Genomic DNA, 72,089 nt, shown 5'->3' with positions numbered 1-72,089 from the left:
TTTGAAGCTGAGGATAGAATAAAAGAACATGATAGACAGATGGCCAGGGAAGAAGCTGCCCACAAGAGAGCTATGGAGGCAGAAAAAGCCAGGGTGAAGGCAGAGGGAACTGCCCACAAGAGAGCTGTGGAGGCAGAGGAAACTGCCCACAAGAGGGCTGTGGAGGCCCAGAGGGAGGCCCAGAAGCATGAACTGGCTGTAATGGGGTCGAAGAAACAAAACCCTCCACCTGCTGGCTCCACGTCCCCAAAAATCCACAAATGGGAGCGACTATGTCCGCAGTATAATGAATTCAGTGATATTGCTGAATATTTCATCACCTTTGAAAGATTGTGCACCTGCCATGCAATTCCTGACAATCACAAGATGACCACGTTGGTAGCAAAATTGACTGGAAGAGCTCTGGACATATTCAATAAGATGCCTGTTGATGATGCTTCTGACTATGGTAAATTTAAGGATTTGGTTTTAAAACAATTTCAAATTACCCCTGAAACTTACAGAGTAAAATGTAGAGCCCTTAAGAGAGGTGCTGGACTAAGTAATGTGGCTTCTGTAAACCAGATGAAGGATCTGTTAGATAAATGGGTCAAAGGAAGGGAGGTAATTAGCTTTGAAGGAATGTGTGATTCGGTTATACAAGAGCAGTTCCTGACTATGACCCATGATGATATAAAACAGTGGTTATGGGATAAGAAAATGAACTCAGCGGAAAGTCTTGATTCTTATGCTGATCAATATGAGCAGTCCCAGACCGCCAGAGAGGCGGGGAAAATCGAAATCAAATGGGTGGAGGTAGCAGAGGGGAACAACCCTGGTGACACCCTGAGACCATACCACCGGGGCCAGCCCAAGGCCCCAACTACACCCCAAGGAAAACCCCAGACACCTTATCGTCCCACCACACCATTCTCCAGCAACCCACCTCGCCCCAGTGACCAGTCAGCTGGGCAATGTTTTAAATGTAACGAGCTAGGGCATGTAAAGGCCAACTGCCCCAAAAACCAACAGATTACAGTTCATTGCAATGGGGTCACACCAAAGGTGGTCAGGCCCAGATGCCTCCCAGATATCTTCAGAGCGAAGGGAAACTGTGAATGTGGGTGGGAAGAAGGTTACAGCGTGGAGGGACACTGGAGCACAGGTCTCAGCTATCCACCAATCCTTAGTGGACCCCAAATTCATTGATCCAGAGATCCAAGTGATGATTCAACCCTTCAAGTCAACCTCTTTTGACTTGCCTATAGCCAAGTTACCTGTCCAGTACAAGGGCTGGTCAGGAATGCGGACTTTTTCAGTCTATGATGATTATCCCATTCCCATGCTGCTGGGGGAAGACTTGGCCAACCATGTGAAGCTAGCCAAGAGGGTGGGAATGGTAACCCACAGCCAGGCTAAGCAAACCTTCACACCTAGCTCCATTTCTGCGCCTTCTACAAGTGCTCAGTCTGTGTTACCATAGACCCAGACTGAGGTGATGGAACCAGACCCCATGCCAATGTCTGCGACAGCAGTAGTAGAACCAGGTGCAGAGACCCAGCCAGAGCCAGTCCCAGAACCGGAACTGGCGGAGCAACCAGCACCAGAACCATTGCCTGCACTGAATCCAGTGCTTGCAACCCCGTCTACAACTCCAACGCCAGAGGTCACCAGCGAGCCTGCACTGGCAGCAGCAGATAAACCTACACAAGAGGCTCAGCAGTGTGCCAGTGGAGAGCAGTTCACAGTCAACGGAAACAGCCCCATCACCTACATCGCTTCCAGAGGGACCAAGCCCAACTCCACAATTCAATGAGGAACTGATGTCTCCAGCATCAAGGGAACAGTTCCAGGCCGAGCAGGAAGCAGATGACAGCCTCCAGGGAGCTTGGGCGGCAGCACAGAGCAACCCACTGCCTCTCAGCTCTTCTAACCACTGCCGGTTTGTTGTAGAAAAAGGACTTTTATACAAGGAGACTCTTTCTGGTGGACACCAGGAAGACTGGCATCCTCAAAGACAGTTGGTAGTTCCAACTAAGTACCGGGTAAAGCTCTTGAGCTTAGCCCACAATCATCCAAGTGGCCATGCTGGGGTGAACAGGACCAAAGCCCATTTGGGGAAGTCAGTCCACTGGGAGGGAATGAGCAAGGATGTTTCTAATTATGTCCGGTCTTGTGAGGTGTGCCAAAGTGGGAAAACCTCAAGACCAGGTCAAAGCCCCTCTCCAGTCACTCCCCATAATTTCAGCAAGTAGCTCTGGATATTCTGGGTCCTTTTCCAAAAAAGACACCCAGAGGAAAACAGTACATACTGACTTTCATGGATTTTGCTACCCGATGGCCGGAAGCAGTAACTTTAAGCAACACCAGGGCTAAAAGTGTGTGCCAGGCATTAACAGACATTTTCCCCATGGTAGGTTAGCATACCGACATCCTTACAGATTTGGGAACTAATTTCTTGGCAGGGACCATGAAAAACCAAAGGGAAGCTCATGGGGTGATCCACGTGGTTGCCACCCCTTACCACCATCAAACAAATGGCCTGGTGGAGAAGTTTAATGGAACTTTGGGGGCCATGATACGTAAATTCGTAAATGAGCATGCCAATGATTGGGACCTAGTGTGGCAACAGTTGTTCTTTGCCTACAGGGTTGTACCACATCCCAGTTTAGAGTTTTCACCATTTGAACTTGTGTATGGCTGCGAGGTTAAGGGGCCATTACAGTTGGTGAAGCAGCAATGGGAGGGGTTTATGCCTTCTCCAGGAACTAACATTCTAGACTTTGTAAGCAACCTACAAAACACCCTTCGACACTCTTTAGCCCTTGCTAGAGAAAACCTAAAAGATGCTCAGGAAGAGCAAAAGGCCTGGTATGATAAACATGCCAGAGAGCATTCCTTCAAAGTAGGGGAACAAGTCATGGTCTTAAAGGTGCTCCAGGCCCATAAGATGGAAGTGTCATGGGAAGGGCCATTCACATGACAAGAACGCCTGGGAGCTGTTAACTATCTCATAGCATCTCCCACCTCAAACCTAAAGCCTAAGGTATACCATGTTAATTCTCTAAAACCTTTTTATTCCAGAGAATTAAAGGTTTTCCAGTTTACAGCCCAGGGAGGAGATGACGCTGAGTGGCCTGAAGGTGTCTACTACGAAGGGAAAAGTAACAGTGGCGCGGAACAGGTGAACCTCTCCATGACCCTTGGATGTATGCAGCGACAGTAGATCAAGGAGCTATGCACTAACTTCGCGCTGATGGTCTCAGCCACCCCAGGATGGACCGAACGGGCATACCACTCCATTGACACAGGTAATGCTTGCCCAAATAGGGCCCAACCGTACCAAGTATCTCCTCAAGCCAAAACTGCTATAGAACAGGCGATCCAGGACATGCTACAGATGGGTGTAATCTGCCCCTCTAACAGTGCATGGGCATCTCCAGTGGTTCTAGTTCCCAAATCAGATGGGGAGATACGCTTTTGCATGGACTACTGTAAGCTAAATCCTGTAACTCACCCAGACAACTATGTAATGCCACGCACAAATAAGCTATTGGAGAAACTTGGATGTGCCCAGTTCATTTCTACCTTTAACTTAACCAAGGGGTAATGGCAAGTACTGCTAGATGAACCCGCCAAGGAAAGGTCAGCCTTCATCACCCAGGCAGGGCTGTATGAATTTAATGTGCTTCCTTTCGGGCTGCAAAATGCACCCACCACCTTCCAGAAACTTGTAGATGGTCTCCTAGCGGGATTGGGAGAATCTGCAGTCGCCTACCTTGATGATGTGGCCATTTTTTCTGATTCATGGGCACAACACCTGGAGCATCTGCAAAAAGTCTTCGGGCGCATAAGGGAGGGAGGACTAATTGTTAAGGCTAAAAAGTGTCAAATAGGCCTAAACAGAGTGACTTACCTTGGACACCAGCTGGGTCAAGGAACTATAAACCCCCTACAGGCCAAAGTGAATGCTATCCAAAAGTGGCCTGTCCCAAAGTCAAAGAAACAGGTCCAATCCTTCTTAGTAAATAATAGCAAAGAAATGAGTTAGGTTGTCTTTTGTTTTAGCTTGTGAATTTTCCCTGTGCTAAGAGAGAGATTTATCCCTGGTTTTGTAACTTTAAAGTTTTGCCTGGAGGGGAAATCCTCTGTGTTTTTGAATCTTTTGTTATTCTGTAAAGTACTTACCATCCTGATTTTACAGAGGTGATTCTTTTACCTTTTCTTTAATTAAAATTCTTCTTTTAAAAACCCGATTGATTTTTCATTGTTCTTAAGATCAAAGGGTTTGAGTCTGTGTTCATCTGTACCAATTGGTGAGGATATTATTCTCAAGCCTTCCCCAGGAAAGGGGGTGCAGGGCTTGGGGGAATATTTTGGGGGAATAGGACTCCAAGTGGTTCTTTTCCTGATTCTTTGTCTAAATCACTTGGTGGTGGAAGCATACTGTTCAATGCAAAGTGGAATTTGTGCCTTGGGAAAGTTTTTAACCTAAGCTGGTAAAAATAAGCTTAGGGGGTCTTTCATGCGGGTCCCCACATCTGTACCCCAGAGTTCAGGTGGGGAAGGAACCTTGACAGTACTTAATCTGTTCTCTCACCACTGAGTGCCCAGGACAGCAGTGTGGGAGCTGACCTTATCTGTGAAGACCGAGGCAAAAAAAGCATTGAGTGCTTCATCTTTTTCCACATCATCTGTCACTAGGTTGCCTCCCCCATTCATTAAGGGTCCCACTCTTTTCCTGACCATTTGGAATAAATCTTTGGGTTCTGAATAGGGAGTTGCAGGTCTGGCTGATTCCTATATCCAAGCTAGTGTGTATCTAATAAGCACAAGACACAGAAAGAGGGGCAGAAGTCTGGTGTAAAGAGGGAGACCTTGTTTTACTCCTGGGAAAAAGAAGTGTGTTTGGGAGCTCAGGATTGACTGCCTTCTGGTAATCACATTCACAGACCCCTGGTATAGGAGAATGGCCCCAGAAACTGTTTCACATGTAAATCCACTGAGCACCTCAGGGACAAGTGTGGTAAACAAAGGGAATCTAAGCCCATACCGTGTCCAGCCCTAGCCTAATTTAATGCAGCGATTGTAAGTGTATGACCCATGGAGGTACCTGAGGAATCCCTGAGGAATTTTGTAAAGTCTGACCCATTGGAAGTTGCTGCTGACTTTATTGAAGTTGCTAAAGTGCACAGCAAAGAATGCCTAGGGTGGATGGACGCTGACACTCAGATCTCTCTGGTACTGACAGCATGGTCAGAAAAACTGACATGCTGCAGGAAAAGAGGGTAGAACTCCCAGCACTGGGAAGGTTCAAAAGTGTTGTGTCACTTGGAGTGGGAAGGTGTAGAAGGCATTTTTTTAAAGTTGGTGTGTGTGACAGTCTGTACCCCTATGTTCACCCCTTTTACAAGACTATGATAAATTTTGTACAAAGTATGCCTTGCAAGGCATCATTTGAAAACTCATAATTTGCTTATCATTATTGTCCTGGTAAAATATGTGTGGCAACATTTTATGTAAATTTGTAGGATTCAACTGTATGACATTACTAAGAGCAACCACAAACCAGTTCCTCAGAGACAAAAGGCAAACTGATGCCTCAGGCAAATGACAACAAAATCAAATGGACTATCACCTGTTGAAGCGACTGTTCTTTGGCAGGAAAGAGGGTGTGAGTGAAAAATCTAAATCTTCACAAAGAAACAGCTTGAGGTTCCCATTCACATAGATGTTCTGTCTCCTGAAACTCAGCTGGAGATGATTCTCAAAGAAGAGAAATGCTATAAGAAAGGAGAGCAAATGCCTCAGATTATCTTTTTCCTTTCTATCTACGGCAGCCACAACACCTAAAAAACAAAGAAATAGCTTTGGACTGAGGGAAGGATCCTGACTGAAAGAAGTTCCATCAGCAAGATTGCTAAGACATGATGACAGAGACTATTGCTTTGAAACACTTAGCTTGTTAAATTAGGTATTAGTTGCACCAATTATTACTTTTATGCCTCATTACTTGTAATCACTTAAAATCTATCTTTCTGTAATTAATAAGCTTGTTTTATTGTTTTATCTAAACCAGTGTGTTTGGATTTAAGTATTTGGGAAACTCCATTTGCGACTACAGGATTTGTGCATATCATTATTTATATTAATGAAATGGTAGACTTTATATGAGCTTGTGTTGTCCAGAAGAGGGCTGGGTAGTACAAGACACATTTCTGGGGGCAAGTCTGGGGCTGGGAATTTGCTGGTGTTGCTCTGCAGTGTAATTCAAGAATGGCTGGCCATAGCACTCGTACAGTGTAGCTGGAAGAAACTTACATGCTGGAGGCTGTATGTGAGCAGACCAGGAGTGGTTGCTCTCACAGCAAAGCAGTGTAAAAGGCACTCCAGGTTGGAGAATTGAGAGGACACAGTCCAGATTGTACCCTGGGTAATGTCACAATATATTGGATTGCATTACTGCAGAAATGAGGTATTAACTGTGTCTAAAGCTGTTAATATTGTAATTTGCAGTTATAAGGAATATTTCTTTGTAGTCCAAGGAAGGAATCACGAGGATAGAGAAACAGTTGAGGGAGACAGTGTGTCTCCTGGAACAGCGAAGTGGGGGGGGGGCACGGAGTCACTCCCTGTGGGGAAGGCTGTGTTCAATGTTGACAGACAGCAGGAATTTGCAGCAGAGCAGAGAGCAAACCCATCCCTAGATAGCATAAGAAAATGCATTTTGGGGGCGATCCCAGTTAGGGGAAATGGAGAAAGGATTTTGAAGAAGAGGGAAGGATTTATAGGGAGGCCCCTTTGGAGAAGAATAAGACTCCTGGAAATCCTTACAAGCAGGTGGTTGTGCTATTAGGCATTGTAGGGAGCTAATATTGTTAGCCCATGACTGTCCTTTTGTAAGTGACAGGGGGACTCAGAGGACATATAGAAGGTGAAAAAGGAATTTTTATTGGCCAGATATTCGGAATGAGGTGGGAGACATTGCAGGTCTTGTGACTTATGTCAGTCTTGGAAGAGGCCAGTAGAGTCTCACAAAGCTCTCCTACTGTATGATAATTACCTGTAATCAAGGAGGCATTTCTTAGGCTGGGAATAGATATTGTGGGCCCTAAGACCTGTCCAATCCAGAGGGGAATGAGATATATTTTAGTGGTGGTTGATTGTGCCACTAGATATCCAGAAGCAGTTGCGCTAGCTAACATAAAAGCTGACACCTTTTCACTATTTTCAACAGAATGTGTTTTCCTAAGGAGATTCTGTCAAATTGTGTCACATTTCATGTCCCATTTATTCAGTGAATGGTGGAGGGTGTGTGGAGTAAAACAGCTGAAGGCTGCTCCATATCACTCAGAGATAAATGGTTTGGCGGAGAGGTTCAACTGAAATTTATGCTGTGAATGTATGCAAACAAAAATGCCCAGAACTGAGATATAATGTTACCTTATGCATTATTTTATTATAGGGAGATGCCCCAAGATTCCACAGGGCATAAGGTGAAGGGACCCCTACATCTCACCAGGGACTCCTGGAAAGGAGACCCTGTGTCAGGAGGGGAACCTGTGATGAATGTGTACCAGGGTTCAGAAAGAAGTTGAAGGACATGATGGAAATGGTTCGAACTGAAACTAATTGATAGCCAGACTACGCAAAAGGCATGGTATGATAAAAATGCTTCTGAATGCTCTTTTGAGGAGTGGGATTTAGTATTAGTGCTACTCCCTGTAAAATGACATAAAATGCAAAACTCATGGGAGGACTTTATGCAGTTATAGAAAAAAGAGAATGAAGTCACATGCTGTGAAAAAACCCTGATAATATTGTCCCACAGGCAGTACATGTTAATAGGCTTATGGCCTATCACAACAGAGAAGTGCTTGTGACTATGGTGTGTTATGAGGAAAGGGGTCTGAGGCATCAACCCTCACTGGTCAGGTGGCTGAATGCCAGAGTGACTCATGACTTGGAAGCACAGATGTATGCAAAGACCTAACACCCACTCAGAAGGCAGAGATCTTGGCTGTTCTGCAAAGCCACAAGCAAGTGTTCTCCAGCATGCTAGGGATGACTCATAACAATGTTCAATAGGACTGACACAAGGGACTCCAGCCTGCCCCTAGCAAGACATACAGAACCATTGGCAAAGGGCAAGAACAAATCTTGGATATGGGAATAATTGTAGAGTCTGACAGCTCTGGGGCCTCGCCAGTGTATTTGTCCCTAAGATAAGACTGTAAGGTTTTGTGCTGATTTCAGAAAACTTAATGCTGTCACAGTCCCTGATGCATACCCTATGGCCAGACACTTTGAGTAAAGCACAATTAATTGGGTAAAAGGTATTGGCAGATTCCTTTGGATAACAATGCATAGAAGAAATGTGCTTTCATTACTGATATGGGACTATATGAGTTCAAAATTTTAACTTTTGGATTAATTACTGCAGAAGGCCGGAGACTGGTCAACCAAGTGTTAAGTAGATTACATGACCTAGCACAAGCATTTATAGACAATATGTATATGAAAGGTATGGCCTTGAGCAAATCAGAAGTTACTACAGGACTCTGGGAGTAAGGGTGAGGTTCCTGGGGGCACAGGCAGTGTTCTCATGAATCCTTCTGGTCAAGGGTAGAGGCCCAGGCAGAGATGGACACATCCTGGAAGTGAATGCATGACTGCATGAATGGTGTCTCCTGGAATGCTTCAGCTTCCTTAACCATGGGATGTTGTTCTGAGAAGAAAGACTGTTGAGCAGAGATGGGGTCTACCTATCAAGGAAGGGTAACAGTATCTTTGGATAAAGACTGGCTAACCTAGTGAGGAGGACTTTAAATTAGGTTTGATGGGGGGAGGAGACAAAAGCCCATAGGTAAATCCAAAACATGGAGACCCTAGGTGAAGGGTTGGAATCTGGGGAAACAAGGGCAATCATAGCAGAGACAAATGGAGAGACAAGTAGGAATATAGAGTGGAAATCTAAGGAACATCTTAGATGTCTGCATATTAATGCAAGAAATACGGGGAATAAACAGAAGAACTAGTAATACTAGTAAATCATCACAATTACAACATAATTGGCATTACAGAGACTTAGTGGGATAATTCACATACCTGGAATATTGGTAGAGAAGGGTACAGCTTGTTCAGGAAGGACAGGCAAGGAAAAAAGGGAGGACATGTTGCCTTTTTTATCAAAGGTGTATACACTTGCACTGAGGTTGAGACAGAAGTGGGAAGAAGACCTGCTGAAAAACCTCTGGGTAAGGATAACAGGTGTAGAAAATAAGGGTGATGTCATGGTAGGGGGTCTACAATAGACCTCCTACCCAGGAAGGAGAGGTGGATGAGGCTTTTTTAAAAAAACCAACAAAGTCATCCAGAGCACAGGACTTGGCGGTGATGGCAGATTTCAGCTACCCAAACATCTGTTGGGAAAATAACACATCAGGGCATAGATTATCCAACAAGTTCATGGAATGAATTGGAAACAACTTTTTTATTACAGAAAGTGGAGAAAGTGACTAGGGGAGGGGCTGTTCTAGATTTGATTCTGACAAATAGGAGGGAACTGGTTGAGAATTTGAAAGTGGAAGGCAGTTTGGGTGAAAGTGATCATGAAATGATAGCGCTAATGATTCTGAGGAATGGTCAGAAGGAAAACAGCACAATAAAAACAAAGGACTTCAAGGCAGACTTTGGCAAACTTTGAGAATTGGTAGGTAAGATCACACAGGAAGCAAGTCTAAGATAAAAAAAGAGCTCAGGAGCATTGGCAGTTTTTTAAAGAGACATTATCAAAGGCACAAGGACAAACTATCCCAACGCATAGAGAAGATAGGAAGTATGGTAAGAGACCATCTTTGCTTATCCAGGAAATCTTCAATGACCTGAAACTCAAAGAAGAGTCATACGAAAAGTGGAAACTAGGTCAAATTACAAAGGATTTGTATATACATATACACACACACACCACAAGCATGTAGGGACAAAATTAGAAAAGCCAATGCACAAAATGAGATTAAACTAGCTAGAGATGGAAAGGGCAGGGCCGGCTGGCTCTAGGCACCAGCAAAGCAAGCAGTTGCTTGGGGCGGCATATTTTCAGGTGAGCAAGAATCCAGCATGGGAGCTGAGAAACAACAGGGAGCCCTGGGAGCTGTAGTTCCTTGGTTAGCTCCCTGCCTATAGAGCCAGCCCTGGAGCATGGAAAGAACTACATTTCCCAGCATTCCCTCAGCCGTTAGTAACAGGAAAGGGAGGGGGAAGGAGTATGGAACTGAAACCTGCAGCTTGCTGTGAATGGTAGGGTCAGAGCCAGCTCTAGATTTTTTGCCACCCCCCACCCCAGCCCTGGGCTCCCCCCCACCCCTGTGTTGCCCCAGCCCTGGACTCTCCCCCACTCACACCCCCTGCGGCCCCAGCTCTGGCCCCCACCTGCACCCCCCTGCTGCCCCAGCCCTGGGCTCTCCCCCCCCCCCGCACCTCCTGCTGCCCCAGCCCTGGGCTCTCCCCCCCACTTCCTGCCGCCCCAGCTCTGGCCCCCATCTGCACAACCTGCCACCCCAGCCCGGGGCTCTACCCCCCCAACTCCTGCCACCCCAGCTCTGGCCCCCACCCGCACCCCCTGCCGCCCCAACTCTGGGCTCTTCCCCCCCCGCGCACCAGCACCCCCTGCCGCCCCAGCTCTGGCCCCCACCCGCACCAAAAAAAAATTTTTTGCTTGGGGCAGCAAAAAACCTAGAGCCGGCCCTGAGAAAGGGTAATAAGAAAACATTTTACAAATACATTAGAAGCAAGAGGAAGACTAAAGAGAAAACACAGTAAGCGCCAAAGTGTTAAATGCCTTGTTTGTTTCAGTTTTCACCAGAAAGGTTAGCAGTGATTCAACGACTACCATAGTGAACGTCACTACAAATGGGGTAAGATCTGAGGCCAAAATAGGGAATGAGTAAATTAAGAATAACTTAAACAAGTTAGAAGTCTTCAAGTTGACAGGGCCTGATGAAATACATCCTAGAATACTTAAGGAATTGGCTGAAGAGATCTCTGAGTCATTAGTGATTATCTTCGCGACCTTGTGGAAGAAGAGAGAGATCCCAGATGACAGGCAATGGGCAAATATAGTATCTATCTATAAAAAGAGGGAATGAGGACAACCCAGGAAATTATAAACTAGTCAGCCTAACTAAGGTATCTGGGAAGACAATGGAGCAAATAATCAAGCAATCAATTTGTAAGCATCTAAAAATAATAAGGTGATAAGTATAAGTCAACATGGATTTTTCAAGAACAAATCATGTCAAACCAACTTAATATCCTTCTTTGACAGGGTAATGCCTTGTGGATGGAGGGGAGCAGCAGACACGATATATTTGGTCTTTGGTAAGGCTTTTAATACTGTCTCACATGACCTTCTCATCCACAAACTAGGGAAATATAGCTTAGACAAATTTACGAGAAGGTAAGGTGGATGCACAACTGGTTGGAAAACTATATTCAGAGAGTAGTTATCAATGGTTAACAGTCAAGCTGGAAGGGCATATCAAGTAAGGTACTGCAGAGATCTTTCCTGGGTCTGGTTCTATTCAATATCTTCATAATTGATTTGGATAGTGGCATAGAGAGTACCAAGTTTGGAAGGTTTGCAAATGTTTTGGAGGACAGGATTAGAATTCAAAATGGTCTTGACAAGCTGGAGAAATGGTCTGAAATAAATAGAATGAAATTCAATAAGGACAAATGCAAAGTACAACATTTAGGAAGGAATAATCAACTGCACAAATGTAAAATGGGAAATGACCGCCTAGGAAGGAGTACAGCAGTAAAGGCTCTGAGAGTTATAGTGGATCACAAAATAAATATGAGTCAACAATGTAATGCTCTTTCACAAAAAGCAAACATCATTCTGGGCTTTATTAGCAGGAATGCTGTAAGCAAGACACAAGAAGTAATTCTTCCACATTACTCAGCACCAAGGCATCAGCTGGAGAAATGTGTCCAGTTCTGGGCACCACACTTTGGAAAGATGTGGACAAATTGGAGAAAGTCCAGAGAAGAGCAACAAAAATTATTAAAGATCTAGAAAACATGATCTATGAGGGAAGTTTGAAAAAAAAAAGAGTTTATTTAGTCTGGAGAAGAGAAGACTAAGGGAGGACAAGAAAACAGCTTTCAGATAGGTAAAAGAAGGGTGATAAATTGTTCTTAATTTTTGAGGATAAGACAAGAAGCAATGGACTTCAATTGCAGCAAGGGAGATTTAGGTTGGACATTAGGAAAAACTTCCTAACTGTCTGGCTGGTTAAGCACTGGAACAAATTACCTAGGCAGGTTGTGGAATCTCCATCAATGGAGGTTTTTAAGAACAGGTTAGACAAACACCTGTCAGGGATCATCTACATAATTCTTAGTCCTACCTCTGGCAGGGGATTGAACTAGATGCCCTATCGAGGTCCCTTCCATTCCTACATTTCTATGATTCTATGAATATAGAGATATTTAGCGACTCTTGGTCAGATCACAAGAGACACTTGGGGATTGTATTGCCAAGACTCAGAGATGCAGGTCTTACTATAAAAGATTATCCCTTGAAAGATCTGATCTGAAGAAAGAAATCTTGGAGTCATTGTGAATAGTTCTCTGAGAACATCTGCTCAATGTGCAGCGGCAGTCAACAAGCTAACACAATGTTAGGAACCATCAGGAAAGATAGTAAGACGAATATATCATAATACCGCTATATAAATCCATGGTATGCCCACACCTTGAATACTGTATGCAGTTCTGGTCATCCCATCTCAAAAAAATATATATTAGAAATAGAAAAGGTACAGAAAAGGGCAACAAAATGATTATGGGTATAGAATAGCTTCAAAATGGAACAGACTAAAAAGACTGAGACTGTTCATTTTAGCAAAGAGATGACTGAGAGGTAATATGATAGAGGTCTATAAAATCATGAATGGTATGGAGAAAGAGAATAAGGAAGTATTATTTACCCCTTCACATAACACAAGAACCAGGGGTCACCCAATGGATTTAATAGGGAGGAGGTTTAAAACAAAACAAAAGGAACTCATTGCCAGTGGTGTTGTGAAGCCCAAAAGTATAACTGGGTTAAAAGAATTAGATAAGTTAATGGAGGATAGGTCCATCAATGGCTATTAGCCAAAATGGTCTGGGATGCAACCCCATGCTCTGGGTATCCCTAAATTTCTGACTGTCAGAAGCTGGGACTGGATGACAGGGGATGATCACTCGATAAATTGCCCTGTTCTATTCATTCCCTCTGAAGCATCTGGCACCAGCTACTGTTGGCAGACAGGCTACTGGGCTATATGGACCATTGGTCTGACCCAGTATAGCTGTTCTTATGAAAGTAGAACCTATTGATAAATGATCTGTGCCTCAGACCAAAAAGCAGGTCCAATCATTCATAAGCCTCATTAACTAACTACCACCTGTTTGTATATGGATTCAGTGATATTGTGTAATCATAGGGTACATCCACACTACCCGTCGGATCGGCGGGTAACGATCGATCCATCGGGGATTGATTTATCGCATCTCGTCTAGATGCAATAAATCGATCCCCGAACGCGCTGCTCGTCGACTCCGGAACTCCAGAGTGAGAGGCGGAAGCGGAGTCAATGGGGTAGCCGCGGCCATCGATCCTGTGCCGTGAGGATGGGAGGTAAGTCGATCTAAGATACGTCGACTTCAGCTACACTATTCTCGTAGCTGAAGTTGCATCTCTTAGATCGATCCCCCCCACTAGTGTAGACCAGCCCATAGACTTATTCAAAAAGACAAAGACAAAGTGCTATGGTCACAAGCTTGTTAAGAGGGTTTTGATAAGGTAAAGATAATTTTGTCATAAAAGCCTGTTCTGGCTAATCCAGACTTCAACAAAATGTTTGAGCTGTGTACAGATGCTTCAGACATTGGTTTAGGTGCTGTACTGTTGCAGTCAAGGGAAAGTAACAAAAAGACCCTTTCCTTCCTTAAGCAAGAAACTGACCTATAGTCAACAAAATTATTCTGCCATAGAAAAAGAATGTTATGGTATAGTAGAGGCAATCAAGCCTTCATAGCCTGATAGGTTATCACAACAATGACCATGTTGGAGAACAGCTGACAGATGGAGGAAGTGCTACAGTCCCGACCTTTGTTTTGTATCGTGCAACATCAGCGGCCACACAACACCTTCCACAAGGTCAGTTGTCAATGACTTTCCCAACAGTCAACACCACCCAGTTGTGATTTGCATAAGCCTGCAAGTTTCACTCATTCAATCCCTCCCTAAACCACACTGGAATCTATAGGCTGCTCGCTGGTCCAGCTATGTGATTATAGAGGGCTCGATAAACCAGATATGCCATATCTGGCTCATTACTGCAGCTCTGTAGACATACTAATATCAGCTGCCAAACTGAGCATTGCAAGGGGCTTCAGAAAAGCACCCACTTCTTGCTGGACAGAAGAGAGCAAGGCACTCGTCCAAAAATATCAAGTTAACAAAAGCCCCAAAACCACAATGCTTGAAAACTTGAGTCTCTGAACTCAGCAAGAAGAAAAATGTGGTGCGAAGCCATGATGGCTCTTGAATTCATAAGGTCAAGCCACAAAGCCTGGAAACTCCTCTGTCTTTTAAGCAATCGGTTCCAGCAGCCTACAAACTACCTCAAGTAAGTGCAGGTGCCAACTCAATACAGTTACTTGCCAACTCTCATGTGCTGATGGATAAAAACATCAGGCAGCAAATCCACAAGCAACTTTGCTTTGCTCTAAACCAGTGTTAGTTGTCTTCACCTTTTCTGCCCCTTACACAGTAGATGAAGTGGACAAGGGTCTCTCCAACATTAAGTCCAGAAAAGCTGCAGGAATAGATGGAATATGTCCAAAGTTCTTGAAGAACCACAGTCTGAAAGCAAGAAGATGGCTGGCTTCTTTAGCAACATCCACTCTTTTGGTATAATACCAAAAGAGTAGAAGGTAGCCAAGATTATAGACATTTTGAAACCTGGAAAAGAGACCACTGACCAAAAATCTACCAGCCCATTTCTCTCCTTAGCAGTTGCTATAAACAGTAGGAACAGCTCCCACTTCAAAGGTGACAGCCAATCCTGGAGCAACTGTTCCCCAAAGAGCAGGCTGATTTAGAACCAGTCACAAATGCTGTGACCAGCTGTGTCTTAACCAGCTACATATTATCTGGCTACCAGCAAAAATTAAAAACAGTAGCAGCTTTCATTGATCTTTCTTCTGGATACAGTACTATATGGTGCAAAGGTCTTCTGCTGAAGTTATTAGTTTTCCAATGTCAATCAACCATTAGACTCATCATCAAGATGCCGAGTAACAGAAGATGCACCATATACCTTGGTGAATCTGCCAGAAAATCATGGAGATTGAACAACGGCCTCCTACAGGGATCCATTTTAGCGCTTGCACTGTTCAATCTCTATACCAGTGACATTCCAGTCACATCATCCCATAAATTCATCTATGCAGATGACATTGCACTAGCAATGCAAGCATCCTCTCTCAAGACCACAGAAAAGGTCATGAACAACAACCACCAGACACTTGAGACATACTTCAAAACTTGGATTCTGAAAACCGGCACTTCAAAAACTCTTGTCTTTGCCTTCCACTTGAATAACCATAAGGTCAAAGTGAAAGTGGATGTTTGTGGTCTGACTGTTTCACATGACCACAATCCACGGTACCTTGGCGCTCCCTTGGATCAGATGCTAAGATATCATCAACACACTGGCAACACCAAAAAGAAGATAAAGACAAGGGTTAACATCATCCAGAAGCTCGCTGGCACATCCTGGGAATATGATGCATGTACACTTCAAATGTCAGTACATGCCCTGGTCTTGCCAACAGCAGAGTATTGCGTGCCAGTTTGGTTCAACAGCTCCCATACCAATCTCATTGATAGTGATATCAATGCTGCATGAAAGATTATTAACGGGTCTCTCAAATCAACACCAGTACTGTTGCTCCCAGTATTGGCTGGCACCATGCCAGATGACATCAGGAGAGATGCTGCTGTGGTCTGGGAGCACAAGAAGTTCTTGTCCACTCTCAACCTGCTGATACACCAAGACCTCAATTCATTGCCACTTTCCCGACTCAATCCAGGAAGCCTTTTTGGATTCACACGTCAATCTTATGGGCCAACAGAAAGGATGCCAGCATTTGCTGGCTCAAATTGTAGGCCACTTGTGATGTCCCAAACAAAGACCTGATTAACAACAAGGAGTCTGATGGCACCTTAATGACTAACAGATTTATTTGGGCATAAGCTTTCATGGGTAAAAAACCTCACGAAAGCGTACGCCCAAATAAATCTGTTAGTCCTTAAGATACCACCGGACTCCTTGTTGTTTTTGTGGATACAGACTAACACAGCTACCCCCTGATACTAAAGACCTGACTGAAGATCCAACAAAACAACTTCCAAGATTCTGCCTTCCCCGTAGACAGTAGACTGCACCTAACTGTTTTTGGGCACTGCACAGGTGGTGTGGATATCTCCTCCACAAATGGAAAATCAAAGCATCACCAAATTGTGACTGTGGTAAGGTACAAATTATGCAACACATCATGGACAACTGCCCCATTCACACTTACAGTGGTGGCACAAGAGGGATCCACACCGGTACCCCGAAACATTAAAATGGCTTTCAAATCTCAAGATTCAATTCTAATCTCACCCCGTTGCTTTTCAAATGCCATACAAAAGAAGTAAACTAAATCAAAGCTGTTTCGGTGGAGTGTAATGGTCCAAGAATATGACATAGAAACTGGGCATATTAAGAGGAAAGAAAACGTAGTGGCAGATTTCCTGTCCAGGAAACAGGTTTCTGACCTGCTGCCTATGGTTCAGCCAGGGGCTGACCCTCTTGCAGCATTGTAAGAGGTGAAACCCAGGGACAGCTCAGTGCCAAATATCAGAGGGCCCACCTTACCAGAAATCTCATCAGGCCAGACACACTCATTGCCCGAAATCACTGTTGCCATAAACTGCATCTAAAAGGTGTTGTGCAAAGTATCATATGCAAACTGGTAACATGCTAATCTCTAAGGTGCCACAAGGACGCCTCGTTGTTTATGCTAGTCATTAATATCATTGTGTGATGTGTGTTCTGGTGGTATATAAAACATTATAGGTGTATGCTGGAAATATGTTTCTAAAATGTGTTTGGCAAACAGTGCCAAGCCCAGCCATCCTAGACAAAGTAATGTTATTTTGCAGGCTCGACTGTGTCTCCAGTTAAATTAAGCAAGGTGAGACCAAAGGCAATGAAAAAAGCACATTTACAAGTAAGGTAAACAAAACCATTAGGTAAGCAAGTGGGAGAAGATGACCACTTAATTGCGACAGAGGATAGAGCCTGTACCCCCAAGAAACCTTCTTGCCTCTTGAAACAGGGTCAATGAACTTTGTGAAGACATAAGCACAGACAAAAAGCCATTTTGTTATCCATCACCTAGTGGCCAAAGGGGGAACACACTTATTCTTGTTTTATTATGAAACCTTCTCAGTGCTGTGTACTAAACTGACAGGTGAAGTCCTCAGCTAAACTAATAGCTGGTGTGTGCTCTGTCCCTTTGGAGGCAGCAAACTTAATAACTTCTGTGAGTATCTAGGTAGTGGGATGGGACACTGCAGGGGACATGGTTTTGGAAGACTCAGGACTGAAGGGCTGTTGGTGTCACCCTGTGAGGAGTAACTAGGCTGGTGGAAGCCATCATGCTGTGAGTAGGCTGCTGGGTTCAGGGCTCTGAGCCAACACAGCACAGAGGTCCCCAGGGTTACAGGGCAGGTGGTGGCAAAACCCCTTACTGGATTAGGTGAATCCTCATAGCCTTACAGACGCATGAATGGGAATCTCGAATAGTATTCAAGAAGTTATTTCACCTCTGTATTTGGCATTGATGTGACCACTGCTAGATACTGTGTCTAGTTCTAGTGCCCATAATTCATGAAATGTTGATGAACTGGAGAGGGGTCAGAGAAGAGCCATGACAATGATTAAAGGATTAGAAAACCTGCCTTGTAGTGACAGACTCAAGGAGCTTAATCTTCTTAGCTTAACTTTAGCTGAATTTAAGGTTCAGGGGAGACTTAATCACAGTCTATCTATACCTATATGGGGAACAAATATTTAATAATGGCTCTCTAATCTAGTGGAGAAAGGTATAACATGATCAAACAGCTGGAAGTTGAAGCTAGACTAATTCAGATTGGGAAAAAAAGCGTACATTTTTGACAGTGAGAGTAATTGACCATTGGAACAATTTACCAAGGATCATGGTGGATTCTCCATCACTGACAATTTTTCTAGGAGATCTGCTCTAGGAATTATTTTGAGGAAGTCTCTGACCTGCGTTACAGAGGAGGTCAGACTAAATGATCACAATGGTCCTTTCTGAATTTGTAATCGATGAGCTGGAAGAGCTGGATGAGATGGAAGAGCTGGGGTGGGGAACAGCCTGTTCAGGGTAATGGCCATTAGGAAAAACAATAGGCCTTAGGAGAAGCTTATCCCCCACCTGGTGAGCCTTCGTGAGAAGGCTACAGACAGTCTGTAAGTTGCTATGACTCTGCAAGAACATGTGACCAGGCCACATGATGCTGAACTCCATCTTGGCATATCAGTATTTTTCAACAAACTGATCTGGGAACCAAGCTTTGAAACAAAGGTTTCCCTCCATTTGCAAAAGCTATATAAGGCAGTGAGTGACATCATCTGGGGCTCTTCAATCTCAACACAAAAAGACTCCTGGAAACACCTGAGGAATAAAGACTGAACTGGGGGAAGTGCTGGACCCACACTAAAGGGATCTCTAACCTGTGTATGAAAGACCTGGGACTTCCAAGTTGTAAAGCAAGTGCAGCTTGCCCCTTAAGAATCTGCAGCTTGATTGTATCATCTCTCAGGGTGAGCAGCTGCTAATTCATATCCAATCTATCAAGTATATTAAACTTAGCTTGCGTTTTTTGTTTATTTGCTAGGTAATGTGCTTTGATCTGTTTCCTATCCCTTATAATCACTTAAAATCTATCTTTTGTAGTTAATAAACTTGTTTTTGCTTTAGCTAAAACAGTGACTTGGAGTGAAGTGTATGGGAATCACAGTTCAAGGGCCAATGGCTGTTGCATATTCCTCTCGACATTGAGAGAGGGAGCAAACTCTATGAGCTTACGCTCTACAGTTCTCTGTGCAGCGCAAGACTGTATAATTTTCGGTTTATACTCCGGGAGGGTGGGGTGCATACCTGAGGGGCTGGGAGTTGCCCTGGCTATAGCCTCTGTGACAAAGTTCCTCCTCTATCTTGCTGGGTCCTGCGCTTATTGGCGGATTTTCTTGCCTCAGAGATTCACCATGTGGGTTGGGGAACAGCCCAGAGACCTTCCCCTCTGGAAGAACCCACAGTCCAGGTCAATTGGGAGGTTTGGGGGGAACCCGGGCCCACCCTCTACTCCAGGTTCCAGCCCAGGGCCCTGTGGACTGCAGCTGTCTATAGTACCTCCTGTAACAGCTGCATGACAGCTACAACTCCCTGGGCTACTTCCCCATGGTCTCCTCCAACACCTTCCTTATTCTCACCACAGGACCTTCCTCCTGGTGTCTGATAACGCTTGTGCTCCTCAGTCCTCCAGCAGCTCTCACTCTCAACTCCTTGCGCCTCTTGCTCCCAGCTCCTCACACTCCCACCAGAAACTGAAGTGAGCTCCTTTTTAAAACCCAGGTGCGCTGATTAGCCTGCCTTAATTGATTCTAGAAGCTTCTTCCTAATTAGCTCCAGGTGTCCTAATTAGCTTGCCTGCCTTAACTGGTTCTAGCAGGTTCCTGATTACTCTAATGCAGCCCCTGCTCTGGTCACTCAGGGAACAGAAAACTACTCATCCAGTGACCAGTATATTTGCCCTCTACCAGACTCCTGTACCCCACTGGCCTGAGTCTGTCACATATCCTTCCCCCCTGCTCAACGCCAAGGGGTTGGGCAGCTTGGGATGCCAGACAGTGCACACGTGACAAGCCATCGGCGTTGCCATGACGGCTCCCTGCTCTGTGTTGCACTGGAAAGATTGGAGGGATAAGAACCATCTGGTCACCCTTGTGTTCTTCTCCTTTTTCCGCTGCATCCATTGAAGAGGGGCATGGTCGGTCACGAGGACAAATCTGCGCCCGAGCAGGTGGTAGCGCAATGTTTCCATGGCCCATTTTACAGCGAGGCATTCTCTCTCCACCACTGCATATTTTTGTTCCCTTGGAAGGAGTTTCCAACTGTATAGAATTGGGTGTTCCTCCTCCCCAACCATCTGTGATAGAATGGCCCCCAACCCTACTTCCGATGCATCCGTCTGCAGGATAAACTCCTTGGTGAAATCAGGGGCTATCAGTATGGGGTTATTGCACAGGGCAGTCTGTAGGTCTGTGAATGCTTCCTCTGCTGCGTCAGACCATCTCACCAGATCAGGTCCACAGGCTTTCACTAGGTCTGTCAGGGGGCTTGCCCTTGTGGCAAAGTGGGGGATAAATCGTCAGTAATACCCCACCACACCTAGGAACGCCCGGACTTGTTTCTTGCGACTTGGTCGGGGCCAATTTTGGATGGCCTCTAACTTGTTCACTTGGGGTTTTACCAGACCTTGTCCCACAATGTAGCCAAGATATTTGGCCTCTGTAAACCCTACAGCGCACTTGGCAGAGTTTGCTGTAAGGCCAGCTCGCCTGAAGGTATCAAGGACTGCCTCCACCTTCTCCAGGTGGGTTTCCCAATCTGGGGTATGAATGATCACATCGTCCAAGTAGGCAGCAGCATAACTGTTATGTGGGCGTAATAGCTTGTCCATGAGGCGCTGGAAGGTAGCTGGGGCCCGATGTAGTCCAAAAGGGAGGACATTATATTGAAAAAGACCCTCTGGTGTAGAGAACGCAGTCTTTTCCTTTGCGTCTTCTGCAAGGGGAATCTGCCAGTACCCCTTTGTCAAGTCTAGGGTAGTCAAGTACCGGGCATTACCCAGATGGTCCACTAGCTCATCTATGCGAGGTATGGGGTACGCGTCGAACTGGGATACTTCGTTTAGTCGCCGGAAGTCGTTGCAAAATCTTGTGGTGCCATCAGGTTTGGGCACCAGCATGATTGGGCTGGACCACTGACGTTGGGGATCATCGAAGAATCCCACATCCAGCATTTTTTTTACTTCTGCTTTTATTTCCTCCCTTTTTGCCTCTGGGACCTCGATAGGGCCTCATTGTTACTCTGGCCCCAGGGTTCGTGACGATGTGGTGATGATATGTCTCGGTCGTTCGACCCGGTTTTGTCGAGAACACATCTTGGTTCCGGAAGATCATCTCAGACACCTCATTCTTCTGGTCTGGTGTTAAATTGGGAGACACTCTCACCTGTTTGGAAGGCTTGTTTTCCTGGGTTAGGTCTTTTTGGACCATTGTGCATGCCTCTTGAGCATGCCAGGGTTTCAGAAGGTTAACGTGATAAATCTGTTCTTGTTTTCTGCATCCTGGCTGCCACACCTTGTAGGTTACTTCCCCCATGGGTTCAACCACCTCATAGGGCCCCTGCCATTGGGCCAGAAGCTTGCTTTCTGCCGTGGGTACCAACACCATAACCCGATCCCCTGGTTGGAACTGTCGCACTTTTGCCTGGCGATTGTAATGGGTTCGCTGGGCCTCCTGTGCCTTCTCCAAATGTTCCTGTACAATAGGGGTAACCCGGGCTATCGGGTCTCGCATCTGCATTACCTGCTCTATTATATTTCTCCCCTCATTGGGTTCCTCTTCCCAGATCTCTTTGGTGATATCTAGTATGCCACGGGGGTGATGCCCATATAATAACTCGAAGGGGGAAAACCCAGTTGAGGCCTGTGGTACCTCCCGGATAGCGAACATAAGGTAGGGTTGTAGGGTGTCCCAATCCTTCCCATCCCGACTTACCACCTTCCTTATCATAGCTTTGAGGGTTCAGTTAACTCTTTCTACCAACCCATCAGTCTGTGGATGGTAGACCGAAGTTCTCAGGGTATGTATATGGAGCAGCGTACAGAGGTCCTTCATTAGCTTCGACATAAATGGGGTTCCTTGGTCAGTTAATATCTCCTTCGGTAGCCCCATTCAGGCAAAGATCCCTACCAGCTCTTTGGCTATAGTTTTAGAGGCCGTGTTCCGCAGGGGGACGGCTTCTGGGTAGCGAGTAGCATAGTCCAAAACAACAAGTATATATTGGTGGCCCCGAGCCGTCTTCTCCAGGGGTCCCACTAGGTCCATGGCTATTTGCTCGAAGGGGACCTCTATGATGGGAAGGGGTACTAAAGGTGCCCTCAAGTGGGGACGGGGACTGTGCAGCTGACACAGTCCCTCCGCACGTCTTCATGTACTCTGAGCCAGAAGAACCATCGTAGGACTCGTGCCAGGGTCTTCTCTACCCCCAAATGCCCCTCAAAACGATGACTATGAGCAAGACTTTATACAGCATTCTGGTGTTTTTGAGGTACTAGGATCTGCTGTACCTTCTGCCCCTGTACTGGTGCAACCCGGTATAAGAGATCCTTCTTCATTATGAAGTAGGGTCCTGGTCCCTGGGTTTTCCCTTCCACGGGGACCCCATCTATTTCAGTCACCTCCTTCCTAATGTTGTCATACCTTGGGTCTTCTGCCTGGTCCCGTCCAAAATTTCCTCTCCCGGGGCTAATCTGCCCAAGATCTAGGGGCCCAGTCTCTGTTGCCTCTACTGGTTCAGAAGCATTAGGGTGGGGGTCAGACTCAGGTGCTTCTCCCTCCTGCATGGCCTCCTTTTCAGCTGCGCGGGTCCGCCTACCTACAAGAGCAACCCTCTGGCTTTGGGTCAGTATTCGGGTTCCCAAGGCCTTAGCTGCCCTTCTTTCCCTTTTTGTCTTTCTACCCTGTCTGGGAGTGGAGAACAAATCTGGGGACATTTCAGAGAAGATTGGGGGTTGACAGTCTGCTGTGGATGCCTCACCAATTTTAAGGTCCCCATCTTTCTCCAATCCCCCTACTGGGAGTAAGTTTCCAAATCCTGGGAAGTCCCTCCCTATGAGCACCGGGTATGGGAGTTTAGGGACTACACCTGCTGCTACCTCAGTAGTGTTCCCTTGGATCTCGATTTTTACTGGGATGGTAGGATAGTAACCAACTGTCCCATGGACACATGTTATCCCCGTACGTTTAGCCTGTGGCAGCTGACTATGCTTCACGAGCTTCCCTGAGATAAGCGTGATAGCACTCCCCGAATCAACCAGTGCCGTGGTCCCTACCCCATTTAGTTTCACTGGTCTGGTATACATATGTGGGGTTAGTGAGACCCCCCGCAAGGTGGATTAGGGAGCATGGATCTGCCCAATTCCTCAGGTTACACTCCATAGGCTCCTCAGCATTGGGACACTGTGCAGCTATGTGTCCCCACTCCCCGCAGGCATAACATCTGTATGGAGCCCTAGGCGTTCCCCGGTCTCTTGGTTTGGGCAGTCTAACATCGCGATCCTCTTCTCCCTCAGTGCTGTGACTCTTTGTGGCCTCTGATGGGCCTTCAGCCTCTCTCTTTTTTTACCTGGGCCCTCCTGGTGGCCCAGTCACCTGAATTTTAGGGCTTCGTGCTGCTAGTTTAACCCGGGGTGCCTCTTCCTTAACTGGTCACGTCAGCTCCCTCGCTGTCCTTCGCCTCTCTACCAGGGCAACAACTTCGTCATAGGTGGCGGGTTTGTTCTGGCTTACCCAGGCACGAAGGTCTGGTGGTAATCCCCTCATGTATCGGTCGATGACCAGAATCTCTAGTATTTCTTCCGGACTCCGGACTCTGTTTGCAATCACTTTCATGCGAGATGGATGAGGTTATACAATTGGGACCGCGGGGTTTTGTCTTCCTGGTACCTCCAACCGTGATACCACTGGGCCCGCACTGTGGTCGTTACCCCAGATCTGGCCAGGATCTCTGCTTTCAGCTGGGGGTAGTCTGCTGCAGCCTCTTCAGGCAGATCATGGTAGGCCTTCTGGGCCTCCCCACACAGGAATGGGGCAAGGATGCCAAACCAATGATCTCGAGGCCAGGCCTCCCATAGGGCTGTCCTCTCAAAGGCCAGAAGGTATACCTCTACATCATCCTCCCGCGTCATTTTCTGCAGCCAATGGCTGGCCCGTATGACCCGCATCCCATCATGGCCATGGTTCAGCTCTGAAAGGGTTTACCAGTTCCCGCAACATAGCTCGGTCTTGGGCAGCCTGGTCCATCAGCAGGTGATTAGTCTCTTGCTGCAGCCACACTGCCTCCTGTTGGGCGGCTGCCTGGACATGGGTAGTCTCCTGCTGGGCCACTGTAGCTTGCATCAGTCCCCGCACTACGTTATCCACTGTGGTGAAAAAAAATAAACCCTCTCCCTTTTTTTTTGTTGTTTTTTTGTTTTTTGTTTAAATCACCCTCCTTCTTCCGCCGCGCTGTGGACTCCAAGATCCCACCCCTGACACCAGTGTGACAAAGTTCCTTTTCTATCTTGGTGGGTCCTGCGCTTATTGGCGGATTTTCTTGCCTCAGAGATTCACTATGTGGGTTGGGGAACAGCCCAGAGACCTTCCCCTCTGGAAGAACCCACAGTCCAGGTCAATTGGGAGGTTTGGGGGGAACCCGGGCCCACCCTCTACTCCAGGTTCCAGCCCAGGGCCCTGTGGACTGCAGCTGTCTATAGTGCCTCCTGTAACAGCTGCATGACAGCTACAACTCCCTGGTCTCCTCCAACACCTTCCTTATTCTCACCACAGGACCTTCCTCCTGGTGTCTGATAACACTTGTGCTCCTCAGTCCTCCAGCAGCACACCCTCTCACTCTCAACTCCTTGCGCCTCTTGCTCCCAGCTCCTCACACTCCCATCAGAAACTGAAGTGAGCTCCTTTTTAAAACCCAGGTGCGCTGATTATTCTGCCTTAATTGATTCTAGAAGCTTCTTCTTAATTGGCTCCAGGTGTCCTAATTAGCCTGCCTGCCTTACCTGGTTCTAACAGGTTCCTGATTACTCTAATGCAGCCTCTGCACTGGTCATAGACTTTAAGGTCAGAAGGGACCATTATGATCATCTGGTCTGACCCCCTGCACGCTGCAGGCCATAAAACCATCCCCGCCCCTTCCCTGGACTCTGCTGCTGAAGTCCCCAATCCTGTTATTAGTGACCTCAATCGGCAGAGACCCTCCTGCTAGAGATCCCTGCCCCATGCTGCGGAGGAAGGCGAAAAACCTCCAGAGGCTCAGCCAATCTGCCCTGGAGGAAAATTCCTTCCCGACCCCAAATATGGCGATCAGTAAGACCCCGAGCATATAGGCAAGAGTCTCCATCCTGACCCCTTTTAGCCATTATGCTATTTACCTACCATTGCTTGGTTTTCCTTGACAACTATGTTTTACCATTAAACCATTCCCTCCATAAACTTATCTAACTTAATCTTAAAGCCAGACAAGTCCCTCGCCCCCACCGTTTCCCTCGGTAGGCCGTTCCAATATTTCACCCCTCTAACGGTCAGAAACCTTCGTCTAATTTCAAGCCTGAACTTCCCCACGGCCAGTTTATATCCATTCGTTCTCGTATCCACGTTAGTACTAAGCTGGAATAATTCATCTCCCTCCCTTGTATTAATCCCTCTAATATATTTAAAGATAGCAATCATATCCCCCCTCAGCCTTCGCTTGGTCAGACTAAACAACCCAAGCTCCTCTAGTCTCCTTTCATACGACAGGTTTTCCATTCCTCTGATCATCCTAGTGGCCCTTCTCTGCACCCGTTCCAGTTTGAGTTCATCTTTTTTAAACATGGGAGACCAGAACTGCACACAGTACTCCAAATGAGGTCTCACCAGCGCCTTGTACAACGGAAGCAGGACCTCCTTATCACTACTAGATATACCTCGCCTAATGCATCCCAAGACAGCATTGGCTTTTTTCACCGCCACGTCACACTGTCGACTCATAGTCATCCTGCGGTCTACAAGGACCCCTAGGTCCTTCTCCTCTTCCGTTACTTCTAACCAATGCGTCCCCATCTTGTAACTAAAATTGTTATTGGTCATCCCCAAATGCATCACCTTACACTTTTCACTATTAAATTTCATCCTATTTCTGACACTCCAATTCACAAGCTCATTCAAGTCTCCCTGCAGGATATCCCTATCCTTTTCCGAATTTACAACGCCTCCCACCTTCGTATCATCCGCAAACTTTACCAGCCTACTCCTGCAATCGGTTCCGAGGTCAGTTATAAATAGATTAAATAAAATGGGTCCCAAAACCGAACCTTGGGGAACTCCACTGGTAACCTCCCTCCAACCCGACAGTTCACCCTTCAATACGACCCGCTGCATTCTCCCCATTAACCAATTCCTTATCCATCTCTGGATTTTCAAATCGATCCCCATGTTTTTCAGTTTAACCAATAATTCCTCATGGGGTACAGTATCAAACGCTTTACTGAAATCCAGGTATATTAGGTCCACCGCATTTCCCTTATCTAATAAATCCGTTACTTTCTCAAAGAAGGAGATCAGATTCGTTTGGCACGATCTGCCCTTCGTAAAACCATGTTGTAAATTATCGCAATTGCCACTACCCTCCAGGTCCTCAACTAATTTCTCCTTCAAAATTTTCTCTAACACCTTGCACACTACAGATGTTAAACTAACAGGCCTGTAGTTACCCGGATCACTTTTTTTCCCTTTTTTGAAAATAGGAACCACATTAGCTATTCTCCAGTCTAACGGGACCACCCCCGAGTTTACAGATTCATTAAATATTATCGCTAACGGGCCTGCTATTTCCCGTGCCAATTCCTTCAATATTCTCGAATGAAGATCGTCCGGTCCTCCCGACTTAGCCCCATTAAGGCGTTCAAGTTTTGTTTCTACCTCGGATACGGTAATCCCCCATCCCGAACGCCCCTCTGTAATGGTGCTAGTATCCCTAATCCCTTCATTGGCCTCATTAAACACCGACGCAAAATATTCATTGAGATATTGCGCCATGCCTAGATTGTCTTTAATCTCCTCTCCGGCAATAGTCTTCAGCGGTCCCACTTCTTCTTTCTTTGCTTTCTTCCTGTTTATGTGGCTGTAAAACCTCTTACTATTGCTTTTAATTCCCCTCGCTAGGTCCAATTCTACACGGCCTTTGGCCTTTCTCACTCTATCTCTACATTCTCTGACTTCACTTTGGTACATTTCCTTACTGATCCCTCCCCTCTTCCACTCTTTGTACGCTTTCTGTTTTTTCCTAATCGCCCCTTTGAGTCGGTCGCTCATCCAGCTCGGTCTAAATCTCTTGCTTGGTAATCTTTTTCCCTTTTTGGGAATACAGGCCTCCGACAGCTCATGCATCTTTAACTTAAAGTAATCCCAGGCTTCTTCTGCCTTTAAATCCATTAATACGTTTGCCCAATCCACTTCCCTTACCAGTCCTCTTAATTTGTTAAAATTGGCCTTTTTAAAATTATAAACCCTAGTCTTTGACTTAATTCTGTTACTCCTTCCCTGTATTTTAAACCGAATTAGCTCATGATCACTGGAGCCCAAATTGTCCCCTACTACCACTTCCTCAACGAGGTCCTCACTACTTACCAGAATCAAATCTAAAATGGCCTCCCCCCTCGTCGGTTCAGCTACCACTTGATGGAGGAATTGATCATCAAGCACATCTAGGAACATCTGAGCCCTATTATTGCTACTAGCGTTTGTTCCCCAATCTATTTCTGGGAAATTAAAGTCCCCCATAATTACACAGTTTCTATTACTAATTACTTCTCTAAGCACATTAAATAGTTCCTTATCCATATCCTGGGTCGATCCTGGCGGTCTATAGCACACTCCAAGCACTATCCCCGGAGAGGCTCTAGAAGTCCTATTACCCATTGTAAGTATTGCCCAGACGGACTCTGAGTTGTCTAATCCATCCACTATTATTTCTTTACAGTTTGTTTCACTATTGACATACAATGCCACCCCCCCCACCTTTACCTCTGTTCCGGTCTTTCCTAAACAGCGCATACCCCTCCATACCTGTGTTCCAGTCGTGACTGTCATTCCACCACGTTTCCGTTATTCCTACGATATCTGGTTTCAGCTCTTGGACCAGGAGCTCCAATTCCTCCATTTTATTACCTAGGCTTCTGGCATTGGTGTATAGACACCCTAATGTATGTCGTTTAGCCCGTCTCCCATTAGCAGCACTATATGTTGCGGGCCTCCTAGTGTCCGTCCCTCCTGTCCTTCCTATGTCCAATCTCATCTCCACAGCTATCTCTCCTCTCATTTTACTCACCTTCTCCATACTGGAATCTGGCGTGGAGATTAACTGTGCATCTCCCAACCGTCTCCCCAAACTTGCTAGTTTAAAGCTCTTTTGATAAGATGAGCCAGCCTCCCTCCCAAAAGTCTATTTCCTTCCCTACTCAGGTGAAGCCCATCCCGCGAGAACAGGTGTCTGTCCCCGAAAGCCTCCCAGTGGCCATACATCCCAAAGCCCTCCTTATAGCACCACTCCCTTAGCCAACTATTTATTCTCACAATAAATAATGGTCACTCAGGGAACAGAAAACTACTCATCCAGTGACCAGTATATTTGCCCTCTACCAGACTCCTGTACCCCACTGGTCTGGGTCTGTCACACCTCTCTATTGTTGGTTCAGGCAGAGAGCCTGCATGCAACTGCAGCTGGGTGTGTGAATGTTGTGTGGAAGTGTAAGACCAGAAGCGGGTCTGCAGCTTGTCACAGCAGCACAGTGAGAGAGGGAGCCCAGGCTGGTGGGTCAGAGGGCTCAGTGGTACCTGAGTTCCAGGTGGCACCCAGGGGGAACCTGTCACAATACCCTTGTTAACCCCTCTCAATATTCCTTTTTTGTGCAACACAATTCCTATTACTTCTAAAGTGTGACAATTATCTATGACAAAAACCAAAAATATCCTTTATAATCTTCTAACTCTAACAGACATACTCCATACATTCTTTGACTGTATATAAGCATTTCATATTATTTAGGACTTACAATAGAGCATGGGACCATATCCACATAGAGCAGTGGTTTTCAACCTGTGGTCCATGGACCCCTGGGAGTCCACAAACTATGTCTAAGATTTCCAAATGGTCCCGCACCTCCATTTGAAATTTTTTAAGGGTCTGCAAATGAAAAAAAGTTGAAAACTACTAGCAGAGAGAGAGAGAGAGTTTATCTGATTTACAAGGCAGACAAATGTGCAGCCTCTAATTTGGGATGAAAGATATACACCTCTAGCCCGATATAACGCTGTCCTCGGGAGCCAAAAAATCTTACCACATTATAGGTGAAACTGTGTTATATCGAACTTGCTTTGATCTGCCGGAGTGCGCAGCCCCGCCTCCCCGGAGCACTGCTTTGCCACGTTATATCTGAATTCGTCTTATATCGGGTCACGTTATATTGGGGTAGAGGTGTATTGACAGGACAAAACAGATTATCAGGCTGCTTCTGGTCCCAGGATTTGCCCTCATCACAAAGGGGTACAGGGTTCAAGATGCAGATTACAATAACTCTACAAACAACCCTAACTTTAGTCTCCCACCCCAGCACTCAGACACACTCACAGCAGGCAGCAGCCCTGGACTAGCATCCAGAGCAGAGCTGGCCATGTGGTGACTGATTTTCACTAGGGAACTGGAAGGCTAACTCATCTTGGCTGGGTGGGGAATTTTCCCAGCAAAACTCTCTAATTTGGGCATCACCTTGGTGCGGGAAAGGGCCAAGCTGAGGGATGTTGCTTCCAGATCCCCAGAGGCCAGTTCTCAAGGGGGAGCCTGCTTGGAGGCCTGAGACTCACCAGCTCACCCAGAGCTTTCTGTGGTAGACTCCAACCTGCTCCAAAATGACTTCTCCCCTCTCCAGTGCACCCATGGGCCAGCATCTCACTTCCTATGGGTCAGGCTAGCTCTTCTTCCTGAGCTTTCACCTGTCAGTCATGGGACTCTGCCCCCCTCTTTTCTCTTAAGGGTACGTCTACACTACGAAATTAGTTCGAATTTATAGAAGCCGGTTTTATTGAAATCGGTTGTATACAGCCGATTGTGTGTGTCCACACAATAAAATGCTCTAGGTGCTCTAGTCGGCGGACCGCGTCCACAGTACAAGGCTAGCGTCGACTTCCGGAGCATTGCACTATGGGTAGCTATCCCACAGCTATCCCACAGTTCCCGCAGTCTCCACCGCCCCTTTGAATTCTGGGTTGAGATCCCAATGCCCGGATGATGCAAAACAGTGTCGCGGGCGGTTCTGGGTACATGTCGTCAGGCCCCTCCCTCCCCCGTCACAGCAACGGCAGACAATAGATTCGCGCCTCTTTACCTGGGTTACCTGGGTTACCTGTGCAGACAACATGAAGCCCGCTCAGCTGAGCTCACCGTCACCATATGTCCTCTGGGTGCCGGCAGACGTGGGACTGCATTGCTACACAGCAGCAGCTGCTAACTGCCTTTTGGCGGTAGACGGTGCAGTAGACTGGTAGCCTTCATCGGCGATCTGGGTGCTGGCAGCCGTGGGGCTTGCCTTTTGGCAGTAAATGGTGTATTACGACTATTAGCCGTCCTATTACAAGTCGGGTCATCGCACGTTAGCAGAGTCTTCCCCGAGTAGCCGATTGTGCAATAGGCCTGAAGACCATCGTCATACGCCGCCCCGTATTTGCTGCCAAGCACCCAGAAAGATGCCGAGGGCTATCAGTCACGCTGCACCGTCGTCTTAAGATGTAAAAAATAGATTTGCTCTGTATTCATTTGCTTCCCCCTCCCTCCGTCAAATCAACGGCCTGCTAAGCCCAGGGTTTTCAGTTTAATCTTTGGTGGGGACCATTCTGTGTGACAGTTGTTTGTGTTTCTCCCTGATGCACAGCCACCGTTCTTGATTTTAATTCCCTGTGCCTGTACGCCATGTCGTCACTCGGCCCGCCCTCCCTCCTTCCCCTAGTCCGTCAGATACTACGTTTGCGCCACAGCTCAGAGAGCCGAGAAGCGGTTCGCGCCTTTTCTTTGAATTCTGGGTTGAGATCCCAATGCCCGGATGATGCAAAACAGTGTCGCGGGCGGTTCTGGGTACATGTCGTCAGGCCCCTCCCCCCTCGTCACAGCAACGCAGACAATAGATTCGCGCCTTTTTACCTGGGTTACCTGTGCAGACAACATACCACGGCAAGCATGGAGCCCGCTCAGCTCAGCTGAGCTCACCGTCACCATATGTCCTCTGGGTGCCGGCAGACGTGGGACTGCATTGCTACACAGCAGCAGCTGCTAACTGCCTTTTGGCGGTAGACGGTGTAGCATGAGTGATAGCCATGGGGCTGGCAGCCGTAGGGCTGCATTGCACCAGCCCCTTGCCAGGCGATGGTATATTATGACTGGTACCCGTCATCGTCGTATTGGTGTGGCTGTCAATCATGGCCACCTGGGCAGACATGCTACTGTTTCGATGATGATGGCTACCAGTCGTAATATACTATTTTCTGCCAATTGCCCAGTATTGTCTGCTAAGCACCCAGAAGAGGCCGAGGGCGATGCTGAGTGCTGGCGGACGTGGGGCTGGCAGACGTGGGGCTGCATTGCTACACAGCAGCAGCCCCTTGCCTTTTGGCAGATGATGGTATTTTATGATTGGTACCCATCGTCATCGTACTGGAGAGGCTATCACTCATGCTGCACCGTCGGCTGCCAGCTTAAGATGTAAAAAATAGATTTGTTCTGTATTCATTTGCTTCCCCTTCCTCCGTGAAATCAATGGCCTGCTAAGCCCAGGGTTTTCAGTTTAATCTTTGGGGGGACCATTCTGTGTGACAGTTGTTTGTGTTTCTCCCTGTTCCTGTACCTGTACGCCATGTCGTCACTCGGCCCTCCCTCCCTCCCGCCCTCCCTCCTTCTCCTGGTCCATCAGATACTACTTTCGCGCCTTTTTTCTGACCAGGCGCCATAGCTAGCACTGGGATCATGGAGCCCGCTCAGATCACCGCGGCAATTATGAGCACTATGAACACCACGCGCATTGTCCTGGAGTATATGCAGAGCCAGGACATGCCAAGGCGAAACCCGGACCAGGCGAGGAGGCGATTGCAGCACGGCGACGAGAGTGATGAGGAAATTGACATGGACATAGACCTCTCACAAGGCACAGGCCCCAGCAATGTGGAAATCATGGTGTCACTGGGGCAGGTTGATGCCGTGGAACGCCGATTCTGGGCCCGGGAAACAAGCACAGACTGGTGGGACCGCATCGTGCTGCAGGTATGGGACGATTCCCAGTGGCTGCGAAACTTTCGCATGCGTAAGGGCACTTTCATGGAACTTTGTGACTTGCTTTCCCCTGCCCTGAAACGCCAGGATACCAAGATGAGAGCAGCCCTCACAGTTGAGAAGCGAGTGGCGATAGCCCTGTGGAAGCTTGCAACGCCAGACAGCTACCGGTCAGTCGGGAATCAATTTGGAGTGGGCAAATCTACGGTGGGGGCTGCTGTGATCCAATTTGCCAGGGCAATGAAAGACCTGGTGATAGCAAGGTTAGTGACTCTGGGCAACGTGCAGTCAATAGTGGATGGTTTTGCTGAAATGGGATTCCCAAACTGTGGCGGGGCCATAGACGGAACCCATATCCCTATCTTGTCACCGGAGCACCAAGCCACCGACTACGTAAACCGCAAGGCATACTTTTCAATGCTGCTGCAAGCCCTGGTGGATCACAAGGGACGTTTCACCAACATCAACGTGGGATGGCCGGGAAAGGTACATGATGCTCGCGTCTTCAGGAACTCTGCTCTGTTTCGAAAGCTGGAGGAAGGGACTTTCTTCCCAGACCAGAAAGTGACCATTGGGGATGTTGAAATGCCTATCGTGATCCTTGGGGACCCAGCCTACCCCTTAATGCCATGGCTCATGAAGCCGTACACAGGCAGCCTGGACAGGAGTCAGGACCTGTTCAACTACAGGCTGAGCAAGTGCCGAATGGTGGTGGAATGTGCATTTGGACGTTTAAAAGCGCGCTGGCGCAGCTTACTGACTCGCTCAGACCTCAGCGAAAAGAATATCCCCATTGTTATTGCTACTTGCTGTGCGCTCCACAATATCTGTGAGAGTAAGGGGGAGACCTTTATGGCGGGGTGGGAGGTTGAGGCAACTCGCCTGGCCGCTGATTACGCACAGCCAGACACCAGGGCGGTTAGAGGAGCACAGCAGGGCGCGGTGCGCATCAGAGAAGCTTTGAAAACGAGTTTTGTGACTGGCCAGGCTACTGTGTGAAACTTATGTTTGTTTCTCCTTGATGAACCCTCCAAACCCCCCCCCCGACCCTGTTCACTCTACTTCCCTGTAAACCAACCACCCCACCCCACCCTCCCCTCCCGCTTGCAGAGGCAATAAAGTCATTTTTTTTAACATTCATGCATTCTTTATTAGTTCCTTACAGAGGTAGGGGGATAATTGCCAAGGTAGCCTGGGATGGGTGGGGGAGGAGGGATGGAAAAGGACACACTGCATTTTAAAACTTTAAGTCTTATTGAAGGCCAGCCTTCTGATGCTTGGGCGATCATCTGGGGTGGAGTGACTGGGTGGATGGAGGCCCCCCCACCGTGTTCTTGGGCGTCTTGGTGAGGAGGCTATGGAACTTTGGGAGGAGGGCTGTTGGTTACACAGGGGCTGTAGCAGCGGTCTCTGCTCCTGCTGCCTTTCCTGCAACTCAACCATACACTTGAGCATATCAGTTTGATGCTCCAGCAGACGGAGCATTGCCTCTTGCCGTCTGTCTGCAAGCTGACGCCACCTATCGTCTTCAGCCCGCCACTTGCTCTGTTCATCCCGCGATTCAGCCCGCCACCTCTCCTCTCGTTCATATTGGGCTTTTCTCATCTCCGACATTGACTGCCTCCACGCATTCTGCTGTGCTCTATCAGCGTGGGCGGACATCTGCAGCTCCGTGAACATCTCGTCCCTCGTCCTACGTTTTCTCTTTCTAATGTTCACGAGCCTCTGCGAAGGAGAAACATATGCAGCTGGCGGAGGAGAAGGGAGAGGTGGTTAAAAAAGACACATTTTAGAGAACAATGGGTACACTCTTTCATTACAAGGTCGCATATTTCGGCTTGCAGGCAGCCATCGTTAACCTTCTTAACATGTGGGAAAGGTTGCAAACAGCAGCGCATTTCCCATATCAAGGATGAATTGGGTTGTCCATTTAAAATGGGGTTTCAATGTAAAAGGAGGGGGCTGCGGTTTCCCGGTTAACATGCGGCACAAACACAAGTAAACCACCACCCCCACACACACACACACACACACACGATTCTCTGGGATGATCACTTCACCCCTCCCCCCACCGCGTGGTTAACAGCGGGGAACATTTCTGGTCAGAAGAGCAGGAACGGGTGCCTCTGAATGTCCCCTTAATAAAATCACCCCATTTCAACCAGGAGAGCTTTCTGGAGATGTCCCTGGAGGATTTCCGCTCCATCCCCATACACGTTAACAGACTTTTCCAGTAGATGTACTGGCCGCGATTGCCAGGGCAAATTAATCATTAAACACGCTTGCTTTTTTTTTGTAATGTTTACAAATAGTTACAAAGTTACACTCACCAGAGGTCTCCTGTGTGCCCTGAGGGTCTTGGGTGAGTTCGGGGGTTACTGGTTCCAGGTCCAGGGTCACAAACATATCCTGGCTGTTGGGGAAACCGGTTTCTCCGCTTCCTTGCTGCTGTGAGCTACCTACAGTACCTCCATCGTCATCTTCCTCGTTCCCCGAACCGTCTTCCCTGTGTGTTTCTCCAGTGAGAGAGTCATAGCACACGGTTGGGGTAGTGGTGGCTGCACCCCCTAGGATCGCATGCAGCTCCGCGTAGTAGCGGCAAGTTTGCGGCTCTGCCCCGGACCTTCCGTTTGCTTCTCTGGCTTTGTGATAAGCTTGCCGTAGCTCCTTAATTTTCACGCGGCACTGCTGTGTGTCCCTGTTATGGCCTCGGTCCTTCATGGCCTTGGAGATCTTTTCTAATACTTTTCCATTTCTTTTACTGCTACGGAGTTCAGCTATCACTGCTTCATCTCCCCATATGGCGAGCAGATCTCGTACCTCCCGTTCGGTCCATGCTGGAGCTCTTTTGCGATCCTGGGAGGACTCCATCACGGTTACCTGTGCTGATGAGCTCTGCGGGGTCACCTGTGCTCTCCACGCTGGGCAAACAGGAAATGAAATTCAAACCTTCGCGGGTCTTTTCCTGTCTACCTGGTCAGTGCATCTGAGTTGAGAGTGCTGTCCAGAGCGGTCACAATGAAGCACTGTGGGATAGCTCCCGGAGGCCAATAACATCGAATTCCGTCCACACTACCCCAATTCCGACCCGCAAAGACCGGTTTTATCGCTAATCCCCTCATCAGAGGTGGTGTAAAGAAACCGGTTTAAAGGACCCTTTAAGTCGAAAGAAAGGGCTTCGTTGTGTGGACGTGTCCAGGCTTAATTCGGTTTAACGCTGCTAAAGTCGACCTAAACCCGTAGTGTAGACCAGGGCTTAGACTCTCCTCTTCCTGCTGTCCTCTGTTCCGATATGCCCCTGTTGTTCTATGCAGTGTCTCTCCTCTGTCCCTCTGGCAAGCACACAGAGCCCCAGGAACCTAGGGAAGCTCCTTGGGGGTTACACTCATATGATAAGAACATAAGAATGGCCGTACTGGGTCAGACCAAAGGTCCATCCATCCCAGTATCCTGTCTACTGACAGTGGCCAATGCCAGGTGCCCCAGAGGAAGTGAACCTAACAGTTAATGATCAAGTGATCTCTCTCCTGCTGTCCATCACCACCCTCTGACAAACAGAGGCTAGGGACACCATTCCTTACCCATCCTGGCTAATAGCCATTAATGAACTTAACCTCCATGAATTTATCCAGTTCTCTTTTAAACCCTGTTATAGTCCTAGCCTTCACAGCCTCCTCAGGCAAGGAGTTCCACAAGCTGACTGTGCGCTATGTGAAGAACTTCCTTTTATTTGTTTTAAACCTGCTGCCCATGTGAATCATTTTCTTACAGCCTTTACTTCCTAGGTGGATCCTATTTTGGAATAAACAGAGGTGGATAGATTCCATGGCCATTGTAATCATCTCGTCTGACCGCCTGGATAACACAGGCCAGAGAAGGTGCCCCCAGATGTTCCGAGTGTCAAGAGGAATTATAATTATTGGGGCTGCTTAGGGCTGGAGTGTACGAACCCCATAAGGTACCAGTAGTGTGCCTGGAGTACCATGAATCAGACTATTTAATTATCTATGCAAAGTGGAACAGCTTCAACAGGAGAGACTGAGAGATACACATACCAGAATATGCCACAGCACCATGTCTAGGCTACTCTCTGGCAATGTACAAGACACATGTTCAAGTCCTTTCTCCCACTCAGGGAGGAGGGGGGGATTAAACCTAGGTCAGTGCCTGCTTTCTCCTGCTATTTTGTGAACTAACCCTTCATTCCTTTGCTTTTCTCTTTCAAAATTCTCAGCAATGAAATGTTTCATTCAACAGAAGCACATTTTTTGTCGGCTTTTTTGATTCAACAACATTTTTTGGAATTTTCAGTTTTGGTTTGATCTGACCCATTTTCTTTCTTTAAGAATTGCCAGTGAAGCAAAAAAAAAAGTTATTTGCCCAGGTGTAATCAGGGACTCCGTTAGCAAATTATCCTGGTGTTCAAGGTTTGTGGGCTTTTCAGTTGTACATAAGAAAACTTCTGTTCTTGTGGTTTTCTTTTAAAAAAACTAGGAATTTACTTTAAAAACACTGTGTTAAGGGAACATAGTTAACATTTCAAAGCTGAGCATTCAAAAGTTAAGAAATTACAGACTGAAGCTTTCTCAAGCAACCTCAATTCTACCTTCTTGTGCATATGCATTATGTTGCTATCTTAATTACAAGGTCATATGCTATTTTTTTTCTGCAGGACCCTTCTGCATTCAGTACACAGGATGGACTCTTCATGATGACAAGTTTTATAATAAATGAGCCCACTCTCTTTAAGACCCTTGTGCCTCCAGAAACAGAAACTGAAAGGTGTATAGTGAATGACACAAAAGGCTTCAGGAAGAAAACGCATGGTGTTGTGTTTAAGGCAATAAACTGCCTTACCAGATGACCTAGATTCTAGTAAAGTCATTTACACCAGAATTTTCACGGGTGATTGCTACTTGGGCATTCCTCATTTTCTGGGGGCCCCACTTGGATAATTGGGGCACCTAAAATTAAGGCCAACATTTGCAAAAGTGCCCACTAATTTCCCTCAGGTTTGATTTAGGTGTACTGGTGGGGGTTGGGGGAGGGGAGGAGTCAGGACAGCAAAGCAGGATGTGCTTCAATCTGAACTGAGGGGCATCAGAGCAGGGTGAATAATTGATAATAAATCATGTATTCAGTTTATTTTGCCTGTTTTCTTGCTCACAGAATAGCAGGGAGCAAACTGCAATTTCCTTGAATTTATTGTTATCCCAATTTATTCAATTAATTTTTCTACCAATTTTTGCTATGTTCACTTCTCTGTTAAGTATTTGCTCTTCAGGGTGCACTGTGTGACTATGAATGGAAAGCACATGTTGCATTCACTTTCCATCAACACTGAATCGATCAATATTACTTGCACAAATGTTCATTGAACGTGAAACTCAAAGCTGGGTACTCATGGGGTTTGTAGAAACTGAATTTTGTCTTTGCACATGTGAGGTTAGTGGGAACAGCAACAATTCCATGTGACTCATCTGACCAATCACAACCAGGCAACTCCGCCTGACTCCCAGAGATGAGTCCCCCTGTGAGTGTATGAGGTAGCTCTTGCTTGCCCCCAGCTGCCAACTTCTCCACAGCTCCTGTCTGCATCTCTCTCTTTTCCTTTAAATAACTAATATCAGGGGAGAATATGAATAAAATGATTTCCATTAACTTGTTGTCTGATAATCTGAGGTAAAGAAAACAAGCCACCCCCCTCTCTGTTCTTCACTCTCCTGCTATTGCAGACAAAACATGCCGCCAAGCTCCAGTGAGGAGAATAAAGGAGGAATTGGCACTGATGCAGTAGCTTCTTAAATGAGTTTATTGTTAGCCAGAAGAGCTGCAAATTGAAGCGTAGATAAGCCCCTTTACATCTCCTTTCTTTAATCTGAGCCGCGTAAAAGCTGAAATGTGTTCCTATTTAGTAGGCTTTATATAGAGGCAGGTATTTCATTTACCCAAAAAACCTGGATCGGATAAATTATTAATGTTATTTATAAAGGCAATTCCTCCATTCAGCAACTTCTTTTGGATCCCTATGCTTAATCTTGCTGCTTAGCATAAAATACATTACAGTTAAAAGGAGAAATCACATTCCCCTTACAAGAACTGGGGAATAACTGAGTGCTGGGGCGTTCTGTAGGAGTTTTGTAGTTTAAATTCCAGGTTAAAGACTAATACATTTATCAGCAGCAAACATAAGCTCTAATTCCAAAACTCCTGTATCCTCTCTGTGTGCTGGGGAGGGAGCATAGTGCTTGCTTGCACATATCAAGAACCTGCCCAGCCAACTAGCTGCCATGAAGACTAGACAGTAAGAAAGGCTGATGAGTGCTGTGATATGCAAAGCAGCCTGCCTGCTACTCAGAACAGTCTGGGGAAGGCAAGGTTTGTGTGCTCTGTAAGAGAGGCATGGTAAGATGGCAAGTATTGCACCACCTTCAAAATTCACTAGTGCTTTAGAACAATGCTATAGCAATATCTGCTGTGAATTGGGCTGCTGAGGTCTCAGTTCTCAATTCCCATGAAGATGTTTAATACCAATGGCAGTTACACTGCAAGAATGGTTATATGATCATAACAATGGCCAGACTGGGTGAGACCAATGGTCCTTCTATTCCAGTATCCTGTCTTCTGACAGTGTCAGATGCTTCCGAGGGAATGAACAGAACAGTGTAATTACTGAGTGATCCATCCCCTATCATCCAGTCTCAGCGTCTGGTAGTCAGAAGCTTAGGGACAGCAAAGGCATGGGGCTGCATCCCTGACCTTCTTGGCTAACAGCCATTGATGGACCTATCCTCCATTAATTCATCTAATTCTTTTTTGAACCCAATTATAGTTTTGACCTTCACAACATCCCCTGGCAATGAGTTCCACAGATTGACTGTGTATTGAGGTACTTCCTCATGCTTGTTTTAAATCTGCCACCTATTAATTTCATTGGGTGACTCCTGGTTCTTGTGTTATGTGAAGGGGTAAATAACATTTCCTTATTCACTTTCTCCACATCATTTTATAGATCTCTATCATATCCCCTGTAAATAGAGAAAGAAACCATGGGCCTGGTGCCTGAGGCCTGAACCAAAGTCAGCAAAAGTTATGCTATGAGCAACAGGCAGGCCCTTTCAAAAGCAGATGCTTTCCTGCAAGTCAAGTCAGATGCTTTCCTGCAAGTACACAAACTCGCCACCAGTATTGCTAGCATTGCTAAAACAAACTGAATATGTAAACACATTTCAGAAGGACAGCACAAGAACACCCCAACCTAGCACACGATAAAATGGTTTCACAAAAGTGATGAATAAGGATAAGATTTTGTCCTGGTTATTTTTAGTAAAAGTCACGGACAGGTCATGGGCAATAAACAAAAATACACGGAAGCCATGGCCTATCTGTGACTTTTGCTGCTGCGGTTCCATGGTTTCTCCTGCGATCATGGTGGCTGGGAGATGCGGGGTTCTCTCTCCCTTCCCTCTCACGGGAGACTGCCGCCCGTCACTGGAACCATGAGGAGGGCCCCCTGAGGAAGCTGCTGTCTGTTGCTGGGACCCTGCAGGGGGACTCTGAGGAGGCTGTCACCTGTTGCTGGAATCCTGCCGGGGCCCAGCTGGTTGCCAGCTCCAGTCCCACAGGAGCTGAAGCAGAAAATGTCACAGAGGTCTCTGGAAGTCACTGATTCCATTAGTTCTGTGACCTCCATGACACAAACATAGCCTTAATGATTAATAGGGATATTTTGTCTGAAACATCAGGAGAGAAGTACAAGGGGAGGTAACAAACATGTCATGAAACACATAAAATGATACGTAAGTTGTTTATCCCAGGTTGTTTCTCTCAGTTTATAAATGTTGGGCTACCTCACCTTAACCCTTTGTCTGGCCTAGGCAGTAGTGGAAAGTCCCACCCCTGATTGAGTTGTCCATTGTCATGGGCATACATTTGTTAGTCTATCTGTAACCATTGAGGTGGGGCATTAGCACCAGACTTCATTGGCAATAAAACTGGTCAGATGCCTTCGCTACTAAACATTGGGCAATCTCATCAGTCTGCTGTACGGGCTATCTGACCAGAGCCAGTGCAGCATGCAGAAAGAACACACGCACACAGACGAACATCTGACAACATCCCCCACTGAGTCATCTCTTTTCCAAGCTGAACAGTCCCCATCTTTTTAATCTCTCTAGATATGGAAGCTGTTACATACCCTTAGTCTTTTTTGTTGCCCATCTCTGTGCCTTTTCCGTTTCTAATATACCTTTTTTTAAATGGGGTAACCAGAACTGCATGCAGTATTCAAGGTGTGGGTGTACCATGGATTTATATAGTGGCATTATGATATTTCAGTGTTGTTATCTATCCCTTTCATAATAGTTCCCAACATTCTGTTAGCTTTTTTGACTTCTGCTGCACACTGAGCAGATGTTTTCAGAGACCTATCCACAGTGGCTCCAAGATCTCCTTCTTGAGTGGTAACAGCTAATTTACACCCCATCATTTTGTATGTATAGTTGGGATTATGTTTTCCAGTGTACATTGTGATGTTGCACTCCATATGTTTTATGGAAATATGCTTATGAGTTTGAATATGATGTAACTGAAATATGCTTTATGCAAAAGGTCTCTTGTAAGGTATAAGAAGGAATCTTGTGCTGAAAGCCCCCAGAGGGGAGGGTAAAGTCACATATGTTGCTGGGGAAATAGGAGAGTGTCTCTTTAATTCCTCTGTAGCATTGGAAAATGGGACGTAGGGGGCAGGGATGGTCAAGACCATTTCCTGCAGCACTGAGGCTCAAGGCAGGTCCCTGTGGTAGGGAGTGTGACCAGAGATGAACATGGATTTTACATGTACTGCCTCCACCACGGACAGTGTCCAAGACTATGGCAGTAAGTTCAGGAGGAGCATATGACATTGCACGCCATATGTTTTATGAAATATGCTTATGAGTGTAAATATGATGTAACTGGAATATGTTTTATGCAAAAGGTTTCTTGTAATGTATCATAACAACAGTTATAACCTACTGAATATATTCCTCCTAGTTGTATGCATGTATCATTCTTGTATCTGAAGCTAGAAATATGAAATATAACTCTGAGGTCCTATTGTAATTATGCAAATTGTGGGCCATTAATGGTGGTTTAGAATCTTGATGGCTCCCTTTGACTAGGCCAATTGGTTGTAAATAGTTTATTTACCTGCAAGCATTCCTGTGTACTTGTGGGCCAACCCAGGAAGAATGGAGACTAGAGGTCTTACAGTGACATGTGACCATGTCACATGATACCAGAATCCATCTTAATCCTTGTACTTTTCCATTGATGAGGCAGGGGTGGGGGCAAGCACAGACAAAAGATTCCTGCCTTGTGCCAAAGCTATAAAGGTGGTGGCGGGGAGCAGGATAAAAAAGGCTGCCAGTCATGAGAAAACCCCTACTTACCACCTGAAATGTCTGCTGGATCTAACAAAGACTGTACGGGGGAAAGAATTGGGCCCAGACTTGGAAAGAGTCTAGTCTTTTAAAGAAGCTTATTGGATCATCTTTCAGGGTGAGATATTGCCTCTAATCAGTTTCTTCATATATTAGGCTTAGACTTGCGTGTTTTGCTTTATTTTGCTTTGTTTTGTCTGTCTCAACAAGACAAGGTTCTGGAGGCCAAGCTGGCAGGGAAAACGGGCTCAGAGGTAATTTCAGTACATCAGGTGACAGTTGCTTTGCATTTATCAAACACTGCATTTCATCTGCCATTTCATTGCCCAGTCACCCACATTTGTGAGATTCTTTGTTACTCTTATCAGTCTGCTTTGGACTATCTTGAGTAATTTTATATCATCTTTAAACTTTGCCACCTCCCTTTGTCTAGATCATTTATGAAGATGTTGAACAGCACCGGTTCCTTTACAGATCCCTGGGGGACACTACTAATTACATCACTCCATTCTGAAAACTGACCATTTATTCCTACCCTTTGTTTCCTGTCTTTTAACCAGTAACTGATCCAGGGACAAAAAGCCCCACACCACCAAAGGAGGAAGCAACCTCTGGAAGCCAGTATCTCGAGGGGCTTAAACCCACCTGCCTCATCTGGACTCCAGAGGGGCTGAGGACCAATGGGGCCCACGGTTTTCTGGCCCAGAAGTCTGGAGTCTGGAGTCTGGAGCTTGAACTCAAGTGATCCCATGGGGAAGAGACTGCCAGAATAACCGGGGTCCGGGCTGGGGGGAGGCAGTCATAAGACCCAAGACCTGGACAGGAGCTTTACATGTGACCATCCCAAGCACTGATCCAAAGACTGTACCTACATGGAGTACAACTTTGGGAACATCTGGACCCTAAGGGCATGAGCGCAACAAGAATACCTGAAAAAGTTAATGATCCTGATATGGATGAATGGGATAGTAGTGGCGGGGCTTGTGGCCTCAGGGTGTGCCCAGATTGTCGTGCAGAGTTCTGTGATTCCTAACCTGGGGTCAGTTTGGGGCACCATCCTGTTATGTGTGCATGGGGACCTGAAATCATATTCCCACATTCAAATGACTGTAACAATGGGGGAGCATACAAAGTCTGTGATAGTTGGCCTGGCCCTGACGCTCTTCTACCCCATTATCATTGGCTAAGACTGGAACTACGTGCAGCCACAGGTCTACCTGAGTCAGTGACTCTTGCAGGTCTGGGGTGATTGCCAACCCTGGTGCGGGGATATCCTGCTTATTGGAGCCAACCCAACAAGACAGGCCCTGTCCCAACCACATGGGGAGGACCCTCCATTACCCAAGTCAGAGATTCTGACCCAGTTCTCCAACTTGGTATGAGAACAACGGGTGGATGACACACTGAGCTCAGCATACACCCAAGTGGCAGTAGTAAATGCTGAGACCTTTGAACCCCATCAAGTGGGACTGTTCCAACACTTCAAAATTCAGGGTGATTACCTATATCTAATTGAGAAAGATCAACAAACCAAAGGAAGTTCAGAATCAGCTTCTCATGCCCCGACCCCATCAGAAGGAGTTTATGCAATACACCCACGCCTTACTAGTGGGAGGGAGATGATGCTAACACAAATTCTGGCCCGATTCTTCTGGCCTGGAGTCTACAAAGATATTCTAGATTTCTGTGCCTCATGCCTGGAATGTCAGCTCACTGCACCTCTGCCAACAGAGAAAGTTCCCTTGATTCTCCTACTGCTAGTAAGCATGTCCTTTGAGCAGATTGGAATTGATGCAGTTGGTCCCCTGGGGAAGGCTACTGGCTCATTTTAGTTGTAGTGGACTATGTGACTCGACACCCTGAAGCTATATCATAATGCTCTATGAATGCCTAGAGTCAGGGTGCTGCAGGAGATCTTAACAGATCAGGGAACAAACTTTATGTCCTAGATGATGAGGCAACTGTGCCATTTACTGAAAATCAAGACCCTAAGGACGTCTGTCTACCATCCCCAAACTGATGGCCTGGGGGCGTGCTTAAACAGAACACTAAAAATGATGTTGTGAAGGTTTGTCCTTATGGTTGTCTGACACTGAAACCAGTTACTCCCTCCTCTTCTGTTCACTGTGTGAGAAGTCCCCCAACCCTCCACTGGCTTCTGACCATTTGAGCTGTTTTATGGAAGGCAACCTCAAGGGATTTTAAACCTTATTCAAGAAATGAGGGAAGAACAACCATCTTGAGCCAGTAATGTAGTTCAATACATATTGAACCTGCGGGAAAAGCTTGACGCTTTATGCTCATTTGCCAAGGAGAACCTCCTACACTCCCAAAGCACCCAGAAGCAGCCTATAATGAAAGGGCTTGCTTCCCGTCATTCCAACCTGGTGATCAGTTTCTCTTGTTATTACCCAGCTCTGAATCAAAGCTCCTAGCCCGATGAGTAGGGCAGGTGAATTATGAAATCCGACAACCAGACAAGCAAAAGGTACAACAAATCTACCACATGAATCTTTTAAAACCATGGAAATTCCAAGAAAGTTTACTGATAGCTCCCTACCCACCAAAACCCAAATTAGGCAAACAGGCTGCTGAGTCCTCAAAGCCATGGATGGTCAAGAGTGGAAACAACCTTACCCCAGAACAGAGAACCCAGGGTCAGCAACTGATCACTGCCTTCTCTTCAGTATTTTCTACCCATCTAGCCCAGATGCACCCATTTAATAACCCATAATATTCAGACAGAACAAGGGCTTAAAGTCAGAAAAAACCCTCGACCGCTTCTCCAGAAGTTGAGGGAAACCATGAAGCAAGAACTCCAATCGAAGCTAGAGCTGGGGGACTGATCATCAAAGAATCATTTAGCAACTGAAAAAGCCTCATAATGCTGGTCTGTAAGCCCAATGGGACCATCCAGTTTTGTACTAATTTCCAAAAGGTCAGCGCAGTGTCAAAATTTGATGTGTACCATATACCTTGTGCTGATGAACAATTCAACCAGTTAAGGGAAGCAGAGTATATTACCACTCTGGATCTGACAAAGTGATATTGACAGATCCCCCTCACACCAGAATCCAGGGAAAAGACAGTTTTTTCCACCCCCTTTGGACCCTTCCAGTTCTGAACAATGCCCTTCAGATTGCATGGGGCCCTGTCACATTCCAATGGCTAATGAACTGGGTCCTCCAACCCCGCAGCCAATACGCTGCCACATACCTAGACAACAGTGGTCTACAGGCGAGACTGGAAGGACCACTTAAGACATGTGATGGCTGTGTTACAATCCCTAAAGGAAGCTGGCTTGAGAGCGAACCCCACTAAATGTCTCCTGGGCAACGATGAGACAACCTACCTTGGGTACACTTCAGGAAAAGGCATAGTGCAACCCTTTGTCAATAAAGTCCAGGCCCTCTAGACATAACCCTCACCTTCCTTGAAGAAAATATGTATGCTATTTTTGGACTGTCCAGGTACTACTGCTAATTTATGCTGGGGTTCACAACCATTATAACTCCTAGAATCATAGAATATCAGGGTTGGAAGGGACCTCAGGAGGTCATCTAGTCCAACCCCCTGCTCAAAGCAGGACCAATCCCCAACTAAATCATCCCAGACAGGGCTTTGTCAAGCCTGACCTTAAAAACCTCTAAGGAAGGAGATTCCACCACCTCATTCCATTCCATCCACCTAACCCATTCCAGTGCTTCACCACCCTCCTAGTGAAAAAGTTTTTCCTAATATCCAACCTAAACCTCCCCATCTTACCGATCTTCTCAAGAATGATAGTCCAAAGAAGATCCAGGGGACCAAAGCTGGTGAGGAGGCTTTTCAAACCCTGACAACCCACCTCTACCAAGAACCCATCTTGTACAGCCCCGACTTCACAAAGGAGTTCGTGCTACCGACTGATGCTTTGAATGTGGGCATAGGAGCTTTTTTATCCCAGGTAGTGGAAGGTGACAAACACACCATCTAGGGAAAGGGCCTAGTCTGTGATTCAAAAAGAGGATTTGGCAGTAAAATGGGCTAGGAAAATTGCTCTGCTACTACCTTCTGGGTGATCACTTCACATTAGAGTCACTAACCATGCCTCCCTACGATGGCAACACGTGATGAAGGATACTAAGGATATGACTTAATTGGCATTACAGAGACTTGGTGGCACAACTCCCATGATTGGGGAACCAGCATTGAGGGATATAGTTTGTTTAAAAAGACTAGGTATGGGGGGAAAGGTGGAAGGGTTGTGCTGTACATCAAAAATGTATACACTTGCTCTGAGGTCCAAGAGGAAGAAAGCGACATACCTACAGAGAGTCTCTGAGTGAGGATAAAAAAGGAAAAGAGCAGTAGTGATGTTATGATGAGGGTCTATTATAGACCACCAAATCAGGAGGAGAAAGTGTATGAGTCATTCTACTAGCAGGTAACAAGATTAACTAACATACATGAGCTAGTATTAATGGGGGATTTTAATTTTCTCGGTATCTCGTGGAAGGTTATCACAGAAAAACATGTCCTGCAAGTTCTTAGTGTGTGTAGGGGACAACTTTCTGTTGTCCATTTTGGATCTGGTTTTGACCAACAGGAGTGATTTAGTTGTGAATGTGAAGGTGGTCAGGAACTTGGGAGGAAGTGATCATGATCCAATAGAATTCAAGATCCTATGGAAAGAAAGACATAAAAACAACAAAACAAGGACACTGGACTTCAGAAAGGTGGAATTCAACCACAGTTCAGAGAAATAGTAGGCAAAGTCCCATGGAGAGACAAATTAGGGAGAAAAGGAGTTGAAGGGGGCTGGCAGTTCCTTAAAGATGTAATACTGGAGGCTGAACATCAAGTTATTCCGACACAGAGGAAAGATAAGAAGAGCCACAGGAGGCCAATATGGCTTCACAAGGAGCTTTTTAGCTATCTAAAAACTAAAAGGCATACTTAAAGGAAATGGAAGGAGGGGCATGTCACCAAGGAAGTATATATCGGAATAGCATGAGCGTGTTGGGACAAAATCAGGAAAGCCAAGGCAAATAATGAGTTACAATTGGCAAGAAATGTTAAAGACAGTGTCGTGAGGTAAGTACACCCTATCACAGGTCGTTGGGGCATTTGTGCTCAAAAGGAAGGGAAAAGGCTGTACCGCAGCCGGTTAGTTCTTATGCTGATGACCCTTACTATAAATGTGGCAGTATGGCCTAGTGGCTGGTGTCAATAAGGTCACCCTTCCACTCAGAGCAGCGTGGCCTAATGGCTAGTGTCAATAAAGCAACCCTTACAGTCAGGGCTGTGTGGCCTAATGGCCAGAGTCAATAAAGTCACCCCATTCTGTGGAATTGTGTGGTCTATTGGCCCATTAGGGAAGTGGGGTGTCACTCAGGGGTGTGTGGTGCCCAGGGTAGGGGGACTCTGCTCCTCCAAGTCCCAGCCCAGGGCCCTGGCGGTGGTGGGGGGTGTTCACCACCGAGTTAGCAGGGATCATCCTGAAACACACTGACTGGTTCCCTGGTTCACTCACTGGAGAAGAGTTTAAATTCCCTGCACTGCTTCCTATGCTTTCTCCCTCGGCAATGCTCCACAGTTCCCCTGGGTCTCTGGGATCCTCGGGTGGCATAGCTCCTGCCAGCACGGTCTCTTCTCTGGGCTCATCAGGCAGTATGGAGTCCATCTGGATCTCAACGTGCCATGGCTCTGTAGTCAGAGCCTATAGCATCTCCCTGGAGAGAGCCTGCAGTCTGTGTCCTCCCCCTTCAGTAGCCTGCCCAGACTGAGTTTGGCTGCTTCCTTTCATACTCTGCCTCCAGGCTGAGCATATCCAGCAGAGTCAGAGGGGTGGGGCTTCCTCAGCCGGCAAAGCACAGTTTACCCTTTCAGGGCTGGTGCAGGGTAGGTACACCGCGTCACAGACAGCAAGGAGTTCTTCAAATATATCAGACAAAAAAGAAAGATCAAGGATGGTGTGGGTTTGCTGCTCAATGGAGAAGATGAACTGGTAACGATGATAGGAAGACAAAGCTGCTAAGTACCTTCCTTTCTTCAGTCTTCTCACAAAAAATAACATGTGACCAGATGATTAGTGAAGTTACCACAGACAGTAAAGGGGAAGGATGCAGATTGGGATGAATAAAGAACACATCAGAGATCTTCTGACCAATTTGAATGAATTCAAATCAGCAGGACCTGATGCTCTTCACCCCTGGTCACTGAAGGAACTACAGTAGAACTTCAGAGTTACGCACCCCAGAGTTACGAACTGAATGGTCAACCACACACCTCATTTGGAACCAGAAGTAGGCAATCAGGCATCAGAGACCAAAAAGAAAAGCAAACACTGTATAGTTGTACTGTGTTAAATATAAGCTACTACAAAAAATAAAGGAGAAAAAAGATTTGACAAGGTAAGGGAATTGTTTCTGTACTTGTTTCATTTAAATTAAGATGGTTAAAGGTGCATAGTAAAGTTTCAAAGCTGTATTAAGTCAATGTTCAGTTGTAAACTTTTGAAAGAACCATAATGTTCAGAGTTACGAATATTTCAGAGTAGCTCTGAGGTTCTACTGTAGCTGAAGAAATCTCGGTGCCACTGGCAATAATATTTGCAAACTCATGGATGACAGAAGAGGTCCCAGAAGACTGGAGAAGGGCTAATGTAGTGCCCATTTTTAAAAAAGGGTGGAAAGGAGGAGATGGGGAACAACAGACCAGTCAGCCTTACTTCAATGCCTGAGAGGGTCCTGTGGCAACTGCTAGCAGAGCACCTCACCCTCCCTGATTGAACTAACCTCGTTATCTCCACACTGATATATACCTGCCTCTGGAGATTTCCATTACTTGCATCTGAAGAAGTGAGGTTCTTACCCACGAAAGCTTATGCTCCCAGTACTTCTGTTAGTCTCAAAGGTGCCACAGGACCCTCTGTTGCTTTTTACAGATTCAGACTAACACGGCTACCCCTCTGATTCAATGCCTGAGAAGCTACTAGAGCAATGTATAAAACATTCAATTTGCAAATACCAGGAGGATGAAGAGGTAATCACTAGCAGGCAGCATGGAGTTACTAAGAACAAACTTGGGTATGGCTAAAACATCTTCCAGAAAGACAGCCAGTCTGGATATGATGACAGCAAGGGATGGAGAATCCACCACTTCTCTGGTAGTTTGTTCCAACTTTCACTGTTGAAAATGTGTGCCTTATTTCCAATTTGAATTTGTCTAGCCTAGCCTGCATGAGAATGGGGAAAGCTTTATTGCTTAGAAAGAAAGCAATGTAGTAAGCCCATTTGTAAGCCAGTTTTATTTTGGTTTAATAGAGACCTTATTCAAGTAAGTTTAAATCAGTAATAATCATTTTATGCTTAGGTGAAGGGGGGAAGGGTTAGTTCAGTGGTTTGAGCATTGGCTTGCTGAACCCAGAGTTGTGAGTTCAATCCCCTGAAGGGGCCATTTAGGGATCTGGGGCAAAAATTTGTCTGGGGATTGGTTCTGCTTTGAGAAGGAGATTGAACTAGATGACCTCCTGAGGTCCTTTCCAATCCTGATATTCTATGATGTATGACCCCAGTCAAACCAAAATTGGAGGATTCGCGTAATAGGATTGCAGTGAGTTAACTGAACTGGCCTATTTAGAGGTCTGTTCTGCTGCCCATCACTATAGCATCTGAGCACCATACTGGTTAATGGTACTCACACTAGCAAGATCTCCAGGTATCTCACAGAAAGTGGACAACAGAGAGCTGGAGACATACAGTTTCAAGGTTCTCTGAGTCAGATGATGAATCCCATTCTGTTGTTGATGTAGTTGTTAAATAAAAGCCTTTTCATGAACTCAGAGACTTCCAGCTTCCTCCAAGTCTGCAAAAGACCCTGAGATAATAGTTCTGAGATGGAGAAACTGATCAGAGTGTAACCAATGCACTGATGCCTGCCTGAATGTGCACAGAAACTAAAACAATAGCTCAGAGACAGAGATCTGTCCTATTCATCTCCCCCCTGGCTGCTGGTAGATACAGGGTTGGAAGAGACCTCAGGAGGTCATCTAGTCCAATCCCCTGCTCAAAGCAGGACCAACACCAATTAAATCATCCCAGCCAGGGCTTTGTCAAGCTGGGCCTCAAAAACCTCTAAGGATGGAGATTCCACCACCTCCCTAGGTAACCCATTCCAGTGCTTCACCACCCTCCTAGTGAAATAATGCTTCCTAATAGCCAACCTAGACCTCCCCCACTGCAACTTGAGACCATTGCTTCTTGTTCTGTCATCTGCCACCACTGAGAACAGCCTAGCTCCATCCTCTTTGGAACCCCCTTCAGATAGTTGAAGGCTGCTATAAAATCCCCCCTCATTCTTCTCTTCTGCAGACTAAATAAGCCCAGTTCCCTCAGCCTTTCCTCGTAAAGCCTTTCCTGTGCCCCAGCCCCCTAATCATTTTTGTTGCCCTCCGCTGGACTCTCTCCAATTTGTCCACATCCCTTCTGTAGTGTGGGGACCAAAACTGGACACAATACTCCAGGTGTGGCCTCACCAGTGCCGAATAGAGGGGAATAATCACTCGATCTGCTGCCAATGTTCCTACTAATACAGCCCAATATGCCGCCAGCCGACTCAGCAGCACACTGCTGACTCATATCCAGCTTCTCTTCCACTGTAATCCCCAGGTCCTTTTCTGCAGAACTGCTGCTTAGCCAGTCGGTCCCCAGCCTGTAGTGGTGCATGGGATTCTTCCTTCCTAAACACAGAACTCTGCACTTGTCCTTGTTGAACCTCATCAGATTTCTTTTGTCCCAATCCTCCAATTTGTCTAGGTCACTCTGGACCCTATTCCTACCCTCCAGCATATCTACCTCTCCCCTCAGCTTAGTGTCATCTGCAAACTTGCTGAGGGTGCAATTTATCCCATCATCCAGATCATTAATAAAGATGTTGAACAAAACCAGTCCCAGGACCGACCCCTGGGGCACTCCGCTTGATACCGGCTGCCAACTAGACATCGAACCATTGATCACTACCCATTGAGCCCAACAATCTAGCCAGCTTTCTATCCATTTCTATCTATTTAAATGCATTAGGGGAATGAGCTAAATCTTGTGATTTTTACACATATGAAACACACAAATTCAAGATCATCTCATAGTGCAGAGTTTTCACAAAACATTGCATGATGAATTCTTGCAGTCCTAGAAAAAGTAGCTGAAATAGTCCAACTGTGTGAATTTGCAAACGCAGAGTCTAGCTGGGCCTGCAGATGGGAGCATTTACAGAATGAACTCTAACCATACAGCCAGCGACTGCTGTGCTTGTGAACTGGCTGTATGTGCAAAGTCAGAATTTCTCCCTGCTCAGCTCTCCAGAAACCTGATGTCACTGCAGCAGCCGAAGGCTGGACTGGAGCAGTGTTTAGACAGATGGGGACAGACAAGTTAAGGTTTCTCTGAGTCAGATGCTGAATTCAGTTTCATCCACTAAATTGTTTCTATAACAGTACAATGGAAGCCTTTTCTCAAAACCTGTCCCTCCCTGCCCCTTGGGATCATGACAGGATTGTTGACTCTGTAGGAAGTTCTTCTTGGTGTTGGGAGCTGGGGTGGTTTATTGGCGAATGCCATAAACCTGGTCCTTCTGTGTATTACTGTCTGGGACACAGGAAGCAAGTCCCTGCAGGAGGTCAAGGGAGGGGGCTCCTAGTGCCAGGGGCTTGCATGAGGACTGGTCCTGCCCCCTGAGAAATGCTGCCTCCCCTCTTCCAGCCCATGTGATTGGGGGAAGGGAGGTGCCTCCAGCTGAAGTCCAGGTCTATAGGTGTGCAGGAAGTCGCTCTGGGCAGCCATCTCCCCACCCCACTGCTGCACCTTTTGCAGCCTCTGGAGGCTCCTGGTAGTCTGTCTGTTAGGTCCCAAATTAATGCAGCATGCTGAAGGCTTCCGGGGGAAAGCAAAGCTGGAGTCAAACATTCACAACAGGCCACAGTCCAGAAAAGCACCAAAGCACGTGATGAACAGGGATGGGCCTCAGCTTGTCCATCTGTGCAGCTGCACTAGTGCCACACAGACTGCAGTGACATGGGCACAGGCTAGGTCACAAACAATACAACATAAGGGCCTGATCCAAAGCCCATAGAAGAAATCTCACTGTTGTAGTCTTGAGGAAGCAGAGAGTCTCCAGGTTCAGAGAAGAGCTTTTATTTAACAATGACATCAGCAACACAATGGGCTTGTCTACATGGAGAGTTAGTGCCTGAGAAGCTGGGGTGTAAAGCATTTTCACTTCTAACTGTAGGCTAAGCTGGAGGATCTTTTTCCATTTGAGAATTAGAACTCTGAATTAGAACAAAACCAAAATGCTCCCTCAAGTGTGCATTGTCTCCTGTTCCCAGGGGGCTGAGATATGAAACAGTCTCCTTTCTACGGTGTTCTAACCATGGTCTTTAGTTCTAGGTACCTGATCAGCATTGTGTTTCATTTTCTCTTGATGCAGTTGATGGTATTTATGCTCAGTTTCAACCTCTAGCTTCCAGCCTCGTTAGGTCACAGAGGTGACTCAGCCCTCTGGCTAATTCATAAAAGTTCACCCCTTTCAGAGATAATCAAAATCCAAAACGAAAAACAACCCCAATCCTCCACCCTAGACTCTTATCAGGCACAGCCCATCCTCTTTTGTGACACTTGTTAACCCTTCTCTTGAGCTCAGCTTCCAGCCCTCCTGGGTTCCAATCAGTCTCTTCTTCCCCTTGTACACAGGAGGGGATTCACCCCTTATAGGGTCTCAGCATAGAACCAACCCATGCTCACCGTCCACCACAGGCTCCCAATCTTGGTATTCTAAAAAATTGGGGTGTCTACCCCATAACCCAGCTACCCTGATATCCCTTCCCAGGACCTTTCCCTATGCACTAGGCCTCTTCATGAAGCGATGTCCATTTTCCATTTCACCTTCAAGGGATTTCCATAACATAGAGACTTTCTCAAGTTTCCTTCTACTGGTAAGTGATAAAAAGTCTGTGATTCAGAATGACTCAGGGCATGATGAATAATGGATAGTCATGGCAAGTTTGTAATATTGTTCAATAGATACAGGTTCATCTAGACCTAACTGTATCCATTGACCACATGGTCAATCTGAAAGTTGCCACATCTGGTCATCACATAGAGTGATAATAATTACACATGCATTACAATGTCTGTTCTACTCTTCAATATCTGAGTCCATGTTAGGGAAGAAAAAATTACTCAAAAATGTGTTCTGACTAGAACAATACCTGGGTGAGTTTCATAAGCCAAATATACTGTTCTTTTCATCTTGCACATTGGAATTATGATTCAGTCTCCTCTTAAAACAATACTATCCTGGGTAGACAGTTCATTTTCAGGTCTCTGATATGGAATAAGTTTGTCCAGATTTGGACACTTTCCCATTTGTACAATTTGACAAAGTTCACTTAAGAGATCATCTTGCTGAGAAGCAATCTACAGTTCTTCAACAGTTAATGATAGCAAATCTGCCATGCACAATGAAATTATCTTTCATACAATAGTCTTCTGCTATTGGGTGAGAGATAGTGTCTGGAAGTGGAAGACATGACAACACATTGTCAACATTGCTTTTTTCTTTAAATGCATTCAAAAGTAAAATCATGTGGTTGAAGTCACCACCCAAGACACTGAATTCAAGGGGGTAACATGGTAGATTTGCTAGGCTATAATGTGAATTAGCCATTATTGTATAATTAATCATTATATATAAAATACAAATACATTAAACACATACAATATGTTTAAGTCTCCAAACACATGTTAAACTGTTCTATGGCCCACACTCAGACAAGGGCTTCCTATTAAATTTGAGAATGTCCATGGTTGTTAGTGAATGACTGGCATATATCCCAGATAGAACTGTTTGGGAATTTTCTTTTTAAATGATTTTTTCAATGGAAACTGCAGTTTCCATAAAATCTAAATTTGCCATAGGAAAATTTCAATTTTGCCAAAAAATTTCCATTTTCTGTCAGGAATATCAAAGTGTTTCATTTTGATTAAAAATGCCAAAATGTTTATGAACTCAAATTTGAGAATCAATTTTTTTTAATCATTTTGTTCCATGAAAAAAAGTTGATATTTCAGGAAGAAATTATATTTCTGGAAGGAAAAATAAGTTGAAATATCAGAATTTCCCCTGGGACAGCAATTCTGATTTTCACTCAGCTCTAATCATACATTGTTTGGAGCCATCTTTTTGCATTTGGGGAAGCACCACTGCAAGCCAATGGCACTGGGATGCATTACAGTCAATGTTGGTGCATCTCATTTCATGGGTCTTTCATTAGAGCAGTTTTTAATTGCTAAAAAGCCAATTCTTTTCCAATCCCCCCCACACCATTTCTCATCAGTCACTGGAACAGTTTTGAAAAGTTTGCACAGTTTGGAATAAACTTCATGAGAAAACCACATGTTCCCATAGAAGGAGTGTAGCTGTGCTACATTTTCTGTTCTTGGGGCTTTAAGGAAAGCTTCCACTTTCTTTAGGGCAGTTGAACACCATCTGTAGTTACTAATTTCGCAATGTCTGTATTTCATTAAGTCCAGCACAACAGGCATTTCAACTGAGCTTCAGTCGCACTTTTCAAAATTGATCATAAGCTTTTCTTGGTCTATCATCTGGTTGTTCCTAATTGTCAGCAAAGAAACAACATTATCCATGTACCAGACAGATCCAGCTAATGATATAGTAGCTTTTAAATAAGGTTCAAGAGCACTGGAAGGTTCAAAAAGAATGGTCCAATCTCTGTAACAGCCATGGGAAGTGTCAGGGTTCCCCCCGACACCCACTCTGAACTCTGGGGTACAGATGTGGGGACCTGCATGAAAAACACACATTTCCTTGCCCTACTTACAATTTCTGTGGTTTTAGATGGATTATTCCAGGTATATTTTCAGGAGATGTTGTACCAGCTTGGTCTCGCCTGCCATAAATATAGAAGAAAGAGTAGCTGTCAAGGCTGCTTCCCCACTCTGAACTTTAGGGTACAAATGTGGGGGCCTGCATGAAAACTTCTAAGCTTAACTACCAGCTTAGATCTGGTCCGCTGCCACCATTCCCAAGTGGATTCCCTTCCCTGGGAAGCCTTGAGAAACTCTTCACCAATTCCCTGGTGAATACAGATCCAAACCCCTTGGATCTTAAAGCAAGGAGAAATTAACCATCCCCCTGCCTTCCTCCCACCCACTCCTGGTGGATCAAGATCCAACCCCCTTGGATCTAAAAACAAGGAAAAATCAATGAGGTTCTTAAAAAGAAGGCTTTTAATTAAAGAAAAAAGGTAAAAATCATCTCTGTAAAATCAGTATGGAAAATAATTTTACAGGGTAATCAAACTTAAAGAGCTCAGAGGACCCCCCTCTAGCCTCAGGTTCAAAGTACAGCAAACAGAGATAAACACTCTAGTAAAAGGTACATTTACAAGTTGAGAAAACAAAGTAAAACTAACACGCCTTGCCTGGCTGTTTACTTACAAGTTTGAAATAGGAGAGACTTGTTTAGAAAGATGTGGAGAACCTGGATTGATGTCTGGTTCCTCTCAGTTCCAAGAGCAAACGAACTCCCAAACAAAGAGCACAAACAACAGCCTTCCCCCCCACAGGATGTGAAAGTATCTTGTCCCCTTATTGGTCCTTTGGGTCAGGTGTCAGCCAGGTTACCTGAGCTTCTTAACCCTTTACAGGTAAAAGGATTTTGGAGTCTCTGGCCAGGAGGGATTTTATAGTACTATACACAGGACAGCTGTTACCCTTCCCTTTATAGTTATGACAGTAGCATAAAATCCCTCCTTGGCAGCTGTACTGAATTGCCTTACTTGTAAGGGGTTAAACAGTTCAAATAACCTAGTTGGCACCTGACCAGAAGGACCAATGAAGAAAGAAGATACTTTCAAATCTGGGGGAAAAGATTTGTTTGTTCTTCTCTTTGTTGTTCCCTCTCCGGATGGATGCCTGGATATCAGGAGCAAGTGTTAAATCTCTGGAAGATCTATCTCTCCTATTGCAAATGGAGCAGTTCTTAGAGGGTGTTCCTGAGGAAATAGAAAGGCACATTCTAGATGGGAAGCCCAAAACCGTAATCGAAGTGGGGAGATAGGAACCAAATGAGTGGAGGTGGCAGAGAAGAAGAAAGCTAGTAGCAGTTGGAGTGGATATCAGAAGGGGCAACCCGAAACAACACCCTGCTACCAGGGGCAGCTCAAGGCCCCCCCTACACCCAAGCCCCCCCATACCCCAAGGAAAACCCCAAACACCTTATCGTCCCACCACACCATTCTCCAGCAACCCATCTTGCCCCAGTGACCAGTCAGCTGGGTGATGTTTTAAATGTAACGAGCTGGGGCATGTGAAGGCCAGCTGCCCCAAGAACCCCAACAGAGTGCAGTTCATTGCACTGGAATCACACCAAAGGTCCTCAGGCCCAAATGTCTTCCAGATACCCTCAGAGTGAAGGGAAACTGTGAGTGTGGGTGGGAAGAAGATTATTGCATGGAGGGACACTGGAGCATAAGTGTCAGCTATCCACCAATCCTTAGTGGACCCCAAATTCATCAACCCAGAGGCCAAAGTGACAATTCAACCCTTGAAGTCAGAATTTTTTAACTTGCCTACAGCCAAGTTACCTGTCCAGTACAAGGGCTGGTCAGGAATATGGACTTTTGCAGTCTATGACGATTATCCCATTCCCATGCTGCTGAGGGAAGACTTGGCCAACCATGTGAAGCTAGCCAAAAGGGTGGGAATGGTCACTTGCAGCCAGGCTAAGCAAGCCTCCACACCTATCCCTGTTCCTGAGCCTTCTACAAGGGCCCAGAGACCCAGATTGAGACAGTGGAACCAGAGCCCATGCCAACAAGTGCAACAGCAGTAGTGGATCCAGTCCCAGAAACCCAACCAGAACCAGTCCCAGAACCATAACTGGCAGAGCAACCAGCACCAGAACCATTGCCAGCACTGATTCCAGCACTTGCAACCCCATCTGCAACTCCAACACCAGAGGGCACCACTAAGCCTGCACTGGCAACAGCAGCTAAACCTGCACAAGAGGCTCAGCAGGAGCCTAAAATACAACCTAGTGCACCAGCGGAAAGTAGTCCACAGTCAATGAAAACAGCCCCATCACCTACATCACCTCTAGAGAGACCAAGACCAAGTCCACAATCCAGTGAGGAACTGATATTAGTTCCAGGCAGAGCAGAAAACAGATGAGAGCCTCCAGAGAGCTTGGACAGCTCTCAGCTCTTCTAATAGGTCCCAGTTTGTTGTAGAAAGATGACTTTTATACAAGGAAACACTTTCTGGTGGGCACCAAGAGGACTGGCATCCTCAAAGACAGTTGGTAGTTCCAACTAAGTATCAGGTAAAGCTCTTGAGCTTAGCCCACAATCATCCTAGTGGCCATGCTGGGGTGAACAGGACCAAAGCCCATTTGGGGAAGTCATTCCACTGGGAGGGAATGGGCAAGGACGTTTCTACCTATGTCCGGTCTTGTGAGGTGTACCAAAGAGTGGGAAAACCCCAAGACCAGATCAAAGCCCCTCTCCAGCCACTCCACATAATTGAAGTTCCTTTTCAGCGAGTAGCTGTGGATATTCTGGGTCCTTTCCCAAAAAGGACACCCAGAGGAAAGCAGTACATCACTTGCCCCATAACCTCAGCCATGCTGAACACAACGTCATCTACAGCCTCAGAAACAACTCTGACATCATAATCAAAAAGGCTGACAAAGGAGGTGCTGTCGTCATCATGAATAAATTGGAATATGACCAAGAGGCTGCTAGACAGCTCTCTAACACCACATTCTACAGGCCATTATCCACTGAGGATTACCTAAAGAAACTACACCATCTGCTAAAAAAACTCCCTGACAAAGCACAGGAACAAATCTGTACAGACACATGCCTAGAACCTCGACCAGGAGTATTCTATTTGCTACCCAAGATCCATAAACCTGGAAATCCTGGACGCCCCATCATCTCAGGCATTGGCACCCTAACATCAGGATTGTCTGGCTATGTGGACTCTCTCCTCAGGCTCTATGCTACCAGCACTCCCAGCTATCTTCGAGACACCACTGACTTCCTGAGGAAACTACAATCCATCGGTGATCTTCCAGAAAACACCATCCTGGCCACTATGGATGTAGAAGCCCTCTACACCAATATTTCACACAAAGATGGACTACAAGCTATCAGGAACAGTATCCCCGATAATGTCACAGCTAACCTGGTGGCTGAACTTTGTAACTTTGTCCTCACCCACAATTATTTCACATTTGGGGACAATATATACCTTCAAGTCAGTGGCACTGCTATGGGTACCCGCATGGCCCCACAGTATGCCAACATTTTTATGGCTGACTTAGAACAACGCTTCCTTAGCTCTCGTCCCCTAACGCCCCTACTCTACTTGCGCTACATTGATGCCATCTTCATCATCTGGGCCCATGGAAAAGAAGCCCTTGAGGAATTCCACCATGATTTCAATAATTTCCATCCCACCATCAACCTCAGCCTAGATCAATCCACACAAGCGGACCATTTCCTGGACACTACTGTGCTAATAAGCGATGGTCACATAAATACCACCCTATACCGGAAACCTACATGCTTCCAGCTTTCATCCAGGACACACCACACGATCCATTGTCTACAGCCAAGCTCTAAGATACAACCGCATTTGCTCCAATCCCTCAGACAGAGACAAGCACCTACAAGATCTCTATCAAGCATTCTTAAAACTACAATACCCACCTGCTGAAGTGAAAAAACAGATTGACAGAGCCAGACGAGTACCCAGAAGTCGCCTCCTACAAGACAGGCCCAACAAAGAAAATAACAGAACACCACTAGCTGTCACCTTCAGCCCCCAACTAAAACCTCTCCAGCGCCTCATCAAAGATTTACAACCTATCCTGAAAAGATGATCCCTCACTCTCACAAATCTTGGGATACAGACTTGTCCTCGCTTACAGACAACCCCCCAACCTGAAGCAAATACTCACCAGCAACCACACATCACTGAACAAAAACACTGACCCGGGAACCTATCCTTACAACAAAGCCCGATGCCAACTCTGTCCACATATGTATTCAAGTGACATCATCATAGGACCTAATCACATCAGCCATACCATCAGGGGCTCGTTCACCTGCACATCTACCAATGTGATATATGCCATCATGTGCCAGCAATGCCCCTCTGCCATGTACATTGGCCAAACCAGACAGTCTCTAAGCAAAAGAATTAATGGACACAAATCTGACATCAGGAATCATAACACTCAAAAACCAGTAGGAGAACACTTTAACCTGTCTGGTCATTCAATGACAGACCTGCAGGTGGCAATTTTGCAACAGAAAAGCTTCAAAAACAGACTCCAATGAGAAACTGCTGAGCTGGAGTTGATATGCAAACTAGATACAATCAACTTAGGCTTGAATAGGGACTGGGAATGGCTGAGCCATTACAAACATTTAATCTATCTCCACTTGTAAGTATTCTCACACTTCTTATCAAACTGTCTGTACTGGGCTATCTTGATTATCACTTCAGAAGTTTTTTTTCTCTTACTTAATTGGCCTCTCAGAGTTGGTAAGACAACTCCCACCTTTTCATGCTCTCTGTATGTGTATATATATATATCCTCAATATATGTTCCATTCTATGCATCTGAAGAAGTGGGCTGTAGCCCATGAAAGCTCATGCTCAAATAAATTTGTTAGTCTCTAAAGTGCCACAAGTACTCCTGTTCTTTTTGCGGATACAGAGTAACATGGCTGCTACTCTGAAAGCAGTACATACTGACTTTCATGGATTTTGCTAACCGATGGCCGGAAGCAGTAGATAAGCAACACCAGGGCTAAAAGTGTGTGCCAGGCATTAACAGACATTTTTGCCAGGGTAGGTTGGCCCTCCAACATCCTTACAGATTCGGGAACTAATTTCCTGGGAGGGACCATGAAAAGCCTTTGGGAAGCTCATGGGGACCATCAAGATATTTCATCCCCAGCCTGTCTCTTCATGCACTGCCTTGGTAATTCCATTATCTAGCATCCACCAACTCCTTGCTCACAGTTTTCCTCTTGGCTCACGGAATCCATCATTACTGGTATGACTTTGTAATCTACTTCAGCCTTGTGACACTATCCTTTACCCTATCCAAGATCTTTGAATAAACATGTATCTTCCTGGACAAGTCTACCAAGCCATTCTCTTTCCAACCTAACAGATCTTTGACATCTCCTGCAACATCCTATATGTCATCCCACACATTATGTTTTTCCTAACTAAGCTGTGATTTGAAACACCCCTCACAATAAACAAGCAGCTACCAGCTCTAATTTACAACCAGCTCAATATTTTTCTGTCTGGGCAGGATAGTGAACAGGCATTAAATACTTGGGAAGTGTCAAAGACAGTGCTGAAGGATGCTCAAAAGAGGTGGATGCTCATATAGCAGCAGCTGCTGCCATGGTTTTGGGCCTTTCAGTGGCCCCTGTAGAGACATAGAATCATAGAATATCAGGGTTGGAAGGTGTGATGGGTTGGATCACAGAAACCCCCTTGAGAACTGCCAACCAATGTGCCAAGACAACTTCTGCACCTGCTTTCCCTGCCAGCTTGGGACTCCAGCACCCTGTCTTGTTGAGCCAGACACACCAGTCTGCTGCAACACAGACCCAGGGTCTGAAACTCGTGTCCCAAAGCTGCAGAATTAACTAAAAGCAACTTAAGAAGTGTTCCTGTCTTTAACACTCAGATGCCCAACTCCCAATGGGGTCCAAACCCCAAATAAATCTGTTTTACCCTGTATACCCTGTGGGACTAGGACCCTGTGAAGACAGTGGATTTACTCTGTGTATAACCAGTTCTGTCCAAAGCCTCTTGAAGTGAATGGGAGTCTTTTCATTGTCTTTAATGGGATGCTTATAGAAGCAAAGGACTCTATACTAGACTCTAGGAGCAAAGTTCATTCTGTGCTGCACTGGTTTACTATTGTAACAGGAAGGTCTCACATTACTTACTGAATAAGCAACACCTCCTACAGCACCTAACTTTTTATGAGAGGCTTCCCACCCAATTACTAAATGTAAACGGTTACAAAAGCAAGGCATTTATGAATTCAGTAAGAATTTTGGATGTGCACAGTATGGTTACAAAAGCAAGGCATTTATGAATTCAGTAATGATTTTAGATGTGCACAGAACACAGACAGGACTGGTTCCCACATTGTTACAGAACTGCAGTAAAGTGGAACAATTTTCAGCTTGTGTGATTGGAGGATATCTGGATCCATATTATAAGACTGTCCTACATTCATGAAGAAAAGTTGAGGTGCCTTTATTATTCTTTTGTTCCACTCTTCGTTTCTATGGGGAATTTGCCAATGCAATATTACTGTCTTCCTTTTAAACAAAAAAAACTAAAAAAAAAAAATGGTAATGGCTGTTGAAAATAGTAATTCCAGTTCTAGTTAGCACTAGGAAGACCCCAGCATTTGTTGCTCAATTTTATCCTACTTTTTCTACAGCAAATTACAGTGGATCAATATATTTGATTTGGGAGAAATGAAATAACAGCTGCCCAAATTGAGCTTGAGCACTCTTGAATTTTGAATGTTCAAATCTGGAAGACAAGTGCTAGATTCCCTTTCTGAATATTGGATAAATCTGGAAAGGAAAAGTCAATTTCTGCTTCCATGGCTCAGAAGTGGAAATCCTCCTGCGTGCCTGGTACTGTACCTAAAGCTGCCCAGGTCCTCTAATAGAGCTTCCCCTCTCTTACTTTTCATTTTAACTTCTCCTAGTGGGGTCCACATATCTCCCTTGCTAGGCTTCAGATAGAGAGGTACACTGTCCATTCATTCCACCCAGTTCCTTCTTTGGGGGGTGCCAGGCGAGGTCACATCAGCATCCCTAATACAATCTGGGGAAGTCTTCTGAGGGTGATATCTGGGCCAAAACCTTCTACTCTTTGGGCATACTTGTTCCCCATTCACACTGACACCCCCTTCTAGCAGCCAGCTCTCCATTCACAGCAAGCGCATGGGGTCTCAGTTTCCCTGCTCCCTCTCCCTCCCTTTCCTGTTGATAGCAGCCAAGGGAATGCTGGAAAATGTAGTTCCTTCCCTGCTCCAGGGCAGGCTCTCTAGGCAGGGAGCTGGCCAAGGAACTACAGCTCCCAGGGCCCCTTGGGTTCTGAGCTCCCTGGGATGCTGAATCCCTGCTGCTGCTCCAAGAGGGGAAGCTGTGAGAGGGGAGGAAGCGAGTGTTATGGGCCCCCTTCTGAGCTTGGGCCCGGCGCCATGGCGTCGGTACTGGTTGTCGGCACTGAGGAAGGGGATTGACATTTGCAATTCTTGTCATCTTCATCAGTTGCTCCATATTAAGAAACAGGACAAGATCAGCAAAGAGGATGTTTGTAGATGAACCAAGCACCCACCTTCATCAGCACTGGTTTGGGTTTGGCAGTTTCTTAATGTTTTAGAATAGAAGACAAACAAATTACAAAGCGCATTTACCAAGAATGCTGCTACATGGCAGATGAGCATGTGGTGGCCAAAAGCTCTGGTGGCATGATATGATTACCAATGATGGACATAGACTGAACATCCAGCCAGACCATCTTCAGAATCAATCTGCGTGGTGCTTGATATGAAAGGAAGCAATGTCCCTTTGGGATATGCCATGACAATGATGATACAATGAACTGCTCTTGTGTCGGCATAGGCAAAAGATGGTTTCTTTCTAGCTACTAACTGCTGTTTCACGAGAAGTGTCTTTAAAAAGGAAAAAACAGCAACGTTTCTTTTCCTTCCCAGACCAATGACCATTTCCAGCTTTGGTCCATTATCAGTCATGGGATCTCTGACTTCTTACGTCACAAAGCAGACTGCTCTGTCTCTGAGTCAGTGTTATCATCCCCAATGCTCACACTCTCTTGCCCTCCTTATGTTGAGAATTTGAGTGTCCAGTTTTTTTTCATTATCTGCTTTCTTTCTGCAACTCTAGCACAGTGCCCTACTTTCTTACAGTACAAACACTTCGCACCCTCTCCCCACATTCCCCAGTGAATGTTCAGAGAGTCCACAATGATAGCAGATTCTTGTATCAGATGAAGGTAGACTCCATGTTTTGTGCATATGTTGACACATCATATTTGTGGCTGAAATCATTGTTAGTAGTACGGTGAGACAGCATTCTGTCTGCCCTCCTGTCTGCAGGCACAGCAGAAAAAACACTAGATACAGGCTGTGCTGACTCATACAATGGTGCAATTGCAACTCCAATGACACTGGTTGAACATCAACTTCAAACTAAGCAAGATCCCAGGCCTGCATCCTGAGGGACCTGGTCCATGCCTGGTCTGCACCCTTATGACCCCAGCCCATGCCCAGCCTGTCTCTCAAAGGCCCCTGGGCCATGCCTGGCCTGTGTCCTGAGGACCCTTGGCTTATGCCCAGCCTCCAGCCTCAGTGCTGTCTGGCTTCATAGATTCATAGATTCCAAGGCCAGAAGGGACCCTTGTGATCATCTAGTCTGACCTCCTGTACAGCACAGGCCAGAGACTTCCTCAAACGTCACATATCTCTGGGCCATTCTCTGTAATTGCTTTTAAAATGAAGACTCTGCCGCACCTTGAGGCAGATAAATAACTGGTTTCCAGCATGTGGTGTACCAATGAACATCTCCTGGTGCTATTCTGTGAGAAGGCCCAAGCATCTGCATCCTCAGGATGGGCAGTTCCATTGCCAATGTGCTTGCAATGTTGTATCCTCAGTAGGGGCAGATAATAAAGAACACCATCCTCATTGAAATGTGTGGTCTTCTTTTTACATGGATGGAACAGGATATAACATGTAGCACTGCCTGAGAATCCAGACGCTGCTGGTAAAGTGAGTGAGGCTGCCTTTGGCTATCTGCCCCTGAACCCTTCTCTACCCAATGGACAAAGAAGACATGATTCTAGCTGCTACAATTGGGAATGCTAAATGTCCATGGTTATTGCCCTGATAATTAGAGAAATTGTATTTATAACCCCCGAATCATTCAGTGGTTGCAGCTGTGCTTTAATTCTTAGCTAACCCATTGGAATGCTGCCAGGGAGAGGGTAAGTATGGGAATAAAAAGAATAGCATGAGAGACTGCAGGTAATTATGTATCTTAAGCGGTTAACAGGATTGGCCATTTGATAAATGAGGTGATTTGGGACTGTTTTGTCACTGACAAGTTGTTGTAAGATCATAGTGGAAACTAAAGTGAGTTTATCTTCATTGTGCTACAGAGAGGGGAATTCTCAGTGGATTTTTACATGCTCTTCAATTGAATTTCATTTCTAAAGCCTAATGTGCAGATGGGAAATGAGCAGTAGGCTCAACTCAAAAGCATGTGAGCGCAAGGGGGATCTCCTTAGGACTCGGGGAGGAAGGGAGCAGGAACTTTGCTTGCTACTACCAGGGCCAGATCTTAATAAGCCAAATAGCTTCTCTCTGTACTCTACTGCTCAATCTGAAAGACATTGCAAATGGGGAATCCTCATTTGGTGGAGGCATTTCTAATGGGGAACTGCAGGGCTCTGTGCTTGGCAAATGCTGTTCAGTGATGTGGAATCTTCAACGGTGATTTAGAAGAAGACAAAACTATTGCTGGTATAGTGTGAAGGTGACACAAAGGTTGGTGGAGTGTTAAATAATGGCATGTCAGTCATACAGAGAAGTCTGGATCACTTGGTAAGTGGGGCTTGTTCAAACAACATGCATTTTAATACAGTCAATGCAATGTCCCCTATGAAGGAACAAAGAATGTAGGTCACACTTACAGGATTCAGCCTTGTGACAATCAGGTCCAGACAACAGAGAAGCACAACAGAGAGTCTGAACCCCAAAGAATAAGAATAATTCAATCAACTGATTGTGTACAATATTATTGTACTATGAAAGTGTGTTGAGTAAGGTATCATATAAAAACTGGCAACACACTGCTTATGAATATCATTACAAGGAGCAATGGTCTCAAGTTGCAGTGGGGGAGGCCCAGGTTGGATATCAGGAAAAACTATTTCACTAGGAGGGTGGTGAAACACTGGAATGCGTTACCTAGGGAGGTGGTGGAGTCTCCTTCCTTGGAGGTTTTTAAGGCCCGGCTTGACAAAGCCCTGGCTGGGATGATTTAGCTGGGAATTGGTCCTGCTTTGAGCAGGGGGTTGGACTAGATGACCTCTTGAGGTCCCTTCCAACTCTGATATTCTATGATTCTATGATTCTACAGGTGGTGTGTAAGGAGTTCTGTATGTGTGCTGGAAATATGTTCCTAATGTACGTTTTGGGGGCAGACTTTATAAACAGCCCTGTCTTAGACAAAGGAATGTGGATTTGTCTGTCTAGGTCAAGCATTGTAAGCCATAGACAATAAAACTACATTTACTTGTATGGTAAACAAAGCAATCAAGTCAACAAGCAGTCGAGGAAACAACTTGGTGTGTACCTTGGAGGGAACACTGGAGTATGAACCCTCAAGAGGTCTGGGAAATATAAGGGGAACAAAAAGGCCTTCTATTTATCCATCATTTAGGGAACTAAAGGGACAATAAACCTCTGAGTCTGATTGTTGGATCCTTTGGCAGGAAGGGCTGGAGATGCTGGTCACTTGATGTAAGTGAGAAAGCTATTTGGGCAAATTGTAGCTTACTAAAGTTAATTCTTGGACACTAGAAAGCATGTTTTATTTTATTTTGTTTGTAACCATATCTGTCTCTTTCTCTTGCTTAGTATCACTTAAATCGATTTTCTTTATTAATAAACTTATTCTTAGTTTTACTATAAACCATCTCAGTGCTGTTATATTGAAGTAAAGAGTGACTTAACATGGAATCCTTAACATGGAGTCACAGACAGTTCCCTTCAGCATTCTGGGTCTATTTTGCCACCCAGGCAATACTGCCTTTGTGATAGATGGCCCCTTACACCAAAAATCACAACAATATTCAGGTTATTTCCAGTCGCAAAGGGCCAATCACTTATCCCAGGTCAATTGAACCTTAGATCTTTCACCAAAGACAGCGCTTGTAGCCAATCATGTAATAAACTAACTAAAGATTTATTAACTAGGAACAAGAAATAAATGAGATTTACAAGGTTAAAGCAGGTTAATGTACACATACAAATGAGTTACAGTCTTAGGTTTTAAAAGGTAATAGATGCTGATGTAATATGCAAGCTCTATATGTCCTTTTGGACAAACCAAGCTCAGCAGTGTATGGATCCCTTGCTTATGCTTAGAAATATTGCCTTCTCCAATTCCAAACAGCATACTCATGATAATTTCTCCTCAACAGGAATTTTTATTCCCATCCCCAAGTTCAAACTGTGATGGGATGAGGTCTTGTGCACATATCTTCTTCATGTATATGGGGAAGCAATCAACAAAGTATTTTATTCACTAATGTTCCACAGGGGCTTGTCTGGTATCTATAGGCCATCTTTTGTTGGGGAGAAGATGGCGCCTCTTGTTGTAAACTAGTATTTCATACTTGGTAATGCTTCTCTCCTGACTGTACAGGTTTAAAGTATTAGCAAATATTTTTATAGTTATAGCCTATCTTTTATAGTTAAATATTACCTTATACCATGGGATAGAGATATTATAAGCAAGATTAATACACGCAGCATCCTACAACCTTTCCTTAAATCCAAAAGCTAAACCCATTCTTAGAATTCCAATATCTATTTCAACTATACGCACCCACAGGTAAGCCAGACACGTGTTCAGCTGTGCATTTGTCAGTGTTCAATAAGGGCCAGGGGCCTTGGCATGAGCTGGCACCTCATCTCTTAGCATCACACTGATGTTCATTGAATATTACCAGCAAGGCAAGGTTAAGGCGGGCAGATTCTTGTGTAGTTTTCAGATGAGGCAGGCAGAGTGGTGTAGCAAGGAGTTGTCACACAGTATAAGCTCCAGAAAATCTCTCCCTTGCTGAGGCAGAGAGGTAACACAGTGGCTTAAAGTTCTGGATGCCCTGAAGAAAGCATCACAGACCTATATCCTGGAGAACAGTAACTCTGAAAAGAACTGAGGAATCATGGTGAAACCACCTGAACAGGAGCTCCTATGGTGATGCTATAGAAAGAGGGCTATTGCTATCCTTGTATTATCTCTGTATACAGCACTAGTCAGACCATTATCAGACACTGTGCTTATTTAGTATCTGCAGTTCAGAAAGGATGTTGAAAACTGAAAAGGGTTCAGGAAAGAGCTACAAGAATGATTTCAGGTCTGAAACATCTGCCTTACAGAGAGAGAATGAAGAAGCTTGAGTTTCTGTTTAGTTTATCCAAAAAAATAGATGAGAGGTGATTTGATCACAGTAACATGGGAGAAGATTTCTGAGAGCAGAGATTCAATGCAATGCATCTGAGGCTGCTGAGGGAGTTGGCTAATGTGATTGCAGAGCCATTGGCCATTAACTTTGAAAACTTGTGGCAATCGGCGGAGATCCCGGATGATGGGAAAAAGGCAAATATAGTGCCTATCTTTAAAAAAGGGAAGAAGGAGAACTACAGTCTCAACTCAGTCCCTGGAAAAATCATGGAGCAGGTCCTCAAGGAATCCATTTTGAAGCACTTGGAGGAGAAGAAGGTGATCAGGAACAGTCAACATGGATTCACCAAGGGCAAGTCCTGTCTGACCAACCTGATTGCCTTCTATGATGAGATAATTGGCTTTGTGGATATGGGGAAAGTGGTGGACGTGATATACCTTGACTTTAGCAAAGCTTTTGATACGGTCTCCCACAGTATTCTTGCCAGCAAATTAAAGAAGTATGGATTGGATGGACAGACTATGTCTAGTTGGCAGCTGGCATCAAGCAGAGTGCCCCAGGGGTTGGTCCTTGAGCCAGTTTTGTTCAACATTTTTATTAATAATCTGGACGGGATGGTTTGCACTCTCAGCAAGTTTGCGGATGACATTAAGCTGGGGGTAGAGTAGATAGGCTGGAGGGTAGGGATAGGGTCCAGAGTGACCTAGACAAATTGGAGGATTGGGACAAAAGAAATCTGATGAGGTTCAACAAGGACAAGTGCAGAGTCGTGTACTTAGGACAGAAGAATCCCATCCCTGGGGACCAACTTGCTAAGCGGCAGTTCTGCAGAAAAGGACCTGGGGATTACAGTGGATGAGAAGCTGGATATGAGTCAACAGTGTGCCCTTGTTGCCAAGAAGACAAACAGCATATTGGGCTGCATTAGCAGGAGCATTGCCAGCAGATTGAGGGAAGTGATTATTCCCCTCTATTCGGCACTGGTGAGGCTACATCTGGAGTATTGCATCCGGTTTTGGGCCCCTCACTACAGAAGGGATGTGGACAAATTGGAGAGAGTCCAGCAGATGGCAACCGAAATGATTATGGGCTGGGGCACATGACTTCTGAGGAGAGGCTGAGGGAACTGGGCTTATTTAGTCTGCAGAAGAGAAGGGTCAGGTGGGATTTGATAGCAGCCTTCAGCTACCTGAAGGGGGGTTCCAAAGAGGATGGAGCTAGGCTGTTCTCAGTGGTGGCAGATGACAGAACGAGAAGCAATGGTCTCAAATTGCAGTGGGGGCGGTCTAGTTCGGATATTAGGAAAAACTATTCCACTAGAATGGGTTACCTAGGGAGGTGGTGGAACCTCCATCCTTAGAGGTTTTTTAGGCCCAGATTAACAAAGCCCTGGCTGGGATGATTTAGTTTGGGTTGCTCCTGCTTTGAGCAGGGGGTTGGATTAGATGACCTCCTGCAGTCTCTTCCATCCGTAATCTTCTATGATTCTATGGCTCTCTAGATGGCAACCCTCCACCTTCACTGCAGCTCTAGGAAGGCGCAGAACCTCCCCATTGTCCCCCCACTGGGCCAGTGTAATCCGCAGTCCTGTGTACTAAGTATGTGAACATGGAATGGTCATCTATGGACAGATTCTTTAGTGTCTGCTGTCCCCAGAACCTCTGTATGCCTGTATTCTCTGTGTTCTCCAATGGTGTTCTTCTTCTAATCACCAGTAAAACCTCTCCCTTCTCGGACAGACTTTCAAAGGTGAATTTCTTTGCAAAGTTTACTTAAAAGTGTGGCTGGTCCTACAATTGCCTGGCTCATCCAAGTTGGCCATCCTGCTGCCTTTTCTGGTACTTGAATTCCAGTTCCCATGGAATAGTGTTTCTCTTGCCCCAAAACCCCTTGTCCAGTGACTGTGAGGTTGGGGACCTGCTCCTATAAACCATGATTTGTAACAAGCTGCATACATTGGAAAGACTAAAACCAGCTTAATTATGCTGGATGAGTGCAGGTGAAACAGACCAACTTGAGTAGAGGAACGAAGGACCGGGACAGCAGCCAGGTGCCAGTGCAGAGCCTCAGCCACACAGAACCTTGGGTTGATGTTGAGTCAACTTTAGATTTATCACCCAAAACTATCAATCACGTGGGGAGCATGCAAAGGGGTTTGTCCTATCAACATAACGGCTCAAGGCCTTTTGACATCTAATTTATGTGCCTGCATTCTCCTGGCTGTTTGGAGAAAATGATAATATCAGTTCACTGTTTTTGTCCAACTCTGAAGTTTTCAGTTATTAATAGATTTTGTAACTGGAAATTTTGCACATTGGATAATGACATAATCTTGTTGGTCAATCTGGCCCCAGCCTTCTGAACGGAATCTTTGTGGTCAACTTCCCCCAAGATCTCAACCAGACTGGACTCCAGAGATCTCAGGTTTGCTGGAATGACCATCTCAGTTAATTCAATATTTATAGAATCGATGAGTCCAATGGGATGTTTCCAGACACCTCATGACATTTGCTGAAGTTAGGAGGATCCATCATTTGCATAAAGATTACCAATCGAACGCCATTGGGTAATGCTTAGTGAATACAGGGGGAGAATCCTACACTGATTCACCAGGAGATCCAAGGAGGAGGTACAACAGGCAGGACCAACCCGGGCCCTTGTCCTCAAGAAGCAGCAGCAGAGGTGAATCATTGCTTCTGAGTCACACATCACAATATTGACATGAGGCCTCTGTGGCCAGTCTCTGAGGGGGAAGGAAACAGCCACCCAACACTCAGTCCTGAGGAGTATGTAGAGTCTCCCATGCAGCTTGCCAGGAACCCACTAGTGTCATGAGCCAAAGTCAGCAAAAGCATCACTGACTGTGATATTATCTGTAGTGCCAGCTTTCCCAGCCGACTGGCAGAGCTGAAGAATTCACAAATACACAGTTTTTTCTTTTAATTATGAGACTATGGTGGCACACAGAGGGAAAGAATGCACTGGCCTGGGGAGAGGAAGGGCACAGTGGCACAGGGAGGGCATGGTGGCGCAAGGAGGAGCTGTGATAGTATGGTGTGGGGGAGGGCACAGCAACTTAGGGAGGAGGAAGGCCTGGTGGCTGATTCCCAGCAGAGACAGGAGCCTTGCGTCAGCCCAGCAGAGCTGGGAGCAGTTCCAGGGGAAATCTGGCTGCTTTCTGGCTCCTCTACCCACAAGAGTAGCCAAAGGGCTCCAGTTCAGGACCTGCATGGATCATATCACCCCAATTCCTTCCTTCAAAACCTCAGGACAGTGCCCCACCACAGGCTTTAAGAACTTGCCTTTTTGCTTGTGCTGGGCATTAGTGGGGGGTCATGCTCCCCAGTCCCACCCCCAGCTTGCCCCTCCTAGCCAGTCCCCTCTTCCCACTGCCACAGTGGTTAGCTCCCATTTCTGCACAAGGAGGCAGGGAGCCCCATGCAGAGTTCCCTCTGTGCCTGAAATCCTGGGGCCTCACTCTTGTTAGCAGAAAAGCAAAATGCTCTTAAAAGGCTCTGGTATTATTTGAAGTTGAAAACACATTTTCTGGGATGTTCTCCTGCCTGGATACCTTCTGAGGAAATGGGATCCTAATAATAGCAGTACTTACAGAGCACTTTACAAACACGAACATGGCCAGATGCAGGATGTCAGAAAGCTGAGTCAGTCAGAGCTGCTAAAGTTTCTAAGTATGTGGTCATATGCAATGTGAACTATCTGATCGCTTTGTTAAAGTAACAGTCTCCTCTGACCTTTCCCATACACCATTTCCTGCTTCCTAGCTTTCATGCTATTGTTTACTGCTTTTTCACTTTGGGGATCCTCTAAATCAGAAGGCCTCCCCCATTGAACTGTGCTTTCTATTTTCAGTGCACATGCACCAGAAAGCTCTTGTTCGCTTTTCTGCTCATACACTGATACAATGTTTCTCACTTTTTTAAGTTCACAAACTCAAGAGGAGTTTAATTCCAAGTCTCCAGAGGAGAAAAGCTAGAGTGTTAAACTCATGTGCTATTATATAGGAAAAGATGAAGCTTCTGATTAAAAACCACAGCCATTATGAGTTTCCTTTCTCTGACTCAGCATGGTAAAGTTCTCTATACAATGCAATTGCTCCAGAATGGTGCAAAATGCTTCCAAAACTGTTGCAGTATTTGGAGTATTGCTGAGGTCTTGAGCTTACATCCTGAGAGTCTTCAGTGGGAATTGTCTATGATGAGCTGTTCTATTCATGGGCCACAGAAGCCAGGAGCCCAATGAAGGTCAGCGCCTTATATTTAGCCTCAGAAAAATGAATCTGCTGTGAACTGTGAGACTAGTAAGAGCTGTGTTTAGAAGCAATGAATTCAGTTGTTACAAGAGATTCAATTGCCACTGTTATGTTACACTTACCAGATGATAATAAACTTGCAATCTCTTTGTCAAGCCTTATAGATGCAGATGTAACAGTGTGGCAGAAAAAGGATTGTATTTGTAGGTGTGTTGCTTTAGAAGATCCAAGATTTGTGCAGTCTTCCAACCATCTATTCCAAATATTCTCTTTTCCATGTGACATTCTAAATTCATAGAGAGTTGCAATGTAAGCAGGGCCCACGTGCTTTTTATAATTCTGCCTACCACCATTCCCTATCTGCCAGCAAGAGAACAATCAACAGATGTTTCCACTTTCGGAGGAGTCCCTATCCACTGAAGGATAGTTTTACACACAGGTCTTCTCAGTTAATTTGATTAATATTCCTAAAAACATTAGCTCACTTTTCTATGGAAACTTTTGCTCCCTTCAGATGTACAATGAACAACATCTGCAGTTTGTTCAAGGAAAAAGCAGAAAGGCCAATATCTCAGCTATTAACATGACATAGAAACCCTGCATTTTCTTGGTTCCTCTGTCAGGGTAGATGCAATAAAAAAAAACCCAGCACCCACTTTCAGAGCCCGACTCAGCTGACAACGTCATGGGGCTTGGGCTGCAGGGCTAAAAATTTCAGTGTAGGTGTTTGGGCTCAGACTG

The sequence above is a fragment of the Chrysemys picta genome, chromosome 8, assembly GCF_011386835.1.
Source record: "Chrysemys picta bellii isolate R12L10 chromosome 8, ASM1138683v2, whole genome shotgun sequence".
Classification (NCBI taxonomy): domain Eukaryota; kingdom Metazoa; phylum Chordata; order Testudines; family Emydidae; genus Chrysemys; species Chrysemys picta.
The sequence above is the reverse complement of the archived record's forward strand: the minus strand, read 5'-3'. Positions refer to the sequence as shown.